This window comes from Mus caroli, unplaced genomic scaffold (genome assembly GCF_978045245.1).
Source record: "Mus caroli unplaced genomic scaffold, Mus_caroli_1 scaffold_5, whole genome shotgun sequence".
Lineage (NCBI taxonomy): Eukaryota > Metazoa > Chordata > Mammalia > Rodentia > Muridae > Mus > Mus caroli.
Window position 1 is genome coordinate 36,391,297 of NW_028227260.1, and position 72,089 is coordinate 36,463,385.

At 39.4% G+C, this 72,089-nt stretch overlaps 2 pseudogenes; both read left to right on the plus strand.

Moving 5' to 3' along the window:
• Positions 1–2,050: 2,050 nt before the first annotated feature.
• LOC110286452 (developmental pluripotency-associated protein 2 pseudogene) lies at positions 2,051–2,907 on the plus strand (annotated as a pseudogene).
• A 25,803-nt stretch (positions 2,908–28,710) lies between these two features.
• Positions 28,711–29,173, plus strand: LOC147004581 (uncharacterized protein C9orf85 homolog pseudogene; annotated as a pseudogene).
• The last annotated feature ends 42,916 nt before the right edge of the window (positions 29,174–72,089 follow it).

Consider the following 72,089-nt stretch of genomic DNA (forward strand, 5'->3'; position numbering starts at 1 on the left):
AAACCAGAAGATTCACAAAAAAAGCAGGAAAATAAAAGTTCAAGAAAGCAAAAGGAATTATAATATGTAAGAAATCATAGTGTATCTAGGTTTTTTACAGCAGTGTATAATTGACCTTTTAAGTCCAGTTACATGCAATTTATGAAAGTCACAACTCAAATTGAGTAACACACTGAGAAAAACCCATATATATGTAGTAAGCAAGATTTACAACTAAAATATAACAGCATAGAAATGTTTAAAGTAAAGAGACAGAATAATACATGCTGGGAAAATTTGTGGAAATGTACTGTAGCTATATATTTTTATCAGAAAAAAGTGCCCTTTAAGGTAAAAGACATTATTAAGGATAATCTGGCTCAGAGCCAAGTGCTAAAAGGTATAATTCTACAGAAAAGTATCTCAGTTTTATGCTTCCATGCCTTTTAAAAACACAGCTTCAAAATCTACAGCAAAGAAAAAAATCAACGAATTACAAAATTGACAAATCTACCATTACAGTGAGAGTTCTTAACATCCCTCTCTCTGTAATTGATAGATCAAGTAGGCATGAAAAATCAGTAAAGATGCAGAAGGTTTGAGAAAGAAAACTAACAAGCTTGATTTAATGGATGGCATTCTACAAGGAAAATTGGAGAAATAAAATGCTCCTCGAGTAGCTTGCAAATGAAGTGCTTATAAAAAAAATCGCATTACAGTAGTTCCTAAGACCAGGGTTAATATATTCACCAGCCAGTTCTAAAATATGCACTCAGCCTTCTGTCTGCAGAGTCCACAAACTTAACCAGCATGGCTCAAAATATTCAAAATAAACTCGCATCTCTGTTAAGCGTGTACAGAAGTCTCATTGTCATTCCCTAAACCATGAAGTGCATCAGAGATTTGCATGGTATTTAAATTACACAGAGCATCATAAATAAACTAAAGATGATTTGAAGTAAACAAGAACAAATTCCCTGGAGATACCAAGAGACAAAACACACCTATAAATTCACACACCCACTATACAAAAGGAAAAAAAAATTGTAGTTTTCAGGAAAAAAAAATGTTTTTCTATTGTATCACAGCATAAGATGAGACCTAATGCTATACTTTTGTATGTAAGGACATAGAGCTTCATAAACTAAAGAAATAGACTCTTATTTTATTTTTTGAACAAGCGACTACTAGCTACTGTCCATAGGATATTTCATAGATTATAAGACATGATTTTTAAAATCTGAATACATCAGTCATTGATATCTTATTATTATAGTAGAAAATTTTAGCTTTGTTAGTACATGCCTAAAACAGCACATTTCTCAAAAGTGATGGCATCTTAATTTCAGTGAAGCAAGTTCTTCACCTTTCAGAGCCTCAGTTTCTTCATCCATAGAATGGGACTGAGCTCTTGTGAGGTTACATGGCAGGAAGATTTTTACAGCAGCAATCCCAGATACAGAGCAGTGTCCAGAGCTGGGGAGTGCAGTCCCTATAAACCGAGCCTTGACCTTTCTCCTAGTGTAGTTGGCCCCTTCGGTCTTTCCTTCTTCTTTCCCAAGCAGACAGGAGAGCTTGACTCCTGGCTTTATCGCTGGCGCTTCACTGGCCCTCAGTTCTTCTGTTTTCTCTGCATGGTAAACAGAAGGCCCCACAATGCATTGCACCGTACAAATTGTCCTTCTAAACAAATCGTTGAAAGAGATTTGCAAGGAGGATAGGGGATGCACTCAGGGATATGAGTACTATAGGGAAAGGAAAATGTCACCCATTACGAATGGGACAGCAAACGTGTATTGAAATGAACATTTTGCATCTGTATTTGGCAACACTATATGCCTTCGCTGTTCTGCTCTCTGTTTTCTTTATTTTGTTTGTTGTCTGTTGTTTTGTTTTACTTCTAGGAATTCATCCACGGAAAATTATACACAGTTTTAAAAATACATACATAACACAGTGACTATACTTAGTGTTTCAAATATTAAATTCTTAAAACCTGTTATGTTGACCTATAAAAGAAGTCTGCATCCATTCAACTGCTGCCTTTGTCTTCTCCCAAGCCTGCCTGCAAATGTCATACTTCGGCCTGGAGACTTACAACAAGACCCAGTCTGAGAAAGACTTGGATGAAGAAAGTGTGGTTTTAAGGCTGGCCCCACTTACTGAGGAGCCAACCATAGACCACAAACCGTTCTCTGGTGAGGCATGAGGGACTCAAACACCCAGCAAGAACCATACCAAGCACGTATCCTCTGCCCAACCTGCCTCCTATTAACGATGTGTCCCAGAACACTCTTCTGGAGTGGTGTCGGCATCATAACTTGAGTACCAATAACAAGAAAGTTGAGGTTTATTTGAGACTTCGGAAACATTTATATTCAAAACAAGAGTGTTATATTCCCAATACATCTCGTGAGGCCAGAATGAAGCAGGGTCCCAGGAAACCCAAGATAGTCTTCAGAGAAATCGGGCCTCCAAGCAGCTGCCGAAGTAGGAAGCGGGAGAGTGAGTGGTATGCTGGAAATTCTAACTTCACCTAAGGGGTCCACATTTACAGCCAGGACAAGGATTGCCATGAGAGCTGCCCAGTCAATGTCTATGAATCGCTGGCCTCCTTCCTCTAATGTACAGGCTTTTCTGCCACAAGCCATTGGATTCAGATGGTGTGTGGTCTACGGCAGACAGCTCCCTGCAGATAAGAAAGGCTGGATTGGCCTGCAATTTCTTGCTGGTCAGACCTGGGTTCCAGACACTCCCCAAAGGATGAATTTTCTCTTCCTGTTACCAGCCTGTGTTCTCCCAGAACGAGGACTGGAAGATAATTTGCTATGTCCTGAATGTGTTCACAGCAACAAGAAGATCGGGAGAAACTTTAAAACTAGAAGCCGAACAAAGAAAAATGCCCTACCCCCAAATATGCCGCCTTAGCCAAGATTTTACTCTGATCTAAAGGGAATGGAAGAAGCAAAGAAAAAACATTCTGCGATACCTATAATGGCAAAAACAAACAAACAAACAAACAAATAACTGGCTGTCAGTCTTCAGAAAGCCCTCCTGCTGTCTCCCAGCAGAGTGGAGACTCTGCTGACAAATCAGCATCCATCACTCTAACAACACCCGGCTGCATCTTAACATCTCTGACTGACAGCTCCTCATGGTCTTGTGCTGGATTGGCTGAATGCTTAGCTATCTGAGAAATGATTTGGTTTTAGTGGGTTTGTTTTGCTGTAATATTTTATATGGATTTTTTTCGGGGGGGATGGGGAACAGTTTCAAATCAGCAAAGCAGAAAGTACTTTTTTTAATAGATTTTTTTTTTTTTTTTTGAGTAAGGCTTTATCATGTAGTAACTCTAACAGGCCTGGAAATTCTAGGTAGACCAGAAACTTGTGGTGGTCTTCCTAAGTGTTGGGATTTACAAGCCTGTACAATACTGCCGAGTCAGTACTGATACCCTATTGACTATAATATAGAGTTCATCGCTTGTGCCTAAAACAATCTGGGTGTTGACAAGTGTTTAGAGTGCCATACATTTGAAACCATATAATATGCTACTGTTCAGATTGGCTTTTACCTAGCAATATGCATGTGAGAAATATCCATGTCCTTGATTGATTTTTTTTTCTTTTTAATGCTGAGATTCCATTGTCCAAGATGTGCCTTATGACTTGATGCTATTACTGGTGGATAGCTAGTTGGTGTTTATATATTCAAGTCAGGGTCTTTTGCAGTACAGGCTGGCCTTGACTATTAATTTAAAAAAAAAAAAAAAAACCTGTTATGTTACAAGGTCAATTCCTCAGGACAGAAAGATGGATCTAAGATTTACAGGCTCAAAAAAAGAGAAAATGCTTTTTGATTGCACATGTTAGTCCAGAAGGTTTGACAATTTCCCCACTGCATGAAATGTTAATCAGTTTCATTACAATAGGAACAAAAAAACCTGTATGCATTACTTTTCAATAAAATAAATTCTATGCTGCTGCTGAGAATAATTGAAATAGAAATTTCAAGCTGTGGTTTTTATGGCATTGAAATTTATAATGATTTCTATTGTGAGAGTAAAAACTATTTAATTTTTTTCCCAAAGGTAGCAGCGTGTGGTGAATGCCTTTAATCCCTTCTAACACTTGGGAGGCAGAGGCAGGAGGATCTCAAGGCCAGCCTAGTCTACACAGCTTGTTGTAGGTCAGTCAGTGCTTCATAGTGAAACCCTGTGTCACAAGAAAAGGTTTCTTTAAATAATTCTTGTTCATGTGGAGTATTAAAAGTACACAGCAAGGATCTGGACGGACTGTTCAGTGGTTAGGGGAAGTTGTTCCTTTTGCAGAGGGCCTGAATCCCACTCCAGCTCCAACATCATGGCACCTAATCTTCATCTGCAATCCTAACTCCAGGGGCTCAGGCACCCTCTCCTGGCCTCTAAAGGTGCATACATTCATGGAGACATAATATTTCTACATGTTAAATAAAAAGAAACAAATCTTTTCCAAACTGCACAGACCCTTATGTTTACAAGCACCAGTAATGTCCAATCACATTCACTGACATGCAGTTTTCATGCTTTGTTGCATTTGAACACAGAAGTGATCATACATGTGCACATATGGGTATGGTCAGTTGCACGTGCATCTTATGGAACTAGAATAATACTGGATGTCTATTTGCTATTGTGTATTGATGCTTGACTGCTACATTACAACATATGGAATGAGGCTAAGATCTCTCGTTCTTCTGTGACTCAAGATCAACTCTTACTCCTACTCTTTTCTTTATATTAGAATGAAAAGGAGGAGGCTCTCTCTTGGGTTTTCCATCCATGATGAGTTTGGGTTGACTTTCTTCTCACCCTGGCTTCTCCCCCACTTTCCTGACCTCATCCATGCTTGATCTCTTCTACTCAAGGTGTTTGCTCTCCACTTTCATATCAAATGTGTTCCATAACCCTTCCCACCTGTCTCCCTCAATGCTTCCCTGTTTTCACCTCACATGATCCCTTTTCTTATCCCAGACCATCTACATTTACTCACACAAGTATGCGTACACAAAAATTAGAAGCTAAGATTTGCGTATTAAATTTTATAGCACTATTCAATGGATTCAGTACTGCATCTTCACAGAACTTGGCTCTCCAGGGTCAGACATTACATTCTTCCCAGCTTGTGATCATTTGCTCTTTTTGCTCGAAATGATTAATATTAAAGGAAAATGAAGATAAAATTTATTGAGCATTTAGAGCCAGATATTTTACTATATCCCTTAAATACATTTTCTCATTTAATTTTGAAGTATAATTTGATCAAGTTTCTGCCATTATAGCGGCAATTTGAAATAATATTAATGGATATGAAGGAAGTTAAGAAATTTGCCAATGATCATGCAACTAGAAATAGTAGCATCCAAGGCTAGACTCTACTAACCAGTTACACTACATGTGGCTTAGCCTGAGAGGTAAGGCCAGCACAAAAGGCAGTTACTCATCCAACATTGTAAGCTCTTTTGTGCTTTGATTCTCTGTTCTATTTCCTCTCTATATAGCTTAGTATAAAAATGGTTTTCTTTTTCTTTTCTTTTTTCAGTTTCTTAATGATTTCTTTATGTTTTTTGATGTTTTATTTGTTTACATTTCAAATGCTATCCCCTTTCCCGGTTTCCCCTCCAGAAACCCCATATCCCATCCCCCTCCCCCTGCTTCTATGAGGGTGTTCCTCCACCCACCCACCCACTCCCGCTTCCTTACCCTGGCAGTACCCTATACTGCCAGGTCCATCGAGCCTTCACAGGACCAAGGGCCTCTTCTCCCATTGATGTCCAACAAGGCCATCCTCTGCTACATGTGCAGCTAGAGCTATGGGTCCCTCCGTATGTACTCTTTGGTTGGTGGTTTAGTCCTTGGGAGCTCTGGGGAGTCTGGTTTGTTGATATTGCTGTTCCTCCTATGGGGCCACCAACCCCCTCAGCTTCTTCAGTCCCTTCTCCAACTCCTCCATTTGGGACCCCCGTGCTCAGTCCAATGGTTGGCTTTGAGCATCTGCCTCTGTATTTGTCAGGCTCTGGCAGAACATCTCAGGAGAGAGCTATATCAGGCTCTTGAAAATTGGTTTTCTATAGTTGTTTAGTTAAAAGAATGACAGGCTGGAAAGATGGCTCACTGCTCTTCCAGAGGACCCAAGTTTGATTTGAGTACTCTTGTATCAAGAAGGTTACAACTCCTGCTAACTCTAGCTCTAGGGGATCTGAAACCTTTTTCTGACCTCCAAGGGTACTACATTCATGTACATATACCCACTCACAGACATACATAAAGACACACAAATTTAAAGTAATATGTTTTTAAAGAAAGAAGAAGAGAAAGAAGAGAAAGAAGAGAGCAAGAGGAAGGAGAAGAGGGGGAAGAAGAAGAGGAAGAAAGGAGGGGGAGAAGGAAAAGGAGGAGGAGGAGGAGGAGGAAGCAGACTTACCCAGGAAGGAAGTCATATACAGTAAATAGTGTGATAATGTCTCCCCTGTCTCCCGTCTCCCCTTTTTCTGAATTCCTCAGACAATTTATTCTATAGCTTGAAGATGGCAACTAAACTAATACATTGTATAAATTTTCATTTCATTTCTTGTTACTTTAACATCCCATTTCCAACACTTTGGCTCTTTGTTTTATGTCAGTCTTTTTATAATGGATACTAGTCATGGTTGGGAGAACACACTTTTGTTAAAGTCATACTACATACCCATTTTCCCCCTTATTTCCCTTACACAGCTCCATGGGAATAGTACCAGTTTTTGTTGTTTTGCAATGGTCAAATTCAGGGTCACGGGCAGTAAGTTGATTTTCCCAAGTCCTATGTCTCTAGAAAGCAGGATGGGTCATCAAGATGGCTCAGCAGGTAAAGGCACTTGCTGCCCAGGCTAATGATCTGAGTTCAATCTCCAGGCCCCATGTGGTAGAAGGAGAAATCTAACTGCTCCAGTTTTATGCAGGAAAGAGTATACATATAGTAGTAGCAGTAGACATAGTAGCAGAACAGTAGTAGTAATGATGGTGGTGATGATGGTGGTGATGATGGTGGTGGTGGTGGTGGTGGTGGTGGTGGTGATGATGATGGTGGTGGTGATGATGGTGGTGGTGGTGGTGGTGGTGATGGTGGTGGTGGTGGTGATGGTGGTGGTGGTGGTGGTGGTGGTGGTGGTGGTGGTGGTGGTGGTGGTGTGGTGGTGTGGTGGTGGAAACTTTCTCCTGTCTCTCTCTTTCCCCAGAAGATAATGAGCACCCTGCCTTTTTGAAGATTATCTTCCAGGGCATGAGTTAGGATCACTTTAGCTCACTTACTATGTGTGGCCCCATGGGTCTTCATTAGTAGCTCTTTCAGGTAATGAGGAAGACAAAAGAAAGGAACCATCACCTTTTGTGCCAGGAGACATGTATGTAGGGCTTGTAAGGATCTTGATCCTCAAGGTGGTGAGTGAGGTCAGATGACAGCTCATTATTTTTAAATCTGGGAAGGTAATCCCAAAAGCAACAGTAAATATCAAAGTTAACCATAGGAATTTTTGTTTCATCCTCTTTAACCATGAAAATAGGTATTCAAGAATGTGATTAATACTTTCTTTCTAAGCTACAGTTTAATCCACTAAAACCAGATCACCAATATTATAAATTACACATCAGTGATGCTAAACTTGGACTTACTCTAAGAGAATTTCCCACTGTGTCCTGTGGCCTCATGAGCTTTGAATGCTCTTTGCCTAATCTCCCAATAGACTGGCAATTACTCTGCCCAAGTTTATTCTTCAAACATTTAGAATTAACAATTACAGAAATTTCTCTTAATAATAAAAAAACAACATTCTCTTTAAAACACTTGTGCAGATTATTTTTTTATTCATGGTATCTTAGTTTAAATTAAGTAATTGTTGATAATTATTTAGGGTATTTAGTATTTAGTTGATAATTATTTAGTTGTAATTTCATTAACTATCAATTATAGGATAGTAAATAATCAAAAATTCTAAAAGAAATTAAACATCTTGTCAGGATTTATCAATATTGTCAAAATTAAGGTTACAAGCAGAATATATAGTCAGGGTAAAAATCTGAATTATTCTGTAGTTGCCTGATTATATTATATTATATAATAAAACGTATAAAAAGTAAATAAAAGTAGAATTGTTTGCATGTATTGCAGACATTGCAGGTGAATATATAACTTGATAGCCTTCCATTATTGAACAGAGCATCTTTCGGTTTCAAAACTGTCAGTGAGTAATCGACTCGACTATATGGTCATTTAAAATTTATTTTTTTGTTTTCTATGCATCCTGACTGCAATTTCCCCTCCCTCTACTCCTCCCAGTCCTCCACACATACTCCCAGCTTCCTAGTAGTAAGACATTTTTAAAACCCCAAAAGGTAGATAGATGCTAACTTTCCATGGTTACGATGTTTTATTCTGAATATGTCTATGAAACAATACCACAAATGCTATCACAAATAAAACACAAATCAAAGTTTCAAAATGCCGTAAGTTAACAAAGGGAAGGGACTGGATTAGCATATCATTGCTGAAGGCTTTTTTCAGGGCTGGGTCCGTGACCTTCTGGATTAGCTAGCTCAGGTTTGCTTTATGCTTTCGTCTGGCATCTGCTCTTTCACTTCATGATTGACCTTGTCAAAGATGGGTTTTCTTGTATGGGGGTAGGGGAAGTATGGGGGCGGGTGGGTGTGATACATATGCATACAGGTGTCTGTGAACATGTGTGTACTTGAGTGTGGATGCCAGAGGACAACCTTGAGTGCTTGAAGTGATGTCCACCTTTTATTTGGGAGCAGAGTGAGGTCTCTTACTGGCCTAGAACTCTCAAAGTAGACTACAATCAAACCCCAGAGGTTTACCTGTTCTGCCTCCCTGCCCTCCAGCCTCCCCTATACCGTGCTTACAAACACAGCTTGCCTACTACCTCTGTCTTTTAAAACAAAAACAAAAAAACAAAACAAAACAAAAAAACAAAACAAAAACATGTTCTGAGGCTTATCAGCAGGGTTCTCATGGTTGCAAAACACCAGTTTAATGACTATAGCTCAATCACTTTACTCTTGTCTGCTTGGCTCTTGGCTCCCTTTCATACTGTTAGTTTTTCTTAAGTTGGTGTAGAAAATAATGAGTTTCATTAGGACAATTTTATACACATGTATCATTGTGCTCTGCTCAGTTCTCCCCCGACACTAGTACAGTCCTTGGTCCATCCTACCCATTCTTTCCAAGCCCCTTCCTTCCCCATAATCAAGCTAGGTTTTCTGACCTACAGTTTCCCAGAACTTCATAGTCACCTTTCTTATCCTTTTTGACAGTAGATATAGCAGATAAGGACTCACAAACGTTGCTGAACACCAAGTGGGATACAGACAAATTGAACAGAGCCAGGTGTGGCAGCACATACTTTTAATCCCAGAACTCTGAAGGAGGCAGAGACAGGGGATCTATGTGAACTTAAGGTCAACCAGGGCTATACAGTGAGACACTGTGTCAAATAAACAGACAAAAAATAAACTGAGCAAGTATTTATTAGCATTAATTATTATTTAATTACAATGAATGTGTGTGTGAGTGTGTAAGTGTGTGTGTGTGTGTGTGTGTGTGTGTGTGTGTGTGTGTTTAAATCCTTTCACCTAAAACACATAGTGGTTGGTTTCTTGGGGATGTGACCAATACAACTTACGTATTCTATTGTCTTTTGTTGTTATTGTTGTTCGTGTCTTCTTTGAATGACATTTGAATAAGAACTTTTTTGCTTCAAGTCAGAGATTCTTTCCCAAGCACACAAGAATTCAAGTGTTTTATTTTATTTTATTTACATTAGCAGAACAATCAGTCTCCTCCTTTCTTTTAAAAGGCAAGGTGGGGGGGGGTCATTAGTTTGGCTGGAGAAACCATGACTTCTGTCTTAGTTACTTTTCTATTGCTGTGATTTTAAAAACAAACAAGAACAAAACCAAACCAAACAAACAAAAAACATGAATTAAGCAATGTCTAGAAGGGAGGGTTTCTTTGGGGCTCACAGTTCCAGAGGGTTAAGAGGCCATCATAACCAATGTAAGGGGGAGTATGGGAGTGGTTAGCAGGTGCTCCTGTAGAAACAGCTGAGAGCTCGTATTTTGTAGCACAAGCAGAAAACAACAGGAATGAATGCAGGGGAGGAAGGAAGCTTTTGAAACCCTGAAGTCCACCCCAGTAAATACTTCCTCTCGCAAAGTCACACCCCTTACAGCTCCCCACACAGTCCTACCACATGGGAACCAAGCATTCAAGTGCCTGGACTGTGAGAGGTTCTCTTGTTGAAACCACCACATTCTACCTACTGACTCCCTCAGCTTGTGGCCGCATGATGATGCAGTCTTTCAGAGTCTCAACGCTGTTTAAAAGTCTAGTCTCTCATGTTTTGTCTACCATCGGGATGTATTATACCTCTAAGGCATCCTAGCTACATTCTTAACTACATTTTAAAGTAATGGTAATTGTTAGGATAATTTTATGATATCAAAAGGTGTGTTTGGGCTTTTTACAATGTAATTATATTTAAACTTGGCTTAAGACATACTGAGGATATTTTGTGTGCTTTTAAAATTATAGGGACATATATGCTTGTGGTGAGAACCTTATGACATTTCTTTACAGAATTTTCTTACTTACTTTTGTTTTAGTTGATGCATAGTACTGATCCATAGAGAAACCAAGGGTACAAACTATAACTCTTCCATAGTTAGCTTTAGAACTGATGCATGCCTCCTATAATAAACAAGATGAATGACATGCCATCATCTTCTAATGCTAGGGTATATTTCTCATTTGCTTTTGGAATAGATTTGGCTTATTTCTTACTTAGTGTGCTTTCTTTGTGCCTATGAAATGTGTATGGAGTCTTGTTAAGCTTTCATGAATAAGCCCAGTGCCCAGTTTGATGTGTGTGTACATGAGTGCATGAGAAAGAGAGGGAGGGAGGGAGGGAGGGAGGGAGAGAGAGAGAGAGAGAGAGAGAGAGAGAGAGAGAGAGAGAGAGAGAGAGAGAGATGCCTCAGCATTCCCTATTCCCTGACAGATATTCTTTGGATTCCCACTACCCTTCAATAAGTTTACATTGGTGGTAAAGCCCAAATTTGGACATTTAGTTTGATGAATTTTATTGTTCTCATACCCTTGTGCACATCCTTAGTGCTTTCCTTAGGGTACATTTCAAGACATGGAATTGCTACCTCAAATGGTATACACATGTTTAATTTAATTCCCTACCGGCCACCCAGAAAGGTTGTACCAATTTAAAGTCCATAAACTGGAATTAAGTGGGAAAAGGGCCTCAGGGAAGTGAGGAGCATGGCTGTATCTATTAGAATGTGCAGCCCTTAGATACCACCGAGTGACTGCCAATGCACCTCAGAGTGGTCAACAGGGAAAGGCAACAGTAAGCCTAACTACACTGTGAAACAGCATGGGGATAATTAACAAGGCCACCTTAGGATTTGGAACCACCATCCCTGTAGTATAGTTATAATTTAATGAAGAGCATATAAAACTGATATGAAATCCCTGTATTCACACCATTATGACAAACCAATTATAACTCCAAATCAGTATCACATTTAACCTAAAGTCATGCCAGTTTTTCACCTACCTATCCCCTCAAAAGAACAGTATTGTTCTGTTAGCAGCTAACAGGAGACTCCTCCTTCCTTGAATACTCATTGCTAAGTATTCCCCTCCAATCATACTTGAACATTGCAGAGTGCCGCTGATGCCTCTTCTGAAAGCTGTATCCCCATCTTGAAAACAGCAAGCAGTTAATCTCCTGTTTTCAGGACCAAAGGAAAGAAAGATGAAAATAAATGGCTAGGTAGGTAGTATTGATTTGGATGCTGGCTTTGGCCTCACTTGGCCCCTAAGCAAAACCACTGAATTGTATAAGACTTATGTAAGGACTGACCCGGCACAGGTGCAGGAAACAAACAGTTCCAAATACTCTGCCTGCTTTAGATTCTGGAAAGAGAGTTATTTATTTTCTTATTCCAGTTTTTCTTGCTCTTTGCAGCAGACAGTGTTTGGCACAGCAACGTCTCAGTAAAAACAGCATGACTCAGCCAGTTGCTGTACAAAGAAGGCTAGAAAAAGCTGGTTTACTCCATTCAGTTACAAGAGGATTTAATGGGTAGATATAGATATTGCATGACGCTGTTTGGTTATAAGAACTATATTTTAATATTACTGTAGATACTTTTAAGGTAATTCAGTTGTTTACAGTTGACATTAGCCTTTTTCATATGTTAACTACTACATAATATCTTTACAGTTTATAATGTAAAATAATGTTTTGAAACAGTCAATGTATAAAGGAAGGAAAAATAACCTCAATGAGCTGGGTTTACATTTTCTTCCCTCTCATATTTTTCCCCCAGGTAAAATTTCAGTGAAAAATGCCATGTTTCATTCTGGTTTTGATAGATATACTATAACTTATGATGTATCCAGTCAAGGCATTCTGAATAAGTGAAATTCTGGCCTATCTTTAGGACTGTGAAAGATCTTACAGCAACAATTTATTTCAAGCACAGTCATCAGTACTCCAATGTTTGAACTACTGCTCAAAGCCACTATCCTAACTGCAGCAGAGTGGAGACATGAAAGGTTATAGGAAAGATGATTGAACTCATGTATCCAAGGATGTACAAAAGAAAGTATAAGCACCATGATGATTAACCAGTCATTTTAATCTGGTCCTTAAGGAACCAGGAGCTGTGAGTGAACAATGGCTGAAGATAGAGCTGACATATATATATATATAGATAGATAGATAGATAGATAGATAGATAGATAGATAGATAGATATAGATATAGATATAGATAGATAGATAGATATAGATAGATAGATATAGATATAGATATAGATATAGATATAGATATAGATATATATATATAGATATATATATAGAGAGAGAGAGATGGAAAAATGAGTTATCAGAATGGAAAGCAGCACTTCAAACAATAGACAAATATTCTCAAGCACTCCTTAGATAGACACCCAGAATTGTTTCTGATGTTGTACCACCACACCTATGGAGCCTCATATTTTCCTATTTAGCAAAAGAAAATAACTCTGCTCGATACAAGCAGGAGTTTCTGCTGATTCACTGAGCTTCTGTGTTTCTGCTATGACTAAGCACTGCCATATTCCTCTCGAGAATGAGCTTCTTTCATTCTTTTTTTTCTTTTCTTTTTTTCAATTTTTTATTAGATATTTTCTTCATTTACATTTCAAATGCTATCCCTAAAGTCCCCCATACCCTCCCCCCCCCACTTCCCTACCCACCCATTCCCATTTTTTTGGCCCTGGCGTTCCCCTGTACTGGGGCATTTAAGTTTGCAAGTCCAATGGGCCTCTCTTTCCAGTGATGGCCAACAACGCCATCTTTTGATACATATGCAGCTAGAGTCAAGAGCTCCGGGGTACTGGTTAGTTCATAATGTTGTACCTACAGGGTTGCAAATCTCTTTAGCTCCTTGAATACTTTCTCTAGCTCCTCCATTGGGGGCCCTGTGATCCATCCAATAGCTGACTGTGAGCATCCACTTCTGTGTTTGCTAGGCCCCAGCCTTGTCTCACAAGAGACAATTATATCAGGATCCTTTCAGCAAAATCATGCTGGCATATGCCATAGTGTCTGCGTTTGGTGCCTGGTTATGGGATGGATCCCCTGGTAGGGCAGTCTCTGGATGGTCCATCCTTTTGTCTCAGGTCCAAACTTTGTCTCTGTAACTCCTTCCATGGGTATTTTGTTCCCTATTCTAAGGAGGAATGAAGTATCCATGCATTGGTTTTCCTTCTTGATTTTCTTGTGTTTTGCAAATTGTATCTTGGGTATTCTAAGTTTCTGGGCTAATATCCACTTATCAGTGAGTGTATATCAAGTGAGTTCTTTTGTGATTGGGTTATCTCATTCAAGATGATATCCTCCAGATCCATCCATTTGCCTAAGAATTTCATAAATTCATTGTTTTTAATTGCTGAGTAGTACTCCCTTGTGTAAATGTACCACATTTTCTGTATCCATTCCTCTATTGAGGGACATCTGGGTTCTTTCCAGCTTCTGGCTATTATAAATAAGGTTGCTATGAACATAGTGGAGCATGTGTCCTTCTTACCAGTTGGAACATCTTCTGGGTATAATGCTCGGAGAGGTATTGCGGGATCCTCCGGTAGTACTATGTCCAATTTTCTGAGGAACCACCAGACTGATTTCCAGAGTGGTTGTACAAGCTTGCAATCCCACCAATAATGGAGGAGTGTTCCTCTTTCTCCACATCCTCACCAGCATCTGCTGTCACCTGAATTTTTGATCTTAGCCATTCTGACTGGTGTGAGGTGGAATCTCAGGGTTGTTTTGATTTGCATTTCCCTCATGATTAAGGATGTTGAACAATTTTTTCAGGTGCTTCTCAGCCCTTCAGTATTCCTCATTTGAGAATTCTTTGTTTAGCTCTGTATCCCATTTTTAATGGGGTTATTTGAATTTCTGGAGTCCAGCTTCTTGAGCTCTTTGTATATATTGGATATTGGTCCCCTATCAGATTTAGGATTGGTAAAAATCCTTTCCCACTCTGTTGGTGACCTTTTTGTCTTGACAGTATCTTTTGCCTTACAGAAGCTTTGCAATTTTATGAGGTCCCATTTGTGGATTCTTGATCTTATAGCACAAGCCATTGCCGTTCTGTTCAGGAATTTTCCCCCCGTGCCCATATCTTCGAGGCTTTTCCCCACTTTCTCCTCTATAAGTTTCAGTGTCTTTGGTGAGTTTCTTTCAATAGTCTGTGCAGGCCCCACAGCTCTAACAACATTAGGTTCAAATTAGCATTCTCTAGGTTTTTGTCTATAATGTGAATGATATTTCATTAGAAAGTAAACATTTTGAGTTAAACAAAGTTAAAATGCAGAAAACTTAATTTGGTGGGGTGTTTTTTAGGGGAGGGTCTTTTTGGGAGATTTTCTAAACTATGCTTTATCGCTTAGCCAGGCACCTGTCTTCAAGCTAGGATCATATGAACTCTTTTTTCTTACTCTATTTTTTCTACACTGAAAAAGAGGAGTACAAATTCATGTTTTTAAATGAAGAAATGTACCAAGTGAAACACCATCATTTCCTACATAATCCATCCTACTTACCGATAAGAAATCCCAAATTTATCACTTTCTAAACCTTTTGGGGACCAAGTTTTTATTCTGTTTCACTAAACCATATATCAGATTTTTCTGCTGATCTTATCTTGCTTTAATATTGTTGCTTCATAAACCACTTTTGTAGCTGAAGAACATTACTTTACCCATTATTTCCTCTCATAAAGTCTAGAATAACAACAGCAACAATAAACATAGATAGCATTTATTATTTGCTATGTATCTAATATTTTTCTCACATTATCATATGTAATCCTTAACTATGTATAATGATGCAGACACTGTTCTTAGCCCCACTTGACAAGATGAGAAACTTCAGGCACAGAATACTCAACTGGTTTGATATGGAGTCAAATCTCAAGTTTAGATGTTATTGTAGCAAACCTGTGCTTCTAACCACTGTTATGCAAAGATGAACTGTGTGGGATACTTAAAATTAGGACATTTTGGCTAATAATAATTAAAATTTCCTGAATCTAATACAAAGTTTCCCCTCATCTTTTCCTGGATCTTCTTCATCTCCCCATCCTTTCAATGCTATGGCTTCTTTCTCTCTCTTTAGAAAGAAAACAGACAAATTTTTAAAAAACTAGAATAAAACAAAATAAAGAAAAAGTACTAGAAACACACACAATCCAAATAATGAAAGAGAGAGAGAGAGAGAGCATAAAATTAGAAAACATATACAAGCAAAATTCCACTAAGGGGGAAATGCACAAACAAAATAATATGAGACAAAAAACAAACAAAAAAAAAACTCCAAAAATGCCACTGAGTTCATTTTGCATTGTTCATCTACTGTTGGGCAACGGACCTGTCCTTGGTTTGTATCCCTAGTGAGACTCCTTTGGAGAAAACTAATTTTTCATTTGCAAGTTGTCAATTTGAGATAGCTTCTGGATTAGGGATGTAGGCTTATGTCTACTTCCCCTCTTAGCACTGGGACCCACTCCATCAGGCCCAGACCTGTGTAGGCCCTATGCATACAGCCACAGTCTCTGAGAGTTCATATGTGTATCTGTCCTGTTATGTCTGGAAGGTCTTGTTTGCTTGGTGTCTTCCATCCGTTCAGGCTCTTACAATCTTTCTACTCATTCTTCTGCAGGGTTTCCTGAGCTTTGAGGGGAGGGATTTGATGGAGACATCCCATTTAGGACCAAGTGTTCCAAGATGGGATGTCTCCATCAAATCCTCACTCCATCCTCACTCTCTGCACATTGTCTAGTTTGGGGTTTGTTGTTTATTAACCTTTGTCTTAGTCAGGGTTTCTATTCCTGCACAAACATCATGACCAAGAAGCAAGTTGGGGAGGAAAGGGTTTATTCGGCTTACACTTCCACATTGCTGTTCATCACCAAAGGAAGTCAGGACTGGAACTCAAGCAGGTCAGAAAGCAGGAGCTGATGCAGAGGCCATGGAGGGATGTTCCTTACTGGCTTGCCTCCCCTGGCTTGCTCAGCCTGCTCTCTTATAGAACCAAGACTACCAGTCCAGGGATGGTCCCACCCACAAGGGGCCTTTCCCCCTTGATCACTAATTGAGAAAATGCCTTACAGTTGGATCTCATGGAGGCATTTCCTCAACTGAAGCTCCTTTCTCTGTGATAACTCCAGCTGTGTCAAGTTGACACAAAAATAGCCAGTACAATTGACCCCTTGTCAACTTGACACACAAACACATCACTAGTAAGCCTCAACCCTTACTTTCTTACTCATCCCCAATATCTAAATAACTTTAAAAGTCCCACAGTCTTTACATATTCTTAAAATTTCAATCTCTTTAAAATATCCATCTCTTTTAAAAATCCAAAGTCTTTTTACAATTAAAAGTCTCTTAACTGTGGGCTCCACTAAAACAGTTTCTTCCTTCAAGAGGGAAAATATCAGGGCACAGTCACAATCAAAAGCAAAAATCAATCTCCAACCGTCCAATGTCTGGAATCCAACTCACGATCTTCTGGGCTCCTCCAAGGGCTTGGGTCACTTCTCCAGCCATGCCCTTTGTAGCACACGCGCCATCCTCTAGGCTCCAGATGCCTGTACTCCACTGCTGCTGCTGCTCTTGGTGGTCATCTCATGGTACTGGCATCTCCAAAACATTGCATGACCCCTTCTGTCCTGGGCCTTCAATTGCAACTGAGGCTGCACCTTCACCAATGGCCTTCCATGGCCTCTCACAGTGCCGAGCCTCAGCTGCTTTGCATGACCCCTTCATGCCTTCAAAACCAGTACCACCTGGGTGACCCTTACATATTACCAAGTCCCACTGCAGCAGGAGTACAACCTTGGCCATCTCTGGAACACAGCCTCTTTGTGTTTTCAGAAAACACTTCCCAGAAGATGTCACCTCAATGATGCTGGTCTCTTCTTAATCACCGCTAATTTATTAGCTCCAGCTAACCAGCATCAATAGTCCCAGTAATGCAAAGTTTTTGCTTTGGTAGTTCTGGTATCTTATTAATCACAGCTGATTCTTCAGCCCCAGCTAACCAGAACTACAGAATCTTCACAATCAAAAGAGCAATGGTCCTGAAAAGAGTCTTTAATTTTCCCTCTGAAATTTCACAAACCAGACCTCCATCTTCTGCAGTGTTCTCAACATTCTCTTCCAAGCTCCTACACAACATCTGACAGAGCTCTTAACAACGGATGGGTCTTCAAGCCCAAAGTTCCAAAGTCCTTCCACAGTCCTCCCCAAAACGTGGTCAGGTTGTCACAGGAATACCCCACTCTGCTGGTACCAATTTGTCTTAGTCAGGGTTTCTATTCCTGCACAAACATCATGACCAAGAAGCAAGTTGGGGAGGAAAGGGTTTATTCGGCTTACACTTCCATGCTGCTGTTCATCACCAAAGGAAGTCAGGACTGGAACTCAAGCAGGTCAGAAAGCAGGAGCTGATGCAGAGGCCATGGAGGGATGTTCCTTACTGGCTTGCCTCCCCTGGCTTGCTCAGCCTGCTCTCTTATAGAACCAAGACTACCAGCCCAGGGATGGTCCCACCCACAAGGGGCCTTTCCCCCTTGATCACTAATTGAGAAAATGCCTTACAGTTGGATCTCATGGAGGCATTTCCTCAACTGAAGCTCCTTTCTCTGTGATAACTCCAGCTGTGTCAAGTTGACACAAAAATAGCCAGTACAACCTTGATAGAACACTATTTCTCTCTGATTATCAAAAAATAGGAAGGAGACCAATGAGAATAATGGGAGAGAGGATAAGTATTACCAAGGGAAAAATACACATATACACACATACACACATACACACACATACACACACACACACACACACACACACACAAATGTGTCATAATAAAATAAAAATATATCTTTAATGGGAAATGGAAGTCAGGGGAAATGGGCATAATACTTATTCAGTCTTCTATGTGCTAGACAATTCTAATAAGGCTGCCAATTTCACTCCATAGTAGCTATTTTTCATGGGTACTAAAATAAATATTTTCAAGATGAAAGAATGTGACTTTTCTTTATTTATGAGACAGTGTGTACAGAAGTATACAAATTGTGGTGTGGATTTTTTTTTGTTTCTTTTGTTTTGTTTTGAGATAAAATCTTGCTAATGTAGCCCTGGCTGACCTGGAAGTCATTATGCAGCCCAAACTGGCCTTGAACTTGTGATCCTTCTTCCTCTGCTTCTCAATGCTGGAATTATAGCTATGTGTCCAAACCAGCCTAATTCTGTTTTAAATAATATGAATGAAAAGAGGAAGATAGTTATTCAATTTTATTTGCTTATTTGATAACTAGCCAATATGGATTTCTTTCTCTTTCTTTTATCCAAAAAATAGTTAATGCATACCATACAAGTGCAAGGAAGATTCATAATGAATCTTATCTCAACTAGTATCTTTTTTTTGTAATCACCAGATCCTGTAATTTAACTACAACATAAAGGATATTGATATATATGACCAGGCATTTCATGTTACAATTTGTAACTTTGAAGTCTTGACATATAAATGTTCCATGGGTTATAGCACATAGAAAGGATACAGTTTGAAAAATAGCCAGGCATGGGTTAAAAGTTCTGCTCTGACACTTATTTATCTAAGGTGTATAAACTTGCCAAGTTTACTTAGTGTCCCTAAGACTTAATTTCCTGATCTCCACAAGGAGATTGCAATCTAGGTTTCCAAGGGAAGGAGTTGAATATAGTGCCTCAAACAGTCTGTCTGGAAATTCAGCTCATGCTCTTGTTTACCCACTGTTCTAGTTAGGTTTCTCTTGCCTTGATAAAACACCATGACCAAAAGCAACTAGGGGAAGAACAGGTTCATTTTACCTCACAGATGAGAACCCATCACAAACACGGCAGGAACTCAAGGCAGAAGCAGAAACAGAGACTATGGAGGAATGCTGCTTATGGGCTTACTCAGTCTCCTGTCTTCTAAACCCCAAGACCACCTCCACAGTGGACTGGGCCTTTCCACATCAGTTCTCAATCAAGAGAATACCCGATGGGCCTGCCTACAAGTCAATCTGATAGAGGCATTTACTCAGTTGAGGTTCTTTCTTCTCAGCTGACTCTAGCTTGTGTTGGGTTAACAAAAACTAATGCACCTACCCTATCTTGTCTCTCCCTTAGTGGAAAATAATCTAACAGCATTAACTATATCATATAGAACATTCATTAATGTGATAGAAAAATAAAAATTCAATATATTTTGACATTATGAGTATGACCCAATGCAATTTATGTATAATAGAAGTTAGCCAGAATTCGTTGTGCTTTCTGTAACACATTAGCACTTTCTATATTAATATGATACATATGTATTACTTGGCTGATTCTAGTTTGAACAAAGCAGAAACAGAACATGCAATGATAGTCTTCAGGATAGCTATAAGAGTATGAATCATGGATCCTCTCCAGACTCCAATTCCTAATAACACATGATGGAGAACAAAACATTCAAAAGTTTTCAGAAATGTTGAAGAGACAAGTGCATTTTTTTTTCTTAAAGGAAGTAAAACCTGTTATACATTGTCAAGAAATCAATTTTATAAGAATTGTCTTTAAGAAAATAATTTTAAAGCCAATGAAACATCTCGGTTGGTAAAGGTGCTTGCTGTCAAGTCTGAGGGACTGAGTTCAGTCTATAGGACCCACATGATGGAAAGAGAGAAATAACTCCTAAATGTCAGCTGCTGACTTCCAAAAACCCATTGTGGTATGCTCATACCTAGACATGGATCACACCACACATACAATAAATAAATAAGTGTAGCAAACAAATCTTTAAGAAAGACAGACTTTGAGAAAGTAGTTATTCAACATACATCTTCTATCAAGATGAGTTTTTAACTGTCCGTGGGGGCTTGGCACTTTTTCTGGTAAAATTTAGAAACTGCCTTAAATTTGATGATAACTGCCCACTGTGACCACTCCTTTACATAACTGACACATTTAAGTAACTCACCAAACTTCAGAAAAGGAGTTTGTTCTATGACAGCAATGTTTTATAAGCTATGTACTACATATGCATAGCCATGTAGTACATAGGCATGCACATACATTACATATACATATGTATTACATATGCATACTCAAATATATACATTATTTATATCTCTACTTCTGTTTACAAGAATTGTTGGTATATATTTCTAATGTTTTGCTCCTTCACTTCTGACTTCATTTTTAATCTTAGGCTATAGACCCTCATCAACGGATTTAAGCTTGGTTTGTAGGTCACTGTCTAAAATCATACCTGAAATGAGATGTCTGTCAGTTTGGGTTATACTGACTCTGATGCTAAAGATTTCACAACAGGGAACAGATCTGCTGAATGTTAAAGGATGTTATTATGACTCCCTGGAACAACTGTACATTCCATTCCAGAGATGTCATCATGACAACAAGGTGTCTAAACAGCCAATACTCCAAGGACTTATCCTCTATTATAATGGTATAATGTATTTTTCTTACTGTAGGGCTTCTTTTCTTCCCTTTCTTTCTGTTTTGTGATGAATTCAATTGCAGAAGTAGCTCTGTACAAATCTTTTCTTTGGATTTGCTAATAAGGATCTATTGGTGATTTTGGAACATCACACCACCCCTTAAATGTTGATAAAAATTTCCATCTTAAATGAAACAGTCAATACAGGATATGAAATGATCATGGAGAAAGGGGTCATTTAGTTCCCGATTTCATTTTCCGACACAAGGTACCATTCTTTGAAATCCAAAGGTATCATATGCAGGCATTAGGCTCCAAAGCCATTTACCTATGCCGGAGGATTTCCAGGCAGCAGGCCACCTTGTTTTCAGAATTTTGAAATACAATCTCTGGCTTGCAACTGCTGTTACTGAGAGGTTCTTAAATAGGATAAGTTCTTCCATGAGGTAAGCAAGTGTCCAGGCATCATCAGATGGGAGCATTTGTAAACGGGCTTTCCCACTGGCTACCAGTGCAAGGAGAGGTGATATTTGGTTATCTTCTGGTGCATAATAAACAACTCTAGAGCGCAGGGTTGCCTGACACCCGCCAGCTACCCACGACCCCCGCCGCAGGATTTTGGGACTGCTGGTGAGTGGAACACAGCTTCTGCTCCAGTCCAATCACGCGGGACCTGAGACTGCTCTGGTTGGGGAGAGAGAAATCCGGCCTACATAGGGCCACAACGCTCTTCTGGTCAGAAAAGCACCGGGGCAGCTGGGGCGCAGGGTCGGCTGACACTCGCCAGCTACCCACAACACCCGCCACAGGATCTTAAGACTTCGGGTAGTGGAGCACAGCTTCTGCTCCAATCCAATTGCGCGGGACCTGAGACTGCATTAGTTAGGGAAGCAGAAACCGGCCTGAGTAGGGCCACAGGCCTCATCCAGCCGGATCAGCGCCGGAGTAGCGGGAGAGCAGGGTTGCCTGACACCCGCCAGCTACCCACGACCCCCGCCGCAGGATTTTGGGACTGCTGGTGAGTGGAACACAGCTTCTGCTCCAATCTTTAAACAGTGACAACGATAACAACTAACCCCAGAGATTACCAGATGGCGAAAGGTAAACGTAATAATCTTACTAACAGAAACCAAGACCACTCACCATCATCAGAACCCAGCACCCCCACTTCGCCCAGTCCAGGGCACCCCAACACACCGGAAAAGCTAGACACGGATTTAAAAGCATATCTCCTGATGATGATAGAGGACTTCAAGAAGGACTTTAATAACACACTTAAAGAAATGCAGGAGAACACTGATAAACAGGCAGAAGACAATAAAGAGGAAGCACAAAAATCCCTTAAAGAATTGCAGGAGAACACTGCTAAAGAGTTACAAATACTTAAAGAAAAACAGGATAACATAATCAAACAGGTAGAAGTCCTTACAGAAAAACAGGAAAACACATCCAAACAGATGATGGAAATGAACAAAACCATACTAGACCTAAAAAGGGAAGTAGACACAATAAAGAAAACCCAAAATGAGGCAACACTGGAGATAGAAACCCTAGGAAAGAAATCTGGAACCATAGATACCAGCATCAGCAACAGAATACAAGAGATGGAAGAGAGAATCTCAGGTGCAGAAGATTCCATAGAGAACATCGGCACAACAATCAAGGAAAATGTAAAATGCAAAAAGATCCTAACTCAAAACATCCAAGAAATACAGGACACAATGAGAAGACCAAACCTACGGATAATAGGAGTGGATGAGAATGAAGATTTTCAACTCAAAGGACCAGCAAACATACAAGAAGCCTACAGAACTCCAAATAGACTGGACCAGAAAAGAAATACCTCCCGAAACATTATAATCAGAACAACAAATGCTCTAAATAAAGATAGAATACTAAAAGCAGTAAGAGAAAAAGGCCAAGTAACATATAAAGGCAGGCCTATCAGAATTACACCAGAATTTTCAGCAGAGACTATGAAAGCCAGAAGATCCTGGACATATGTTATACAGACACTAAAAGAACACAAATTCCAGCCCAGGCTACTATAGCCAGCCAAACTCTCAATTAACATAGATGGAGAAACCAAAGTATTCCACGACAAAACCAAATTCACACATTATCTCTCCACGAATCCAGCCCTTCAAAGGATAATAACAGAAAAAAACCAATACAAGGACAGGAACCACGCCCTAGAAACAACAAGAAGGTAATCCCTCAACAAACCTAAAAGAAGACAGCCACAAGAACAAAATGCCAACTTTAACAACAATAATAACAGGAAACAACAATTACTTTTCCTTAATATCTCTTAATATCAATGGACTCAACTCCCCGATAAAAAGACATAGACTAACAAACTGGCTACACAAACAAGACCCAACATTTTGCTGCTTACAGGAAACTCATCTCAGAGAAAAGGATAGACACTACCTCAGAATGAAAGGCTGGAAAACAATTTTCCAAGCAAATGGCATGAAGAAACAAGCTGGAGTAGCCATTCTAATATCTGATAAGATTGACTTCCAACCCAAAGTCATTAAAAAAGACAGGGAGGGACACTTCATACTCATCAAAGGTAAAATCCTCCAAGAGGAACTATCAATCCTGAATATCTATGCTCCAAATACAAAGGCAGCCACATTCATTAAAGAAACTTTAGTAAATCTCAAAGCACACATTGCACCTCATACAATAATAGTGGGAGACTTCAACACACCACTTTCACCAATGGACAGATCATGGAAACAGAAACTAAACAGGGACACAGTGAAACTAACAGAAATTATGAATCAAATGGATCTGGCAGATATCTACAGAAAATTCTATCCTAAAACAAAAGGATATACCTTCTTCTCAGCACCTCATGGTACCTTCTCCAAAATTGACCACATAATTGGTCACAAAACAGGCCTCAACAGATACAAAAATATTGAAATTGTCCCATGCATCCTATCAGATCACCATGGACTAAGGCTGATCTTCAATAACAAAATAAATAATAGAAAGCCAACCTTCACGTGGAAACTGAACAACACTCTTCTCAATGATACCTTGGTCAAGGAAGGAATAAAGAAAGAAATTAAGGACTTTTTAGAGTTCAATGAAAATGAAGCCACAACATACCCAAACTTATGGGACGCAATGAAAGCATTTCTAAGAGGAAAACTCATAGCTCTGAGTGCCTCCAAAAGGAAACTAGAGAGAGCACACATTAGCAGCTTGACAACACACCTAAAAGCACTAGAACAAAAGGAAGCAAATTCACCCAAGAGGAGTAGATGGCAGGAAATAATCAAACTCAGGGGTGAAATCAACCAAGTGGAAACAAGAAAAGCTATTCAAAGAATCAACCAATCAAGGAGCTGGTTCTTTGAGAAAATCAACAAGATAGATAAACCCTTAGCCAGACTCACTAGAGGGCACAGGGAAAGCATCCTAATTAACAAAATCAGAAATGAAAAAGGAGACATAACAGCAGATCCTGAAGACATCCAAAACACCATCAGATCCTTCTACCAAAGGCTATACTCAACAAAACTGGAGAACCTGGATGAAATGGAGAAGTTCCTAGACAGATACCAGGTACCAAAGTTGAATCAAGATCAGGTTAATGATCTAAACAGCCCTATATCCCCCAAAGAAATAGAAGCAGTCATTAATAGTCTCCCAACTAAAAAAAGCCCAGGACCAGATGGGTTTAGTGCAGAGTTCTATCAGACCTTCAAAGAAGATCTAATCCCAGTTCTTCACAAACTATTCCACAAAATAGAAAGAGAAGGTACTCTACCCAACTCATTCTATGAAGCCACAATTACTCTGATACCTAAACCACAAAAAGACCCAACAAAGATAGAAAACTTCAGACCAATATCCCTTATGAATATTGATGCAAAAATCCTCAATAACGTTCTTGCTAACCGAATCCAAGAACACATGAAAACAATCATCCATCCTGACCAAGTAGGTTTCATCCCAGGGATGCAGGGATGGTTCAATATACGGAAATCCATCAACGTAATCCAGTATATAAACAAACTCAAAGACAAAAACCACATGGTCATCTCGTTAGATGTGGAAAAAGCATTTGACAAGATCCAACACCCATTCATGATAAAAGTCTTGGAAAGATCAGGAATTCAAGGCCCATACCTAAACATGATAAAAGCAATCTACAGCAAACCAGTAGCCAACATCAAAGTAAATGGTGAGAAGCTTGAAGCAATCCCTCTAAAATCAGGGACTAGACAAGGCTGTCCACTTTCTCCATACCTATTCAACATTGTACTTGAAGTCCTAGCCAGAGCAATTCGACAACAAAAGGAGATCAAAGGGATACAAATTGGAAAAGATGAAGTCAAAATATCACTTTTCGCAGATGATATGATAGTATATATAAGTGACCCTAAAAATTCCACCAGAGAACTCCTAAGCCTGATAAACAGCTTCGGTGAAGTAGCTGGATATAAAATTAACTCAAACAAATCAATGGCCTTTCTCTACACAAAGAATAAACAGGCTGAGAAAGAAATTAGGGAAACAACACCCTTCTCAATAGTCACAAATAATATAAAATATCTTGGCGTGACTCTAACTAAGGAAGTGAAAGATCTGTATAATAAAAACTTCAAGTCTCTGAAGAAAGAAATTATAGAAGATCTCAGAAGATGGAAAGATCTCCCATGCTCATGGATTGGCAGGATCAACATTGCAAAAATGGCTATCTTGCCAAAAGCAATCTACAGATTCAATGCAATCCCCATCAAAATTCCAAATCAATTCTTCAACGAATTAGAAAGTGCAATCTGCAAATTCATCTGGAATAACAAAAAACCTAGGATAGCAAAAACTCTCCTCAAGGATAAAAGAACCTCTGGTGGAATCACCATGCCGGACCTAAAGCTCTACTACAGAGCAATTGTGATAAAAACTGCATGGTACTGGTATAGTGACAGACAAATAGACCAATGGAATAGAATTGAAGACCCAGAAATGAACCCACACACCTACGGTCACTTGATCTTCGACAAGGGAGCTAAAAACATCCAGTGGAAGAAAGACAGCATTTTCAACAAATGGTGCTGGCACAACTGGTTGTTAACATGTAGAAGAATGCGAATCGATCCATTCCTATCTCCTTGTACTAAGGTCAAGTCTAAGTGGATCAAGGAACTTCACATAAAACCAGAGACACTGAAACTTATAGAGGAGAAAGTGGGGAAAAGCCTTGAAGATATGGGCACAGGGGAAAAATTCCTGAATAGAACAGTAATGGCTTGTGCTGTAAGATCGAGAATTGACAAGTGGGACCTCATGAAACTACAAAGCTTCTGCAAGGCTAAAGACACCATCAATAAGACAAAAAAACCACCAACAGATTGGGAAAGGATCTTCACCTATCCTAAATCAGATAAGGGACTAATATCCAATATATATAAAGAACTCAAGAAGGTGGACTCCAGAAAGTCAAATAACCCCATTAAAAAATGGGGCTCAGAACTGAACAAAGAATTCTCACCTGAGGAATACCGAATGGCAGAGAAACACCTGAAAAAATGTTCAACATCCTTAATCATCAGGGAAATGCAAATCAAAACAACCCTGAGAGTCCACCTCACACCAGTCAGAATGGCTAAGATCAAAAATTCAGGTGACAGCAGATGCTGGCGAGGATGTGGAGAAAGAGGAACACTCCTCCATTGTTGGTGGGATTGCAAGCTTGTACAACCACTCTGGAAATCAGTCTGGCGGTTCCTCAGAAAATTGGACATAGTACTACCGGAGGATCCAGCAATACCTCTCCTGGGCATATATCCAGAAGATGTCCCAACCGGTAAAAAGGACACATGCTCCACTATGTTCATAGCAGCCCTATTTATAATAGCTAGAAGCTGGAAAGAACCCAGATGTCCCTCAACAGAGGAATTGATACAGAAATTATGGTACATTTACACAATGGAGTACTACTCAGCTATTTAAAAGAATGAATTTATGAAATTCCTAGCCAAATGGATGGACCTGGAGGGCATCATCTTGAGTGAGGTAACACAATCACAAAGGAACTCACACAATATGTATTCACTGATAAGTGGATATTAGCCCAAAACTTAGGATACCCAAGATATAAGATACAATTTGCTAAACGAATGAAACTCAAGACGAATGAAGACCAAAGTGTGGACACTGTGCCCCTTCTTAGAATTGGGAACAAAACACCCATGGAAGGAGTTACAGAGACAAAGTTTGGAGCTGTGATGAAAGGATGAACCATCTAGAGACTGCCGTATCCAGGGATCCATCCCATAATCAGCTTCTAAACGCTGACACCATTGCATACACTAGCAAGATTTTGCTGAAAGGACCCAAATATAACTGTCTCTTGTGAGACGATGCCGGGGCCTAGCAAACACAGGAGTGGATGTTCACAGTCAGCTATTGGATGTATCACAGGGCTCCCAATGGAGAAGCTAGAGAAAGTACCCAAGGAGCTAAAGGGATCTGCAACCCTATTGTTGGAACAACATGATGTACTAACCAGAACCCCAGAGCTCTTGTCTCTAGCTGCATATGTATCGAAAGATGGCCTAGTCGGCCATCACTGGAAAGAGAGGCCCATTGGACTTGCAAACTTTATATGCCCCAATATAGGGGAATGCCAGGGCCAAAAGAATGGGAATGGGTGGGTAGGGAAGTGGGGGGCGCTATGGGGGACTTTTGGGATAGCATTGGAAATGTAATTGAGGAAAATATGTAATAAAAATATTAAAAATCAAAAAAAAAATAAACAACTCTAAGCATGGAGGCCGAGAACATCAACAGTTTGTCATGATAGAATTATTGACAGGGTGTTTTGTTTTGTTTTTGTTCTAGGTGATATCAGTTAAGGTTGTGGGATTGTCAAAATGTCACAGCTTGCTTTTTAAACATGACCCTGCTGGCTATAAACTCAGTCGAAGCTGACATCGGAGAGATTCCTTTCCCCTTGTGGGCCCCGGCACAGCTGCTTAGTTAGGTTCCAAAAAAGAACATTCCAAACTTCAAGTCAAAGCTTGGAAATGTTACATTACTTCTGCTTCATTTTGTTGCTCTCAGACAAACAGTAGAGCAATCCAAATTCCAAGAGAGGGAAAGAAATTTCTTTTCCTGCTGAAAGGGAAGTAAAATCTCATTGAAAGGACTTGCAAGATGGAGGAATTGTTGCTGCCATCCTTGAAATGCATTGCATTCTATCACGGACACTACTGTGAAACCCTTTATCTGCCGGTACCCTAGAAAGACTGCTACCATTCACTTCAATATTCTGCCTCTTCTCTTCACCCTTAGCCCAAAGCTGTCAAGCGTTTGCCTCTCCTACACATCTGTATTCTGTTGAGGACTGTTGAACAGCCCGTTATTTATTTTATGGAAAAAGTCATCTCTGTAATGGAAGGAAAGAAGCCTTGCTGGCTGAGGTAATAATAACATTCTTAGAAACCTTAGTTCATGCCAGACATTTTGAATAGATTGCTCACAGTCTCTTTGAAAACAAATCCTTTAAGAAAGGCATCATAGTTTCTCTTCCCTGTAACACGAAGGCTGCTCTGACTTAAGGTGATTTGGTGATGATTTCCCAGAAAGGCAACATGGCTTGCTTGCCCAGGTCTCAGAAACACCAGGATATGCTCACCTTCAAAAATGACACATTTGCTAAGAGTGCTTGCATCCCCCCCCCCCAGAAAAAAACTCAATCAACATTTCACGATGGACTACCTCAGTGCTGAAAAGATGCTCTTGAGTGAAGTATAAAGTACAGGAAATACAAAGCACTGTCAAAGCCATAAAAGTATGCTAAATGTTTACAAAAGACAGTGAGGGGCTCTTACCAAATGTCATGTGGATCATGTGCCCGTGAACATGAAGTTTGTGCAAAATGTGAGAGAAAAGATGTCATTGTTCCACCTATAAATAACTAGAAACATCAGAAAATACTGAAAATCAAGGTTCTAAACCATAAAAGAAAGGAAGACAGTGATGAAGACTTACATGACTCTGACTGATGAGGATGGTGACACTCAGGGGGCCTGACAACATCAAGTCAGCTGCAGAGGGATCAGCAAACACACTGATACCCTTATGAGACAGTAGGCAAAGGATGTTCAAAATAGGCAGAACTGGCACATGAGCAACATCAATTATTTAAGACATTTCAATAACGAAACCATTCAGGTTTTCACGATAAAACTTAAGCTGCATATGCAGGATATGTGTGGAAACACTGTGGTATGTTATATAATCTATGGGAACTGTTAAAGAAAAACATTACCTAAGGTCAAACTATCCAGTGCTGAGAGTTGATGATTGTATCAGAACCATCTCATGGAAAACTGGGGAGGTTATCTCACAGTTAGTACATTTCTCTAGCCTGACCTTACTTAGGTGTATGCCTTGCTCAGCAAAAGCCACCTTACTTTTTTTTTTTTAACTTTCACTACTAGATATGTCTTTTTTATTATTAATTTATTTTTTACACTCCATATTCCATTCTCCGCCACTCCCCATCCACCCTCTGACTGTTCCACATCCCACACCTCCTCCCCACCCCTGTGTCTCCACATGGATGCCCCCACCCACCACCCACATGACCTCTAAATTCCCTGGGGCCTCCAGTCTCTGGAGGGTTACGTGCATCATCTCTGAGTGAACGCAGACATGGAGGTCCTCTACTGTACATGTATTGGGGGCCTCATATCAGTTGGTGTATGCTGTCTATTTGGTGGTCCGGTGTTTAAGAGACCTTGGGGGTCCAGATTAATTGAGACTGCTGGTCCTCCTACAGGGTCACCCTTCTCCTCAGCTTCTTTCAGCCTTCCCTAATTCAACAACAGGGGTCAGCTGCTTCTGTCCATTGGTTGGGTACAAATATCTGCCTCTGACTCTTCCTGCTGCTTGTTGGGTCTTTGGAGGGCAGTCATGATAGGTCCCTTTTTGTGAGCACTCCATAGCCTCAGTAATAGTGTCAGGCCTTGGGGCCACCTTACTTCTTACAGAGCAAAACAGTTTATGTTCACACACACATGTGCATGCACATGTGGACACACACACAGAATCATGTATACTGATTTTCCTTCAAAAATATTTTTATATACTTCATCCCATGGTTTTCTGCCTTTTCCTAGTTATGAAATACATACTCAGAAAAGAAAATGTGTGTACTGTATAAGTAATAATTAACTAGGAAAATCCAACACTTATACTTGACAATGTCAATAGGGAATATAAATATATGCTACTGGGCCTAAAGAATAGGAATAAAAGGATTACAAAGAGAGCATTTTATTCTATATCCTTCTATAGTATCCAAATGGTGACTGGCTTGGATAAATTACAAAGTTCTACCAAACCATGTTATGTGGAAATGTGAGATTGGAAATTCCAAGTTACACTGACACTAAATGCTCTCCTCTGTAGACAAAGACCTGCATTTTTCCTGGTTTGGAGTTATATAGACTTCTAGTCATTTTCTCAGTTCACCTTCAAGTCTATACTATCAGGAGGGTGGTTAGTACCATTGTATTTTCTCCATATTTTCTGTTGAACTTTGTATAGAATCAAAACATTAATATATCCTGTAGAAGAAAAATCACCAAAAATTAAATTGAAAACAATAAAAACCTACAAGAAAATATTTCAAAGTACATTTTAAAAGTGGCTACAAGAGGGTTTTGAAAATAGTTAATATACTTTTTTACATTTTAAAATTACATTTGTGCGTGTGTCTGTCTGTCTGTCTTAATATGTAAAAGATTTTACAAATCAATAGTGGCAGAGACTATGTGCTGGTGTAGTGACTCAGAGAGTGAAAGTACTTGTTGTGAAGCCAGATAACCTGAGTTTGAGCCCTAGAACCTATGTGAGGGCAAGAACCTACTCCACAAAGTGGTTCTCTCTCTCTCTCTCTCTCTCTCTCTCTCTCTCTCTCTCAAACACACCACACAGTAGTTTTCTTTTACAAAATAGTGCACTAGACTTTAAAAATGAACACTATGCACATATAAATACAAGTTGTTATAATAAATGTGAAAATCCATCAAATAATTTTTAAATCAATTTTTGAGAAAAGTTGAAATCTATAAATATTCACTTTCTAAGTTACACATGTCTGTATTTTGCACATTTTTATAGGAAGTGTGTGCTTATGTCATGTCTAAGAGAGTTCATCTAAGTTCCCCTGGGAATCTTGGGAATATTTTCTGTACTAAATAGACTTCTAGAAAGTGCTTTTTAACACATTAAGTCAATTATCCTTTTCACATTCCTTCTTGTCCTCTTTTGTCTGAAATGTTTTTTCCATTTCGGGCTCTGATCAATGCTCTATATTTTTCGCCAATAAATAATTGTGATATTTACAATAATATGGCAAGTGAAATTTGAAGTTAGATTCTTGAGGGTTTTTTTTAGACTTATTTATTTATTCATTTATTATATGTAAGTACACTGTAGCTGTCTTCAGATACACCAGAGGGCATCGGATCTCATTACAGATGGTTGTGAGCCACCATGTGGTTGCTGGGATTTGAACTCAGGACCTCTGGAAGAGCAGTCAGTGCTCTTAACCACTAAGCCATCTCACCAGCCCAGATTTTTGAGTTCTTATCTAAACCTCAAATGTGTAACTTGGAATCTCCCCCATCATAACCATGGAGTTATTGGCATTCTTGCTCACCTAACTTTTGTGTCCTAGTGAGAATGCAAGAAAAAAGTCTGAGGTCCCCTTGTTCTGAAGGACCAGGAAAACTTAACGGAACTACTTCAGACATTTTAGGATCAAGATATGAAATGAAGCCATCATTACCCTGCAGCACATAATGTGCTAGTGACATGTTTTATTTCTGTGATAAAACAGCATGAACAATGGAACTTATAAAAGAAAGGCTTTATTTAGGCTTTTGGTCCCAGAGGGATAAAAGGCCATCACGTTATGGTGGGGAAGAGTGGCGACTGGCAGGCCTGGTGAATAGAAAAACTGAGAGCTCACATCTCAAGTTCAAAACAGGAAACAGAAAAGATAAAATGGGAATGGTGTGTGACTTTAAAAACCTCAAAGTTCACTCTCAGTGACATATTTCCTCCAGCAAGGTCACACCTCCTAACTGTACCCAGACAGTGACACCAACTGGGAACCAAGTATTAAAACATTTAAGCCTATAGGGACATTCTCATTCAAACCAGCATACTCACATTAGGATGATTGATATGTAGAATCGTTGCAAGACTGTGGTATCTCAGATATTCAGACAAAGGGAACACTATACAGTAAATGGTATGTGTGAGAAAGCATGAGACACATCAAGGTAATAATATATGTTGTTATATAATATCCCTATAGCATTGTTGTTTCCTCCCAAAGAACATGTATTGAACATGTAGGTGTCACTCCCATAAAGATGGTAGGAAGCGTCAGCCTCATACTCAAGTCCCCAAGTTGGCACTGTTGCACTCTGGAGCACTGTTTTATTAGGTGGATAAAAGTGGTAACTGGGTAGATTCTTCACCACCCTCATTTAAGGGTAGCTGCTTGTCCTCACAGGCATAGCTGTTAACAGAGCAATCATCCTTTCCAACCCTATCCACCTGTGATTCAATGCCACAATACAATCCTCCACCCTTGGGATTTAAATAAATTCCAGTCTAAATTGATTTAGTTCAGGCTGACTTGATTTGGCAAACCCTAAGGTGTCTGGATAAGTTCAATCGACAAGATTACATTTTCTACAACAGAAAGAAAGTGGTTCTGTATGTATTCTAATATGAATCATGTGAAAACAGAAAGATTCATTTATTACCAGAGTTTAATATCCTGAAAATCTTTCCCTACCAAAATCAATAAAAGTTAGTCATAAAAGACTATGAAACAGTATATGTAACACTGCCTAAATACTTTAACATACACTTAGAAAAAATATATAACATATAAATAGATATATATAGAAAAGTATAAGAAAGATAGAATTTAAGAGAGGCCCCTTGGTCTAGCAAACTTTATATGCCCCAGTACAGGGGAACGCCAGGGCCAAGAAGTGGGAGTGGGTGGGTAGGGGAGTAGCGTGGGGGGGAGGGTATAGGGAACTTTCGGGATAGCATTTGAAATGTAAATGAAGAAAATATCTAATAAAATAAAATTTAAAAAGAAAGATAGAATTTTTATTTTATTTCATGGTGACTAACAATGTATAATAATTAACAATTTACTCACTCAAAAATATTTATTGGATATTTTTATGTGTTAAGCACAAAAATAAATCAATTTCATAGCTTCAACCCACAATTTACTGTATTCAAACCCAAACTTATATAGAATACAGCCTCTTCCAAATAGTCATTTGAGAAAGATATTGATAACTGGTTGTCTATAAGAGAATATAGTCTATAGTCAAAAATTCAAGACCAAATGGGGTCTGAATCCTAACACAGCCACTACTCAAGGAGACAACATAAGAGAATAGCAAGGGCCTGAGCTCAGAAGTCAAAGACAGTTATAATAATAATAATAATCTTCACAGCCTAGACTAAATATGTGTCCAACACACTATTAGGAGTTCATATCTTTGTTACTCTATTCTAACTGAAATTATAGGTTGGAGTACTATAAAATTCGTGGAGTATGTTGTTCCTCACCAAACTACCCTGGGTTAATAATAGGTTTAGAGATTTAAAAAAATTCATCATTTGGGACGGCTGCTCATTTCTACAGCTGTCCACAACAAGTGCACTAATTCGAGCTCTCTCCCTTTCCCTTTTTTTCTTCCTTCCTTCCTTCCTTCCTTCCTTCCTTCCTTCCTTCCTTCCTTCCTTCCTTCCTTCCTTCCTTCCTTCCTTCCCTGAAGCAGTCCTGTGTCTTTCTGTATCTTGGTTGCTATTTTTTTTTCAAGATTTCCCTTATTCTCTACTTTCCGTCTTTGTAAAAGAAATGAAGACAATAATTTCAATAGACCTAGGCAATCCTATTTAAGCTCTTTTGCTTGGTAGTTGTATGTAATGTACACAGTATTTTAATCTTTCCTGAGTTGGGAGTGGGCTCATATATGACATGCTGGGATACATTATGATGGCATGCTAGGCATGTGGCACATGGCACACAGAATTCTAGAGATGCAGATTAAGGGGAAAAAAAGAGAATGGTTGAGCCAAATAAGTTCCCAGGTAGCCAGCATTTGAATTCTGACTACCAGCTCAAAGAAGAGGCATTTATTTATTTGTATTTTATTGCTTAGGGAAGTTCCTGCCATGCATTCATTTACCTTATCTATGCCTGGATTATTTCAAGCCCTAGTAACATATATTGCTCAGCACGTTTTGCTAGACAGCCTATTGGCATTTCTAAACTTGCTTCTACAAATATCCCAGAACAATCCTGACAGAGATATCATATACAGACATTAAGCTCCAGATCCACCACCTGTCTCTACTGTGACTCATAATACAAACATAGACCCTCTGTGTAGCCTCTTTCCTAGAACTTTAAAATATAACCCACAGCTGTGTCCCTTTCTGCATGGCTTGTGTGTATGAGAGGCCCCTCTATACAGTGGGACAGAATCTAAGTAGTCTTACATATCTTTTTCAATCCTGGGCATCTTTACAAATAAGTGCTTTTTTCTACATGTAATATAGTACAGTCTAAGACACAATTTATCCCAGACCCCTACAAAATGGATGGGGTTAGGGACTTCAAGCTTCCATTATCACCTTCTCCACCTTAGCTATTGAGCTTTGTAGCTGTAGTGAAAAGGCATACAAAGAAAACAGTGTGCATATATTTTGACAAAACTCCACTGTGAAGGAGGGAGAGAGACAGAGAGACAGACACAGAAAGGGCAAATTTGGCCCATGGTATTAAGACAAACTTTTAATTTAGCCAAGGGTACAAGCCACACAAAATATGGATTCCTGAGGAATTAACATGGATTTGCTCTTTATAGGGTTGCATATTCAAATAAGCAGTATTCAAATACATATTTGTTGAGATGTACGGTTTTTGTCTTCAACTCTGTGTCCTTCACTTGCCAATTCATATGTAATATGGCTATTTACCAACTTCTGGATGAAATGATACTAATATTCCACAGGGACCTATAAATCTTTACAATATCTCTTGAAAGTTGGAATCATAAACTATTTGCAAGACACCAAATGCAAAAAAACTAATGAAATTAAAGTTTTCATTTTCTAATGTTTGGAATGGCTCCTATAATTCTTTGGATACTGACAGCACTTTTAGAATATTATAGATCAACTGGCTGTTTCTGCTGATTCTACAAAAATCCAAACATTTATAAACTTGAGATTCATTTTCTAGTTGGCAGTAAATTTTACTCCTTTTGGTCCACTAAGGTGGAAAAATGTGTCAATGTCAGAATAGGGTCTTGAATTTCGAGTCTCAGTTCAAACAAAACCAACAGAAAATATGGATAATGTTTACTCTGAAGACAGGGACTTCTCCTCCCTTTGCCTTTTAAGTGAATTGCTGGCATACATATGTACATAGAATGTGAGTTTTACTTGTTTGCCTTTCATTTTCTCATTTCATGCTCTCATGATAGTGCAGAGGGATGTTTTCTCTCCACATAACATCTTTTAAAGCAGATCTTGTTTTGTCCTCAAATATCTATTGATGGGTACACAGTTCTCTTTGATGTGTTTGACCCCCTTTTCTGGAAATAGGCATAAATTTTGGGGTTTGAATTTTCATGTACTATGTGAGGAGTCTCCCCCTGTTTTTCCTTATGTCTTGTCCATGAAAGAACCTGTGAAGGTATTATTTTCACGTTAGTAATTGGTCCTGCTTATGTCAGTGACTCTACTGAGCTTTGGAATCAATCACCCTAAATACATAGTATTTTACAACAACATTGCAACTATTGTCTACTTACCAGGTTTCTTCTGAAAACCTAGTTGTTTTGTTTGTTTGTTTGTTTGTTTGTTTGTTTTGTTTTTATCAGCCCTGATTTATCCAAAAGAATACTGTGAAGTATAGGGACCCTCAATGGCCAGCTTCTCTTGCAGCAGCTACCCTTTCCTTTGAGGCCAGAGATCCAGTACATTTGAATAGACTTGGGTCATTTTACAGCTCATTTCCCTCTTCTTGTATCTTTCTGAAGTTCTGCCACCTCATGACTCATACTTATGCCATCAATTTCTCAGTTTTCTTCCAAAAATATCTTCCCTTGTTTTCTCTAGGACGTTTGACGTCTGTTTTTATCCCTAGGCTCCTAATGACTCTCCTGGACACAGCTGAGATTTTGCTCAATAAATCCAAGAGCTTCTCATTGCTGCCATACAGAATTCTTGCTGGTTCTTAGTTGGAGAAGCAAGACACAGATCACGTAGAGCTTATTTTTTTATCTTTAGTCCTACAGCTGGATAGAAATCAATTGCTAGTAGATTTCTTTGTTTTCAGCTTATAGCCTTATCTCCAAATAAATGGTGCGGGGAGGACTTGCTGTAGCTCTTAGGGATTTACTTTTTTCTTGCTCTTGACCTTCTTTTTTAAAAGTAATAGCTGATATATAGCCACACATATCCCCGGTTTCATTAAGTTGTTGTTGAGAAAATGGTCATATCTGAAGCTGGGGAGACAGCTCAGTTGGTAGAATACTTGCCAGGCAAGCATGAGCATCTGGTTTTAATCCCCAGAACCCACATTTTAAAGCTGAGCATGGAGGTATGCTCTTGAAATCCCAGCCCCAGAGGGATAAAACAGAAAGAAGCAGATCCCTGGGGCTCCCTGGCCAGACATCCTAGTTTGCTTGATGATTTCTGGACCTGTAAAAGACCCTGTCTCAAGGAAAAGATGGAAGGCACTCCAAGAATAACGCCCAAGATAACGTTACTCTCTGGTCTCCACATATAAGGCAAACATCACACACATATCTACACTTAAGCACACATACACATATGTAAACACACACACATGCATATAGAAAATGGTCATATTTTCCTAATCATCAGAGACAGAGTTTGGGCAAGTATTACTAAGCTTTCCGGGTTGGTTTTCTTTCTTTTTTTTTTTTTTTTTAATTGACATTCTCTGTTTCCTCCCAAGTCCTTCATCATGTGCTCCTTGTCATCCTGTATGTTCTTTTTCTCTTGCATTCTCTTACAGGAAAGCAGGACACTTGGACAAGACTGATTTAATGCAGCTGTTGTGCAAAGGCTGCTCAAGTATGTCAGTGTTGACTGTCAGAAGGCTGTTTTTTATTACCAAGCTGCATACATAACAGCCATCCGTAACAGTCACCCTATCCTTGACCCTTTCTTCCAGAGAACAGACCAGTTTTTCTCTTAACATTTTCCATTTTCAATGTCTGTGGTTAGCAAGTCTCTGTGGGATCTTGGGCTACTTTTCAAGGACTCTTTATCCAGGCAGCTTCACATTGGAAAATCTTACTTGAAATTTCCCACACCACTTGAATCCTGATGAGACCATGTGCATTGCTCCGACACATGGTTTGCACAGTCCAGAGGATTTGCACTTCCATATCTCTTCTTTCATTTTTGGAAGCAATATGAATTTTTGAAAATGTCTTTCAGTACACTTTACATTCTCAGCAAGGCATGGCATTACTCTTTTAATATGTCACATATAACTTATCTAAAAACACACTGTCATCTAGAGTGAATGGAACCAGAAAGGAACTTGCAGTATGCTGTATGTATTAGGCATTATATAATATGGAATTTTTACTTAATAATTTCAATGATTTCTGATGACAATATATTATCACTTTTGAAATTTTTATTTTGCAAATGTCATCTTTCATTATAGGAAATTTAGGAAACCTAAAATAAAAGAAGCATAAAATCTCTCATTCCTATTTTAAGTTTAAAGCAGTAAATATTATATGTTCTATATGGTATAATAATACCTAATGTAATAGTACAAATACAATAATATATAACATGGTTTATAAATATATGTTTCACATCCAGGCATGGTGGTGCATGCCTTTAATCCTAGCACTCAGGAAGCAGAGACCACCCTGATGTACAAAGCAAGTTCTAGAACAACTGGGACTACAAAAAAGAAACCTGTCTTGAAAAATCAAAACAAACAAACAAAAACTATTTATTTCGCTAATCTTATTTTATACATTTCTCCTGGGAGTTTAGATATTTCATTGTTTCAAAGCACTACTGTGTACTTTGCCAAATCATTCATGGTCCTGGGAGTCAACTATATTTGACTGTAGCATATCATACCAACCTATCTTTCAGATAAAAATGAATATGCAGCATTTTACATGCATTCTACACAATATGAAAAAATGTGTACTTTGCCAAATTGTTCACGGGGCTAGGAGTCAATTATATTTTCCATCTTTGTCTTTCTGATAACTGTGAAAAGTAATTTTATTTTGATTCATGTTAATTGGATTATAATGTCATTGTACAGCTTTTATTGATTTTTTTCCTCTGAATGTTTTTCTCAAAATGCAGTGTGTATATGGGAAGAGAGTGTATGCAACTGTAAAGTGAACTGAGAAGTAGCTGAAGAAGGTGACTGACGCTGTATAACAGTGTACTTTGTGAATCGTGTGTGCGTCTGCAGTACTTAAAATGCAAATGTTGGGAGACTTGGCCCTTTAAGTGCTTGGCTATTTTAAATGCCTGCTGCTGATGATTTATTTTGAAAACAAACTGAAGTAAGTATGTAGTCGGTACTATAGACTGGAAATCCTTGTTTCATCTAATTTATCTCTGAAACTGGACTCTTGGACACAGAATCAGAGATAAGTTAGTATGAATTTCCCTTCCAGTGCTTCTCAGAATGGAGTCCCAACGACCAAGATGACCTTTTGCTGATGCTGAATGAGTAGTCGCACAAAACGAGTGCTTGACAAGACTTGAGGCAGAGATTAGGTCCAAGGCTTCACTAGAGGCTGGCTTTCCTTGCTTTGAGAAGCCCACATAGGCAGTGTCCTTGACAGAGTTGTTTCTAGAAGAAGCTCTCCTGAAGACAGTAACACTGGCGAGCCTCACGGAAAATCTCTACATTTGAAAATGAACTTGCTGCTCTCAAAGCTCAAATCTCCAACATTGTGACCATACAGAAAGAAGCAACAGAGACAGAGTACAGGCAATGTGGATTCTACCATATTTATTACCTTAGTGTCACCTCCTCCCCTATGACATGTGTTTCCACTCCTGTATCCCCTCTACTGGGGCACGATCAAAATGTGTTTTCTATTTATCTGATTAAAAAGTGAAAAGAGCCAAATCCCAAATATGGTAGAAATTATTAATGATACCATGTAAAGCCTCCATCCGCCAAGAGGCCAGAGCAAACTGTAAAGCACAGGTCAGTGGACGCTGCTGCCCTTATAGCAGAGGCTGAAAGTGACATGTTTGTTTATCAGTATCCAAGCAACCTGCTATTTAAGTAAAATATTTAACTGGAAATACTTTGAGCAGGACTTACATAAGTTCTCACACTGCTTTGGAACAGAGTTTACATAGGAAGTATATGATGCTCACAGTTGAATCTCAATATTGCTTTCTGTTAGATGGGAAGGGGGGCAAAAAGGCGGCCTATATCTCATTGCCACTTAAAGCTAAAGAATCAAATGTACTATTCAAATAGTGACAAATTAAATTATTGAATTAAATCACTACTTAAGTAGAAACCAGAATGTATGATCCTTCTTCAGCTAAATAAATGGTCTAATAAAGATGACTTGTTGCTAAGTGAACACTACTTCCGGTAATGTCAGCATAATGGAATTTAATTTTTTTAATATTGTTTAAAATATTCCTTATAGTGAAACATTACTGAATAGAGGGATAAATTTCCTGTAAGTTATTTATCATTAGTCAGAATGATGAATTACATTATGCCATATAAAACTTAGGTATAATGGAGTATGTGTACGAAGGTGTCATTATAAAACTCATTACTCTGTATGCTAACTATAAAATCAATTTTTAAAATAGGATACTAGGGAGATAACTCAGTCAGCAGAGTCCTTCCTGTAAGCTTGAGGACTTGAGGTCAATCACCCACAACCCACATAAATGACACTTTTAATCTCACTTCTGGGGAGATAGATTTAGGCAGAAGAAAAGTCTAGGGTTTGGAAGGAAGTTTTGTAAATAATCACTCTTAATTCCTTAACAAATTTTGATGATTTTTCTGTTTCTGATATATTCCAGTGTAGTTAATGTCAGATCCTTGGGGCTCGATGACTAGGGAGCTTAACCTACTTGGAAAGCTCCAGGCTGTAGTGAATTACTTAATTCAGGCTCCAGTGAATTACTTACTTGTCGCTCACAAGCCCCACCCACCCAGGAGCTCTCTGGATCCTGGAATGAAACACACACACACACACACACACACACACACACACACACACACACACACACACACTAACTCAATGGCTGAGCACTTCTAAACCTCCCTGCGGCTAGCACACACTTCCCTTCCATATTGGCATAATACCTTCTAAATATATTTTATCTTTGCTGCCCTTCTAGGCAGCCTCCCTCCACCCTGACCCCCAACCCATAGGGCCACATTCCCTTTCCACCTACATTGTAGGATGCTTTCTCTCCCGCAGCTCTTAAATCTTACCTCTCTGCCTCCTAGTCCTGGTGATTCTCTTTTCCTTTCCTCTCTCTAGGTCCCTTGCCCACACTATCTAAAAGTTCCACCCATCTCTTTGCCCAGCCATTGGCTGTATGGCAATTCTTTATTATCAATCAAAGGCAACTGGGGGCAGGGACCATCGGGTAGGGAAGTGTCGCTTTTGGGAGTAGAAGTAAGACAAAGGATTAGAACCAACTTCCAACACCAGGCCAATAAGAAATCTTGTCTCAAAAAACAATCATCTTTCCAGAGGATGCTGTAGGAAATTTTTATGCTTTAAATATATTAAGCTTCTATCTTTATTATATGATACAAATATTTTAATGTTTTATTCACTTGGGCCAATTATGCCTAATAGTGATTTTCATGAGAACATGTTCACACATACACATAATGAATTTTAGTCATTTTTTCCTACATTACTCTCTTAGCTTCCTTCCCACTCCCATTTTTCTCTTTCCTTTTCTCAACTAGATGCCTTCAACTTTCTTTTTTTTTTTTTGATTTTGTATGTTGATTTTATTTTTTTTATTACATATTTTCCTCAATTACATTTCCAATGCTATCCCAAAAGTCCCCCATACCGCCCCCCACTTCCCTACCCTCCCATTCCCATTCTTTTGGCCCTGGCATTCCCCTATATTGGGGCATATAAAGTTTGCAAGTCCAATGGGCCTCTCTTTCCAGTGATGGCCGACTAGGCCATCTTTCGATACATATGCAGCTAGAGACAAGAGCTCCGGGGTACTGGTTAGTTCATCATGTTGTTCCAACTATAGGGTTGCAGATCCCTTTAGCTCCTTGGGTACTTTCTCTAGCTTCTCCATTGGGAGCCCTGTGATATATCCAATAGCTGACTGTGAGCATCCACTCCTGTGTTTGCTAGGCCCCTGCATAGACTCACAAGAGACAGCTATCTTTGGGTCCTTTCAGCAAAATCTTGCTAGTGTATGCAATGGTGTCAGCATTTAGAAGCTGATTATGGGATGGATCCCTGGATACTGCAGTCTCTAGATGGTCCATCCTTTCATCACAGCTCGAAACTTTGTCTCTGTAACTCCTTCCATGGGTGTTTTGTTCCCAATTCTAAGAAGGGGCACAGTGTCCACATTTTGGTCTTCATTCTTCTTGAGTTTCATGCGTTTAGCAAATTGTATCTTATATCTTGGGTATCCTAAGTTTTGGGCTAATATCCACTTATCAGTGAATACATATTGTGTGAGTTCCTTTGTGATTGTGTTACCTCACTCAAGATGATGCCCTCCATGTCCATCCATTTGGCTAGGAATTTCATCAATTCATTCTTTTTTTTGATTTTTAATATTTTTATTACATATTTTCCTCAATTACATTTCCAATGCTATCCCAAAAGTCCCCCATAGCGCCCCCCACTTCCCTACCCACCCATTCCCATTCTTTTGGCCCTGGCATTCCCCTATATTGGGGCATATAAAGTTTGCAAGTCCAATGGGCCTCTCTTTCCATTGATGGCCGACTAGGCCATCTTTCGATACATATGCAGCTAGAGACAAGAGCTCCAGGGTTCTGGTTAGTACATCATGTTGTTCCAACAATAGGGTTGCAGATCCCTTTAGCTCCTTGGGTACTTTCTCTAGCTTCTCCATTGGGAGCCCTGTGATACATCCAATAGCTGACTGTGAACATCCACTCCTGTGTTTGCTAGGCCCCGGCATCGTCTCACAAGAGACAGCTATATTTGGGTCCTTTCAGCAAAATCTTGCTAGTGTATGCAATGGTGTCAGCGTTTAGAAGCTGATTATGGGACGGATCCCTGGATACAGCAGTCTCTAAATGGTCCAACCTTTCATCACAGCTACGAACTTTGTCTCTGTAACTCCTTCCCTGGGTGTTTTGTTCCCAATTCTAAGAAGGTGCACAGTGTCCACATTTTGGTCTTCATTCTTCTTGAGTTTCATGCGATTATCAAATTGTATCTTATATCTTGGGTATCCTAAGTTTTGGGCTAATATCCACTTATCAATGAATACATATTGTGTGAGTTCTTTTGTGATTGTGTTACTTCACTCAAGATGATGCCCTCCAGGTCCATCCATTTGGCTAGGAATTTCATAAATTCATTCTTTTTAATAGCTGAGTAGTACTCCCTTGTGTAAATGTACCATAATTTCTGTATCCATTCCTCTGTTGAGGGACATCTGGGTTCTTTCCAGCTTCTGGCTATTATAAATAGGGCTGCTATGAACATAGTGGAGCATGTGTCCTTTTTACCGGTTGGGACATCTTCTGGATATATGCCCAGGAGAGGTATTGCTGGATCCTCCGGTAGTACTATGTCCAATTTTCTGAGGAACCGCCAGACTGATTTCCAGAGTGGTTGTACAAGCTTGCAATCCCACCAACAATGGAGGAGTGTTCCTCTTTCTCCACATCCTCGCCAGCATCTGCTGTCACCTGAATTTTTGATCTTAGCCATTCTGACTGGTGGGAGGTGGAATCTCAGGGTTATTTTGATTTGCATTTCCCTGATGATTAAGGATGTTGAACATTTTTTCAGGTGTTTCTCTGCCATTCGGTATTCCTCAGGTGAGAATTCTTTGTTCAGTTCTGAGCCCCATTTTTTAATGGGGTTATTTGACTTTCTGGAGTCCACCTTCTTGAGTTCTTTATATATATTGGATATTAGTCCCTTATCTGATTTAGGATAGGTGAAGATCCTTTCCCAATCTGTTGGTGGTTTTTTTGTCTTATTGATGGTGTCTTTAGCCTTGCAGAAGCTTTGTAGTTTCATGAGGTCCCACTTGTCAATTCTCGATCTTACAGCACAAGCTATTACTGTTCTATTCAGGAATTTTTCCCCTGTGCCCATATCTTCAAGGCTATTCCCCACTTTCTCCTCTATAAGTTTCAGTGTCTCTGGTTTTATGTGAAGTTCCTTGATCCACTTAGACTTGACCTAAGTACAAGGAGATAGGAATGGATCGATTCGCATTCTTCTACATGTTAACAACCAGTTGTGCCAGCACCATTTGTTGAAAATGCTGTCTTTCTTCCACTGGATGGTTTTAGCTCCCTTGTCGAAGATCAAGTGACCATAGGTGTGTGGGTTCATTTCTGGGTCTTCAATTCTATTCCATTGGTCTATTTGTCTGTCACTATACCAGTACCATGCAGTTTTTATCGCAATTGCTCTGTAGTAGAGCTTTAGGTCTGGCATGGTGATTCCACCAGAGGTTCTTTTATCCTTGAGAAGAGTTTTTGCTATCCTAGGTTTTTTGTTATTCCAGATGAATTTGCAGATTGCACTTTCTAATTCGTTGAAGAATTGATTTGGAATTTTGATGGGGATTGCATTGAATCTGTAGATTGCTTTTGGCAAGATAGCCATTTTTACAATGTTGATCCTGCCAATCCATGAGCATGGGAGATCTTTCCATCTTCTGAGATCTTCTATAATTTCTTTCTTCAGAGACTTGAAATTTTTATTATACAGATCTTTCACTTCCTTAGTTAGAGTCACGCCAAGATATTTTATATTATTTGTGACTATTGAGAAGGGTGTTGTTTCCCTAATTTCTTTCTCGGCCTGTTTATTCTTTGTGTAGAGAAAGGCCATTGATTTGTTTGAGTTAATTTTATATCCAGCTACTTCACCTAAGCTGTTTATCAGGCTTAGGAGTTCTCTGGTGGAATTTTTAGGGTCACTTATATATACTATCATATCATCTGCAAAAAGTGATATTTTGACTTCATCTTTTCCAATTTGTATCCCTTTGATCTCCTTTTGTTGTCGAATTGCTCTGGCTAGGACTTCAAGTACAATGTTGAATAGGTATTGAGAAAGTGGACAGCCTTGACTAGTCCCTGATTTTAGAGGGATTGCTTCAAGCTTCTGACCATTTACTTTGATGTTGGCTACTGGTTTGCTGTAGATTGCTTTTATCATGTTTAGGTATGGGCCTTGAATTCCTGATCTTTCCAAGACTTTTATCATGAATGGGTGTTGGATCTTGTCAAATGCTTTTTCCGCATCTAACGAGATGACCATGTGGTTTTTGTCTTTGAGTTTGTTTATATACTGGATTACGTTGATGGATTTCCGTATATTGAACCATCCCTGCATCCCTGGGATGAAACCTACTTGGTCAGGATGGATGATTGTTTTGATGTGTTCTTGGATTCGGTTAGCAAGAACTTTACTGAGGATTTTTGCATCAATATTCATAAGGGATATTGGTCTGAAGTTTTCTATCTTTGTTGGGTCTTTTTGTGGTTTAGGTATCAGAGTAATTGTGGCTTCATAGAATGAGTTGGGTAGAGTACCTTCTCTTTCTATTTTGTGGAATAGTTTGTGAAGAACTGGGATTAGATCTTCTTTGAAGGTCTGATAGAACTCTGCACTAAACCCATCTGGTCCTGGGCTTTTTTTAGTTGGGAGACTATTAATGACTGCTTCTATTTCTTTGGGGAATATAGGGCTGTTTAGATCATTAACCTGATCTTGATTCAACTTTGGTACCTGGTATCTGTCTAGGAATTTCTCCATTTCATCCAGGTTCTCCAGTTTTGTTGAGTATAGCCTTTGGTAGAAGGATCTGATGGTGTTTTGGATGTCTTCAGGATCTGTTGTTATGTCTCCTTTTTCATTTCTGATTTTGTTAATTAGGATGCTTTCCCTGTGCCCTCTAGTGAGTCTGGCTAAGGGTTTATCTATCTTGTTGATTTTCTCAAAGAACCAGCTCCTTGATTCGTTGATTCTTTGAATAGTTTTTCTTGTTTCCACTTGGTTGATTTTGCCCCTGAGTTTGATTATTTCCTGCTGTCTACTCCTCTTGGGTGAATTTGCTTCCTTTTGTTCTAGTGCTTTTAGGTGTGTTGTCAAGCTGCTAATGTGTGCTCTCTCTAGTTTCCTTTTGGAGGCACTCAGAGCTATGAGTTTTCCTCTTAGAAATGCTTTCATTGCGTCCCATAAGTTTGGGTATGTTGTGGCTTCATTTTCATTGAACTCTAAAAAGTCCTTAATTTCTTTCTTTATTCCTTCCTTGACCAAGGTATCATTGAGAAGAGTGTTGTTCAGTTTCCCCGTGAAGGTTGGCTTTCTATTATTTATTTTGTTATTGAAGATCAGCCTTAGTCCATGGTGATCTGATAGGATGCATGGGACAATTTCAATATTTTTGTATCTGTTGAGGCCTGTTTTGTGACCAATTATGTGGTCAATTTTGGAGAAGGTACCATGAGGTGCTGAGAAGAAGGTATATCCTTTTGTTTTAGGATAGAATGTTCTGTAGATATCTGCCAGATCCATTTGATTCATAATTTCTCTTAGTTTCTCTGTGTCCCTGTTTAGTTTCTGTTTCCATGATCTGTCCATTGGTGAAAGTGGTGTGTTGAAGTCTCCCACTATTATTGTATGAGGTGCAATGTGTGCTTTGAGATTTACTAAAGTTTCTTTAATGAATGTGGCTGCCTTTGTATTTGGAGCATAGATATTCAGGATTGATAGTTCCTCTTGGAGGATTTTACCTTTGATGAGTATGAAGTGTCCCTCCCTGTCTTTTTTAATGACTTTGGGTTGGAAGTCAATCTTATCAGATATTAGAATGGCTACTCCAGCTTGTTTCTTCATGCCATTTGCTTGGAAAATTGTTTTCCAGCCTTTCATTCTGAGGTAGTGTCTATCCTTTTCTCTGAGATGAGTTTCCTGTAAGCAGCAAAATGTTGGGTCTTGTTTGTGTAGCCAGTTTGTTAGTCTATGTCTTTTTAACCGGGAGTTGAGTCCATTGATATTAAGAGATATTAAGGAAAAGTAATTGTTGTTTCCTGTTATTTTTGTTGTTAAAGTTGGCATTCTGTTCTTGTGGCTGTCTTCTTTTAGGTTTGTTGAGGGATTACCTTCTTGTTGTTTCTAGGGCGTGGTTCCTGTCCTTGTATTGGTTTTTTCCTGTTATTATCCTTTGAAGGGCTGGATTCGTGGAGAGATAATGTGTGAATTTGGTTTTGTCGTGGAATACTTTGGTTTCTCCCTCTATGTTTATTGAGAGTTTGGATGGGTATAGTAGCCTGGGCTGGAATTTGTGTTCTTTTAGTGTCTGTATAACATCCGTCCAGGATCTTCTGGCTTTCATAGTCTCTGGTGAAAAATCTGGTGTAATTCTGATAGGCTTGCCTTTATATGTTACTTGGCCTTTTTCTCTTACTGCTTTTAGTATTCTATCTTTATTTAGAGCATTTGTTGTTCTGATTATTACGTGTCGGGAGGTATTTCTTTTCTGGTCCAGTCTATTTGGAGTTCTGTAGGCTTCTTGTATGTTCATGGGCATCTCTTTCTTTAGATTTGGGAAGTTTTCTTCTATAATTTTGTTGAAGATGTTTGCTGGTCCTTTGAGTTGAAAATCTTCATTCTCATCCACTCCTATTATCCGTAGGTTTGGTCTTCTCATTGTGTCCTGTATTTCTTGGATGTTTTGAGTTAGGATCTTTTTGCATTTTACATTTTCCTTGATTGTTGTGCCGATGTTCTCTATGGAATCTTCTGCACCTGAGATTCTCTCTTCCATCTCTTGTATTCTGTTGCTGATGCTGGTATCTATGGTTCCAGATTTCTTTCCTAGGGTTTCTATCTCCAGTGTTGCCTCATTTTGGGTTTTCTTTATTGTGTCTACTTCCCTTTTTTAGGTCTAGTATGGTTTTGTTCATTTCCATCATCTGTTTGGATGTGTTTTCCTGTTTTACTGTAAGGACTTCTACCTGTTTGATTATGTTATCCTGTTTTTCTTTAAGGATTTGTAACTCTTTAGCAGTGTTCTCCTGCAATTCTTTAAGGGATTTTTGTGCTTCCTCTTTAGTGTCTTCTGCCTGTTTAGCAGTGTTCTCCTGTATTTCTTTAAGTGTGTTATTAAAGTCCTTCTTGAAGTCCTCTACCATCATCAGGAGATATGCTTTTAGATCCGTGTCTAGCTTTTCCGGTGTGTTGGGGTGCCCTGGACTGGGCGAAGTGGGGGTGCTGGGTTCTGATGATGGTGAGTGGTCTTGGTTTCTGTTAGTAAGATTATTACGTTTACCTTTCGCCATCTGGTAATCTCTGGGGTTAGTTGTTATCGTTGTCACTGTTTAAAGATTGGAGCAGAAGCTGTGTTCCACTCACCAGCAGTCTCTAAATCCTGCGGCGGGGGTCGTGGGTAGCTGGCGGGTGTCAGGCAACCCTGCGCTCCAGCTACCCCGGTGCTGATCCGGCCAGATGAGGCCTGTGGCCCTACTCAGGCCGGTTTCTGCTTCCCTAACTAATGCAGTCTCAGGTCCTGTGCGCAATTGGATTGGAGCAGAAGCTGTGCTCCACTCACCAGAAGTCTTAAGATCCTGTGGCGGGTGTTGTGGGTAGCTGGCGAGTGTCAGCCGACCCTGCACCCCAGCTGCCCCGGTGCTTTTCTGAACGGAAGAGGCTTGTGGCCCTATGTAGGCCTGATTTCTCTCTCCCCAACCAGAGCAGTCTCAGGTCCCGCGTGATTGGACTGGAGCAGAAGCTGTGTTCCACTCACCAGCAGTCCCAAAATCCTGCGGCGGGGGTCGTGGGTAGCTGGCGGGTGTCAGGAAACCCTGTGCTCCAGCTACCCCTGTGGCCCTACTCAGGCCGGTTTCTGCTTCCCTAACTAATGCAGTCTCAAGTCCCGTGCCCAATTCATTCTTTTTAATAGCTGAGTAGTACTCCATTGTGTAAATGTACCATAATTTCTGTATCCATTCCTCTGTTGAGGGACATCTGGGTTCTTTCCAGCTTCTGGCTATTATAAATAGGGCTGCTATGAACATAGTGGAGCATGTGTCCTTCTTACCGGTTGGGACATCTTCTGGATATATGCCCAGAAGAGGTATTGCTGGATCCTCCGGTAGTACTATGTCCAATTTTCTGAGGAACCGCCAGACTGATTTCCAGAGTGGTTGTACAAGCTTGCAATCCCACCAACAATGGAGGAGTGTTCCTCTTTCTCCACATCCCCGCCAGCATCTGCTGTCACCTGAATTTTTGATCTTAGCCATTCTGACTGGTGTGAGGTGGAATCTCAGGGTTGTTTTGATTTGCATTTCCCTGATGATTAAGGATGTTGAACATTTTTTCAGGTGCTTCTCTGCCATTTGGTATTCTTCAGGTGAGAATTCTTTGTTCAATTCTGAGCCCCATTTTTTAATGGGGTTATTTGACTTTCTGGAGTCCACCTTCTTGAGTTCCTTATATATATTGGATATTAGACCCTTATCTGATTTAGGATAGGTAAAGATCCTTTCCCAATCTGTTGGTGGTTTTTTTGTCTTATTGATGGTGTCTTTTGCCTTGCTTTGCCGTTTCATGAGGTCCCACTTGTCGATTCTCGATCTTACAGCACAAGCCATTGCTGTTCTATTCAAGAATTTTTCCCCCTGTGCCCATATCTTCAAGGCTTTTCCCCACTTTCTCCTCTATAAGTTTCAGTGTCTCTGGTTTTATGTGAAGTTCCTTGATCCACTTAGACTTGACCTTAGTACAAGGAGATAGGAATGGATCGATTCGCATTCTTCTACATGATAACAACCAGTTGTGCCAGCACCATTTGTTGAAAATGCTGTCTTTCTTCCACTGGATGGTTTTAGCTCCCTTGTCGAAGATCAAGTGACCATAGGTGTGTGGGTTCATTTCTGGGTCTTCAATTCTATTCCATTGGTCTATTTGTCTGTCACTATACCAGTACCATGCAGTTTTTATCACAATTGCTCTGTAGTAAAGCTTTAGGTCTGGCATGGTGATTCCACCAGAGGTTCTTTTATCCTTGAGAAGAGTTTTTGCTATCCTAGGTTTTTTGTTATTCCAGATGAATTTGCAGATTGCACTTTCTAATTCGTTGAAGAATTGAGTTGGAATTTTGATGGGGATTGCATTGAATCTGTAGATTGCTTTTGGCAAGATAGCCATTTTTACAATGTTGATCCTGCCAATCCATGAGCATGGAAGATCTTTCCATCTTCTGAGATCTTCTATAATTTCTTTCTTCAGAGACTTGAAGTTCTTATTATACAGATCTTTCACTTCCTTAGTTAGAGTCACGCCAAGATATTTTATATTATTTGTGACTATTGAGAAGGGTGTTGTTTCCCTAATTTCTTTCTCAGCCTGTTTATTCTTTGTGTAGAGAAAGGCCATTGATTTGTTTGAGTTAATTTTATATCCAGCTACTTCACCGAAGCTGTTTATCAGGCTTAGGAGTTCTCTGGTGGAATTTTTAGGGTCACTTATATATACTATCATATCATCTGCAAAAAGTGATATTTTGACTTCATCTTTTCCAATTTGTATCCCTTTGATCTCCTTTTGTTGTCGAATTGCTCTGGCTAGGACTTCAAGTACTATGTTGAATAGGTATGGAGAAAGTGGACAGCCTTGTCTAGTCCCTGATTTTAGAGGGATTGCTTCAAGCTTCTCACCATTTACTTTGATGTTGGCTACTGGTTTGCTGTATATTGCTTTTATCATGTTTAGGTATGGGCCTTGAATTCCTGATCTTTCCAAGACTTTTATCATGAATGGGTGTTGTGACCCAATGAGTCTCATTAGTGTTTACCTGAGCATAGGTGACAGCTTGTTTACTGGAGTATGGATACCTTACCAGTGGTTATACCAGTGAAGAAAGGGTCTCTGTTGCCCTCATCAACCTCTTCCTCCCCCATCAAGCATCAATTGTATAGAAATCCTCAAGAAAGGTTGAGGCCCTATGTGGCCCTCTATATTCCACAACAGGGTGCTGACAGGCCCAATCTTTTTTCATTTTATTTCTTTTTTCCTTCACAATTTCATGCATGCATATAGTGTATTTCGGTTATTTTCAATCCCATTACCGGTCCCCACACCCCTGCCACTCCCACATAACCTTTTTGTCTTCTGAAATATTCATCTTATTATTACTGTATCTTTTTTGGTTTGCTTCGGGATTTGACAACCATTGGGTTTGCTTGAATAAACATGGAAGAGATGTTATTTCCTAGAGCATAGACAACATGCCAGTGTCTGTACCACTGGAAAAAAATGACTCTCCCTCCCCCAGAAATCAATCACTAGCTACCAACAGCTTCTTGAGAAGGGGTGGCTTCATGAGTCCTGTTTCTATCCATGATAAAATGTTTACAAAATCCACCTTGAGCAGATTTTGGGCAAGTAACTGGAACTGTTTAAGTTCATGACTCTAATGGACATGCTATGACTGAAAGTCAGTAGTCCACAATATTCTGCCCCTCTCCCTCTGGCTCTTACATTATTTTCTCTTGTTCTTTTTGTTGTTCCCTATGACATGGAGAGACTAATACAGATATCATATTCATGGCTTAGGATTCAACCATCATATATGCTTAGTACTTCGGTCGGTTACGAATCTCTGTAGTAGCATCCCCACACTACAAAAAGACACTTCTCTGACCAAAGCTGACAGCAACAGAGCTGTTGAGCACAGACATAAATATTAAGAAAGAAATTTAATAAGTGTATTCTATCCAATTAGTAAACAACAGCAGGACCTCATCAGTCACAGGTTTATACTGCAAGGTTGAATTTCTTCCTATGGAAATGGTCTCAGATATAACCAGAACACAGTTGTTTACAACCATAATAGCAGACTTGTTGCTGTAGCACCAGTAGGCTCAACTTGCCTGAGTGGCCAGTGTTGTTAAATACAGAGTCCATAGCTGAATAAGACTGTTGTTGACAGCCTGGCATGGTGGCACACACCTTTAATCCCAGCACTCGGGAGGCAGAGGCAGGTGGATTTCTGAGTTCGAGGCCAGTCTGTTCTACAAAGTGAGTTCCAGGACAGCCACGGCTATACAGAGAAACCCTGTCTCAGAACCCCCCCCCAAAAAAAGACTGTAGTTGACAATTCTCCCCCAGATCCCTGCATAACACCTACTGGAATGTCAAGGAGTAGCCCACAGGACAGAAGATTCCTGCTCAGATCCACTGCATTTTATCTACAGCTGACAACCCAAGATTCTTCAGTAAATACAGTCTTACTGTGTTTTTCTGGTAGGTTACTAAAGCAATGTCAATTGTCTATATTGTTTTGGAGACTTCTAGGGCCTCCTTAATCAACAACTTGGAGTAAGACAACCCACCACTAGCACCTAGGACTTTCATTTAATAACCTAAGCCTTCTGAAAACAGTGCTATCCACCCATGTAATATACCTCCATTCGAATTTTCTCTGTAATTTCATTTAGTATTAATTTATCAAGTATTAGATTTTGTTGTTGTTGTTGTTGTTTTTGAAACAGAGTTTCTCTGTGTAGCCCTGGCTGTCCTGGAACTCACTCTGTAGACCAGGCTGTCCTTGAACTCAGAAATCTGTCTGCCTCTGCCTCCCAAGTGCTGGAATTAAAGGCATGCGCCACCACTGCCTGGCTAAATATTAGATTTCCTTACTGCTTTTTCATACATTGTTAATCTTGGTTCATTCAGTCTTTCTCACTGCCTTCTCTCCCACAACTTCCTGCCCCCTTTCCACCTTCATCTTTTCATCCACAGTGTACCTCCTTTCCTTTTTGTATCACATACCTCCTACTCTGCTCTCTTGTTAGCCCCTTTCTGGTTTCTTTGGCTCTGTGTGCATTCATTCCCACCTCTATTGCACATGTTTACAGTTATAAGCTAGGATTTACATATGAGAGACAACCTGCAGCATTTATCGTTCTGGCCCTGAGTCACCTTTCTATAAATATAATGATTTCATTTTGCTTTATGACTGAGTAATATTCCATCAAGTATATGTAACACATTTTCCTTATCCATTCATCAGTTGATGGGTATTTTGGCCTATTCCATTTCCTAGCTGTGGTGAATAGAACAACAATGAGCATGGACATGCAGGTATCCCTGGTGTATGCTATAGAGTTCTTTGGTTATATGCCCAGGAGTAGTGCAGTAGGGTCACAGGAAAGCTTATTTTCTGTTCTTTGGAGAAATCTTCACATTGATTTCCAAAGTGGCTAAGATAGAAATCTTTTATTGTTGTTTTTCATGTGCTTTCAATGGTAGTTTAAGCAAAACTGAAACTGTTTTATTTCATACTACAAAGAAAAATCATTGAAAGACATTTAATGATACATTGGCATGCATTTAGCAGCAATGTTCGGATATATAGTTATACATAGACTTTGTAGTACTTCAATGATCATTACTGAAAGTGAAACCAGATACTGGTGAGATGGTGCAGTGGTTAAAGGCACTTAATGCCAAGCCTGATGACCTGAATTCAGTCCTTGAGACCCACATGGTGGAAAGTGAGAACTGACTCTTGTCCATTGTTCTGTGATCTTTACACATACGCTGCAGCATGGGAGTGTCCTTCCCAAGAAATTAAAACATAATTTTTTAATGTTTAAAGTGAAACTAGGCTCAATCATTTTTGTGATAAGAGTGAGAAGTGCTGAGGACTGTACTGACTTTCTGGCAGTCACTAAGATTTGGAATTGTGGTGGACACTAATTGGCTGTTCACTGTTCCCCTGGCTGGGCTATCTAGCTGTTATATTCAACTTTTATAAGCATAGTATCTTAGTCAACATAATGGAAATAAAAATACCTGTTTCAAGCATTGTGATACGAATAGGAGATTGAATTTAGATGTCCCATGCATATTTGGAACTTGACAAACACTACTTAGCTTCCTTCTTCTCTAAGGCCCTGTACCTGTTTGAAGACTGGAGTCCTTCCTTTTAATATGGAGTACGGATCTAAGTTTCTTGGCACTAATGGCATAATTTCGAATTCAAAAATCTATATAGAAAGGCGATTATTAAGCTTTTCACTTATTATATGATGGACATGCTTTTTGATGCTAGAGATACAGAACTGAAATGAAAAGGAAGACCATATGCTTTTTTGTAGCCTAGATACCAATTGGAAAGTATGCAGTAAACACGTAGCAATTTAATACATTACAGAATGAGCCTCACTAATGTGGTAAAGGAATGAGTTATGGTTTGGAGGCATAAATTTTTCTCAGAAATAATCACAGCACTCTAGAAAAAAACATGATTTGTTGCAGAAAATATTTTTGATGTCTTTTTTATTAGATATTTTCTTCCTTTACATTTCAAATGCTATCCCAAAAGTCCCCTATACCCTCCTCCCCCGCCCTGCTCTCCAACCCACCCACTCCCACTTCCTGGCCCTGGCATTCCCCTGTACTGGGGCATATGATCTTCGCAAAACCAATGCACTCACTGATAAGTGGATATTAACCCAGAAACTTAGAATATCTAAGATACAATTGGCAAAATACAGAAAATATTTTAAAAGATCGGCAAGTTCCCTGTGCTACATTTGGCACCAGCCGGCCAAGTGGATCCAGCCGGGTGTTCTTATCTCAACAGACTCTCTGACCTGAAGCTCCAAAATCTCTCCACCCAGCTTGCTAAGTTCCCACTGGCAGGCCACTACCACACCAACCCTGTGGTACACTGCTCAGGGCTGTGCAAAACTCCCACAGCCTTTGTGGTGCACATCTGGCAAACCCATACTTTGCTGCTGTACTTTTCTCTCTTGAACCCAGACGAGCTGATGTGTAAAGGAAAACACCACAAAAGCTTAGTTCAGAAACAATGGTAACTCAATTGCTGCATGCAACAACTAGAATCCTAATCTTGTAAGCCATATTAAATCTAAACCCTCCAGTGGCCAATCCGCCAGGATTTGCCATATGCTGGGAGACACTTGTAGCTACATCTTGTCCTTATGCTATCCCTGTCCAAAAAGACCTAACTCTCTCCTGCTTCCTCTCTTCCTCCATCCAACCTGGAAGTCCCACCTACTTGCCCAGTGATTAATTCCTTTATTCATTAGGGGATGGTTCACAAGAAGTCACCTGAGTATGTGACTCATTCCTAGGTCCAGACAACCCCTCCTGGGAAAAGAGAACTAACATCAAAATACAACAGCACCAGGGCCATCCACAACAATGATCTAATAGACAAATGGACTTCTATGATAACAGTATCCAGATAGCTTAACTCGGTAAAGAATAGCTATGTCTTTTATTTTTATTTTTTAAAAAGAAGTTTTATTTTTATTTTTTAAATTATGTGTGTTTGGGCATTGTGCACATGTGAGTGTGGTTGCCAGTGGAATCCAGATAATAGCATTGAATGCCCCTGGAACTGGAATTACAAACGGTTGTGAGCTAGGAACTAAACTTGTGTCATATGCTAGAGCAGGAAGTGTTCTTAACTGATGAGCCACCTTCCCAGTTCCTTATTTTTACCATTATTCTGGCTATATTTAGCTATTGGTAAATAAAAAAAAGCATTTACTCCATGCATGCCATGTACAAAGCACTGAAGATATATAGATGGGAACAAAACAGGTAGTTTTGTATGCTACTATTGAACTTCTAAGTTAAGTGTGGAAAGTAAGATATACATTTAAAAAGGATGTTGCTGTGGAGGAGGGCCTGGATTCGGTTCCCAGACTCATATGGAGGCTCACGACCATCCTTAACCCCTCTTCTGATCTCTGTAGGCACCAAGAATTCATGGGGTACACATACACATATGCAGACAAGACAGTTATATGTATAAAATAAACAAATCATAAATATGTATATATAATTAGTAATTCTAGCATAGCACTCTGATTAAAATGCTAACTCTAATACTATGTAGTCATAAATACGTCTTTCCATTTCCATTTCCTCTGTGGTGGATTGGATGAGAAAGTCCCACAACAGTTGGTTGTACTGTTTGGGGATTCTCAGGTGGTGTGCCTTTGCCATAGGAAGATATCTATTCCCAGTTTGCTTTTTCTTTCCTGTTTGTGTTTCAAGATGTAAGCTTTCAGATTCCAGCTTTAGCCCCATGCCTCAGCTCTACCATCATCAGACTCCTACCATAGGCTGCCTTTGTCATGGCGTTTTATCTCAGCAATAGAAAAGTAGCAATTCTCAAAGATTTAATTTCTTCATATATAAAAATAAATATAATAGGCATTAACCACCCTCAGTTTTGTCCTGGGTTTTATGAGCTAATGGATATAAAAATGACATCACAATAGCATTGCATCCACACACTAAAGATAAATTTGAGTAACCTTGAATGAGAGAATGCTTGAGATTTATAATCACATATTTCTACAGAACTTAAAATTACTGTTATGTAGCATTAACATGTTTTAAGAGTTATTTACTTATTTATTTATTTTATGTGTGAGTGCTTTATCTGCATGTATACCTGCATGCCAGAGGAGGGCACCAGATCACAGTATGGATGATTATGAGTCAACATGTGGTTGCTGGGAATTGAACTCAGGACCTTTGCAAAGAGCAGACAGTGGTCTTAACCACTGAGCTATCTCCCCAGCCCACATTAATATATTTTAATTCTATCTCTATGAATCTATTTCCAAGATGCTCACACAAGGTACATTAATGATTACTATGACATTTTTTAGTAGCAAACTATTATAAACAGTTTTACAGGATAACTCCTCAAATTGTAGTAAACTCTTGCTATGGAAAAGCATTTAAGAGAAATGAAGATCTATATAGACTAATGAATACAAACTAATACATTAAGGAATAATACACTGTGAATAATTCATTTTTCCTCTAAAAATAGCATACTGTATATTAGTTTTGCTATAGGAAAAAGCAGAAAAAAATGAACACATATATTAACAAGTCTGCTGTTTTGGAGCTGGAATTATGGAGATATTCCATCTCTGTTGTGATGGTTTAAATGAAAAATGTTCCCCGTAGGCTGGGACATTTAAATCCTTGGCCCCAGCATTGTTTGGCGAGGTTTAGGAGGTACAACTTGGCTGAAGACATGCTTTGAGAGTTCATAACCTTGCTATATTTTCGGATTCTCTCCCTCTCCCTCTCCCTCTCCCTCTCCCCCTCCCCCTCTCCCTCTCCCTCTCCTCCCTCTCCCTCTCCCTCTCCTCCCTCTCCCTCTCCCTCTCCCTCTCCTCCCTCTCTCTCCCTCTCCCTCTCCCTCTCCCTCTCCCTCTCCCTCTCCCTCTCCCTCTCCCTCTCCCTCTCCCTCTCCCTCTCCCTCTCCCTCTCCCTCTCCCTCTCCCTCTCCCTCTCCCTCTCCCTCTCCCTCTCCCTCTCCCTCTCCCTCTCCCTCTCCCTCTCCCTCTCCCTCTCCCTCTCCCTCTCCCTCTCCCTCTCCCTCTCCCTCTCCCTCTCCCTCTCCCTCTCCCTCTCCCTCTCCTGTATGCCTGCAGTTGAGCATGTATTCTCTCATTCTCCTACTATACTCTGATGCCTGCTGCCTCTTGCCAGGCTTCCCTGCCATAATGGAAACTAGTACTGGAAACCAGAATAAACTCTTCCTTCTGTAAGTTGATTCTAATCATGATATTTTATCATAGCAACAACAGAAAAGTAACTAATCCAAAAATACTGTGAGTTTCTAAAGTATGCATAGTGTTTTAAAGTGTTTTAATTTTAGATAGATTTCACACTTGATTAATAAGCAAGGTATTTTGCTCCCCGTGCACTCACTCTTCTCCTTTTACAAAAGCATTTTCAGGGTCGGCACCATGACTTAGTGGATGAAGGTGTCTGCTGCCCAGCCTACAGACTTGAGTTTGATCCCCTAGGGTTCACACAGTAGAAGGAGATAGCCACCTCCTGCGTGTTGTCCTCTGACCTGCATGTGTTTCTTCCATGCAGAATAAATAATTATAATGTGACTATTTCTACAGACATACTTAAAATTTGACAAAGTAAAATGAGTCAGTCATATGCTGGAGCACATTCCTTAGACATGCTGAAATAAATGCAAATGAATGATTGTTTAATTTATAAACGTCATTAAAGTGTAAGTGAACTCGTTTAACATTTACAGTGCAAAGAGTTGGATCTATTTACTTTTCTGGAAAAAAACAAAAGCTTTCCTTACATCATGTCTTTTTCCCTGAGAGGCGAAATGAACAATCAATATTATTTAGATTTTAAGTTAATATATTTAAATTTCTCTTCCATAAACAAAGATATTTAGAGAGTTAAAAGGTAACTAACTGCTAGGAAGAAATCACTTAAGTACAAAGATAAGGCATTACTATTTGATCCAGTAACAATTAGGTCATTTATGACCTTGGTGTTAGTAATTTTGTAGGGCAGCTGGTGATAGAAAGCAGATGGCCATTGAAGGGCAGGCGAGCAAGTGGAATTAGAGATTATATGCAAGTCTTGTTGGTGGTGTGTCTGGAAAGAGTGGGCAAGGAACAGGACAACAGCTGGAGGAGGGTGTAGGGTAAAACGAGAGCTTGTTTGTTTCATTGGAGTTTTGACTTTTTAATGAGAGCAAATTATTCATATTAATGAAAGCATGTTATTCATATAAAAGTCCAATATGAAAAGAGCTGGAATAGAGTTGAAACTACAGGGGGAAAAAGATAATCTATGGAATAAGGTCATAGAGTAGAGATATATCCAAACCAAAGATGAAGACTTTATCGCTAAATAGGATGGGTAGGTAGACAAGGTCATAATTTTGAGACGAGTGAGAAAGTCTAATTTGGTCATTTTAATAACTATCTTTAAAAGTCAAAGCAATAATAAAACACAGAAGAAACATTAGGTGCTATCAAATACACACATACACACACAAACACATGATTAGGACATGAAATTGGAAAGAGGATTATAAGGGAAAGAAACAGGTCTAAAGGAGAGGTCTCATGGAATATGAAAATATAGGGAGAACTACTTGGGGATTAAAAAGGAACCAGCAAGAGGGAAAAAGAGATATGAGAGCATCAGCGGTTAGAGGAGAGTAAGAACAAAATGGAATTTGACATATACATTACAACATCACAATGCATGCTAATAAAAAATAGTTTCCAGTTCATTTTATTTCACCTGTATGAATGTTATTCCTAAATGTATGTATATGCAATACGTGTATGCCTGGTAACATGAGAGGTCAGAAGAGGCATCAAAAGCCCTGGAATTGGAGTTAAAGATGATTATGAGTCACCATGTGGGTTCTGTGAACAGATCCCGGTCCTGATTGCTGAGCTATTTCTTTAGCCAACTTCCCCTATTTAATTAATTAATTAAAAAAAAAGAATGAAAGCAGTAATGTAAAAGGTAAGAAAGTTAAAAGGGGGCAAAGATTAAGTAAAATATTGTCCTTCTATGAACCAAAAAGCAAAGCAAGCCTAAATTCTAAAAATGTGTGAAATTGATCTTCTGTATGAAAATATGGATAGTAATATAATTTAAGTGACATTTTGTATGCTGGCATAATAAATAGCAACTACCTTTTTGGATGTGGAGAAAGGAACACTCCTCCATTGTTGGTGGGATTGCAAGCTTGTACAACCACTCTGGAAATCAGTCTGGCGGTTCCTCAGAAAATTGGACATAGTACTACCGGAGGATCCAGCAATACCTCTCCTGGGCATATATCCAGAAGATGTTCCAACTGGTAAGAAGGACACATGCTCCACTATGTTCATAGCAGCCTTATTTATAATAGCCAGAAGCTGGAAAGAACCCAGATGCCCCTCAACAGAAGAAAGGATACAGAAAATTTAGTGCATTTACACAATGGAGTACTACTCAGCTATTAAAAAGAATGAATTTATGAAATTCCTAGGCAAATGGATGGACCTGGAGGGCATCATCCTGAGTGAGGTAACCCAATCACAAAAGAACTCACACAATATGTATTCACTAATAAGTGGATATTAGTCCAAAACTTAGGATACCCAAGATATAAGATACAATTTGCTAAACGCATGAAACTCCAGAAGAATGAAGATCAAAGTGTGGACACTTTGCCCCTTCTTAGAATTGAGAACAAAATACCCATGGAAGGAGTTACAGAGACAAAGTTTGGAGCTGAGACGAAAGGATGGACCAACTAGAGACTGCTATATCTAGGGATCCATCCCATAACCAGTTTCCAAACGCTGACACCATTGCATACACTAGCAAGATTTTGCTGAGAGGACCCAGTTATAGCTGTCTCTTGTGAGACTATGCCGGGGCCTAGCAAACACAGAAGTGGATGCTCACAATCAGCTATTGGATGGATCACAGGGCCCCCAATGGAGGAGCTAGAGAAAGTAACCAAGGAGCTGAAGGGGTCTACAACAATATGGAACAACATTATGAACTAACCAGTACCCCCCGGAGCTCGTGTCTCTAGCTGCATATGAATCAGAAGATGGCCTAGTTGACCATCAGTGGAAAGAGAGGCTCATTGATCGTGCAAGCTTTATATGCCTCAGTGCAGGGGAACGCCAGGACCAAGAAGTGGGAGTGGGTGGGTGGGGGAGTGGGTGGGGAAGCGTGTGGGGGACTTTTGGGATAGCATTAGAAATGTAAATGAAATAAATACCTAATTAAAAAAAAAAGCAAATCAGACTGTTTAAGGAAAAATAAAAACCAACAGTGAGGAGGCCTTTACAGTGATTTGGTTAAGAAAGGTTGTTTCTTCACACTAATGTGATAGTAATAAAGGCTGAGAGGAACAAGTGGATCCATGAGATAGAATCAGTGTGTCTTGGAATAAGCTGGATATGAAGGGGACTGTGAGATAGGAGCCATAACTTCTGGCTTATAAAAATAGATGACACTGCCAGCTCTTCACTGAGATAAGGAAGGTGGGGGACAGGTTGAAGGATAGGAGAAAGCAGAGATGATGAATTTGATTTGAAAACATCTTGAGTTTAAGATGATGTTAAGGTGTAAAATAGGCTGTTTCATATCAGGTCTGAAACACAGAGGAGTCTGGAAGCTTGGGGCATAAAAATAAGATGTTTGGTTTTAAAATACACGCATGCTTTCAATCCAGAATTCATGAAAACTTACTTAGAAATTGATCATAGTAATTCTACTTATAAACTAATCTTAAGAAAAGAGTACAGGATGTGGGTGCATGCATATGCGTGTGCAAGTGCATGTGCGATTGTGTGTACATGTGTGTAAACCTAAAACCATCTGTTTAAATCCATAACTTCCATATTTTGACATGGACTTGAATTTAGGGGAAGACTAATCACTACACGTTACGAACAACAAAGCCACCATAAAAGTTAAAAGGAAAGTTCTAGGAAGTTGCACACACGACAAAACCCCAGTCATCTACATCTCTCTCCATCCTCCCTTCTCTCCATCTGTCTCCTCTCCTCCCTCCCCTCCTCTCTTGCCTCCCTCCCTTCTCTGGTAACCATGATGTGAGCTTTTCCCTGCCATGCTCTCTCTAACATGATAAGCTGAAACCTCTGAAGGAATGAGCCAAAATAAATGTTCCCTCCATTAACTTGGGTTATTTGAGCATTTTTTCAGTAACAAAAGTCTGCCTAACACAGAATTGATTCATAAGACTATGAAGACTCTAGGGCTTCCTTGCCCTCCCCGGCTGATCCACCATCTGGGAACACTCCATTTGATCAGCCATTGGAAAGCTCACTAAAGCCTGTCATTGTTTTTAATAATGGATTCACTTAATATTTATAATTGATTACAAATAGACCTTTGTTATCAATTCAAATTTCATCTCCTCCCCCGTCCTTCCAATTGGAAAATGTGGCTTAATGTTCTATCTCTGGTCTTTCTAGTAACCAAGCCTCATCCTTGAGCCACAGAGAAGACGTCAGCCACATGCCATCTAGACAATGTACAAGAGATACTTAAAACTCTCTGAGAATTCCAAAGGTTCAGAACAAAATAGGTTCTACACTATTGAAGCTCAAAAATGTTTTAAAGATGTTGATGATATATAGTGACTCAAAGGGAGTGGAACACCTATCAAGGCAAATCCGGTAATATGTATTACAGCTACAAATCTATAATACAAAAATGATGGCTAAGCGTATGTGTTGAAATAAAATACACAGCTAAATGAATATATTTAAATGTTCATTTTTTTTAAGGTTTCTATAAGTAAAGTATTTTAGAGCCGGGCGTGGTGGCGCATGCCTTTAATCCCAGCACTCGGGAGGCAGAGGCAGGCGGATTTCTGAGTTCGAGGCCAGCCTGGTCTACAAAGTGAGTGCCAGGACAGCCAGGGCTACACAGAGAAACCCTGTCTCGAAAAACCAAAAAAAAAAAAAAAAAAAAAGTATTTTAGAAGAGCCTAAGATGAATTCATTGCGACTTGGTTACATGAGAAAGTATACTTTTATAAGGTATAGTCAGTGTCTTATTTAGGGTTTTATTTCTGTGAAGAGACACCATGACCACAGCAAGGAAAATATTTAGCAATTCTGAGATTTAGTCCATTAATGTCATGGCAGGAAGCATGGTAACATGCACATAGACCTGGGGGCTAGAGAAGTAGCTGAGAGTTCTATATCTGAACTATAAGGCATCAGGAAAAGAGAAAGAGACACTTGAGCTTCTGAAATCTTGAAGCCCACCCACAGGGACACACTTCTTCAACAAGGCCACAACTATTTCAACAAAGCCACACCTCCTAATAATGCCACTCCCTATGAGCCTATGGGGCCATTTTCCTTCAAACCATCATATTCAGCAACATAATTTTTGCTTGGGATATTAGTCAGGGTTCCTACTACTGTGAAAAAACACCATGACCATAAACAATTCGGGGAGATTCATTCTAGCTTACAGCTCTCATGTCATATTCCATCACTGAGGGACATGAGGGCAGGAACTCAGAGCAGTAACCTGGAGGCAGAAACTGATGCAGAGGCCACGAAGGGATGCTGCTTACCAGCTTGCCCCCCACCCCATGGCTTTCACAGGCTGATTCCTTATACCATACTGAGCTACCTGCCCATGGGTAGCACCAACCCCCATGGTCTGGGCCATCTCACATCAATCATCAGTCAAGAGAATATACCATGGGCTTGCCCACCAAGCAATCTAGTGGGATCCTTTTCTCAATTGCAGTTTCTTCTCAAATGACTCTAGCTTGTTTCAAGTTGACATAAAACTAGACAGTATAACTGGTATAAATGCATTCCTAGGATCAATCTTCCACACCAAAAATGAATTGCATTCATTCAATATAATTCTCCAATTACTTTAAAGGAAATTAGATAGATCTATGTGTACTACCATGTAAAACTATCAGTGTTTGGCTTCTCTGTTGATGTTTTGTTGGTTGGTTAGTTAAGTTGGGTATCATTTGGTTTTTAAACAGAACATTACCATATAGCCCTGGTTGGCCTGCATCTGGACCATGCTGGCCTAAAATGTGTGATGATACACTTGCCTCTGACAAACAAGATCTAGAATTCTAGACATCAGCAGTTATACCTTATTGCTTTATTGCTCAATATAAGTTGTTGAATAATATACCTAATGTGATCCCATATTTTGTAACAAAAAAAAAAAATGGAAGAACAGACAGCATTAACTTTCTTCCCAGAACACAGGGGAACATGAAACTATTACTTTCCAATTTAAATAATTCTGTGTAAGTTGAATATTAACAAAAATAATGTATAGCTTATAACCAGAAAAAACTGGTTAACATTTCAAAATTTGGACATCTTATTAAATATTGAATGATTCATAAAATGATGATATATTTTTGATTCACATTCACAATCCATTTCTGAATAAAAATAGTGGTATTCAAATATCCTAAGCATAGGCTAGAACTAAGAAAACATATGCTAAGTAATATGTTTTGGTGTGGTAACTTTAAAATTATTTTGAAATTAAAACGTAATTTGCAGTTTCCTTCCTGCAACTTTTCCCATGTACCTCTACTTGCTCTCTCTCAAATTCATGGCCTCTGTTTCTTTAGTTTCTGTTTTACACATACACACACACACACACACACACACATACAGCACACAACTACTCCTAAATATATAAATGGAACTTGTTTAGTCCATATAATGTTATTTGTATGTCTATGATTTCAGGGCTGATCATTTGGTATTGGAATGCTCTTCCCTGGGGAAAGTTGTTTGTACTGAAAGAAAGATGAAATTTCAAGACCTGTAAGTCATATAAAGTACTCAGAAATTGCTGGTTGTTTGTGAGCCTAGAGGCTGCCTGGGGCTGAGAAAAAAGAAAAACAAACCCGGGTGTGCCCCATAGTTAAAACATTCCTGGGAACATCTTGACCATAAAGATAAGAGGAATGTGAGGACATAACAGGGCTATCTGAACTGAGTCAACAACTCACAGAACTCTGACACCCTGCACGTACATGTAATTTTTCTGCTGATGTTTGAATAAGCCAATAGTGTGTCGCTATGCTGAATTCCACACCCCTAAGCCCCTTACCCCATAAAAAACCCTAGCGTTCTAGCCTCGTGACTGACATCCGTTATCTCCTTTGTGGGATGCATGTTGGTCCGGAGCTCTGTCATTAAACTGCCTCATGTGATTACAGCAATGGATTCTCATGTTTCTTTGGGTGCTCTCTCACTCCCGAGACTAGAGTGGGGGTCCCCGAAAGGGGGTCTTACAGTACTACAACCTTTCTTGGCTGCCTGTAGGTCTTTGTCTACAGTTGAACCCCCATGAAATTCCCCCCTTCCATATTTGCAAGTTTCTTGGTGTTATCCTTGTTCAGGTCTTGTTTAGGAAGCAATATTGCTGAGGCTTCATGAGTGTTGTTTCTCTCAGTTTTCTAAAAGACACAAGCTCCCAGCAAACTTAGTCACTTTTAAAGAGTGTACAGTATGTCTATAGAGAAAATCCTCCAAATATACACACTATAAGCTAGAAAGGGAACATAATTCTGCTGGCTTGACAATTAAGGGGAATTCAGGACATTTTCTTTAAAGTTATAAAATTCTACAATACTTGAGTTTCACAAAGACTTTGACCTGGCATGGCGTCTCACACCAGTAACCCAGCACTTACAAGCATGAGACAGGAGGACTATAACAAATTCAAGGACAGCCTGGTGTACAGAGTAAGACCTTGTCTTCAAAATATACTCTATAGCTGTAGAATTCTAATTTCTATCTTCATATTTTTCTAACTCATATCATTTTTTCAACAATCAAGAATAACAAAGAAAAAATAAACAAGCAAATAAAATATCAAACCATCAACAGAGCTTCCCTTTAGGTGAGAATAGAAGGTTCCATATAATTGAGACAGTGCCCTGCCCGCTCTGGGCAAACTTTGGCAGTTGTTTCCAACACAACTTGCTTTTGTTTTAGAAATAGACTGATGAGAAGAATTTAGGAAGAAGCAAACAAACAAACACAAAAACAAAAACAAAAAAATTGACTAGCTGACAAGAGACCTAGCTGACTCGAATGGGGAAAATTCTGTACATATCAACTGGCGCCAGTGTGATTTCTGTGCCACAGACAATTCTGGAAAGTTCTGTCTGCAAGTTAGAGCAGTAACTACTCCTGACTTCTTTCCTGCTCCCTCCCATCTCCCATCCCTACATGCCTATTCTATGATATTCAAGCTGTCATTCTCACTATGGATTCCAAGTAAATGTTCCAAGCAAATTTGTAAATGTTTCTTGATATATACCTATCATTAGCTCAAGGAAAAACACAGAAATAAAAGATATTTTCTAAATGAGCAATGAATAAGTGTGTACATAGCCATTTAAATTTTACTTCAACTATGTGTAGACACCAAGAGGGAAAAATAAAAACATTGCTCAGTTAATTGACAGGAAACAAAACTAAAACAATGAAAAGCACCTAGTTCTGTCAGGCATGTAGTGAGTGCTTAAAATATTAGCCTAAACACTTCCTGTGTATAAACAGTCAATTTTTCAGTCAGCTAGTTAAATCATGGCATAGAGGATAATAGACCTATAACAACCAAAAGGAGAACTGCCCTTGTCTACATTAGGCAGAAGTGTCAGTACCATTTCTGTAATTTACAGTGCATTGTCTAACGGACTTGGTTGGGAAAATATTCTCGTCAACGTCCTGTGGGATTAAGATGATTTTCTCTTCTCTTTAAGACACGCACGGGAATAGGATGTCTGCATTGTGTTTGGATATTGGAATATTAAGGTCTTGTACTATCACAAAGAGCAGTGGTAGTCAGTAAAACGAAGCATGAGAACAAAAGTCAGGTGATACTACCAGGACCTTGAGTCCTTGATAATGTCACTATTACATTACTGTGGAAAGTAGTACTTCATCTGAAAATTTGTTCCTGTAATTCATTTTATTACATGCTATCCACAAAGCTTCTTCTTATAATTCAAAGGCATATATCTAGTGCTGAAGAGAATGAGACAAGCTATAGCACCTTGCAAAAAATAAATTGCATCTATAAAAAATGCCGATAGAAAAAGTATTCCCAAGACTCGGGCACAGTAATGCATCTCAAGCCGCACTTGTTGGCCATGTTAATGACTAGGTAACCATGACAATCATTAGGCCTCTGAAATCAACCCACGCTCTTCATTTCTAGGGTATACTGACTCTTCGTGTGCATGCCTAAGGAGCCTCTACTGATGAGCTCTGGCCAATATAACTGGATAAACAGCTTAGAAGAAACAGAAAGGTAAGTAGACTCTCTAAAATTCAGGAATACTAACAGCTCTTTCAGACCTAACAAATACAAAATAACAGGATAACAGACTCCTAGCTCCCTTCACCACCACCACCATCCCCCCCCCCCCCCCCGCCTCCCAACAACACAGACACACACTGAGCACCAAAGTCTTCCTTTTTCCACACCATGTGATAAACATTTGGGCTCTATTATCTGAGAATCTTGATTGCCTCCACTTCTCCCTTCCATTTGCAAGATCTGGTCATTTCCCAGCGAGCTGATCCATCCCTGAAGGCTTGAAAGCTGACATCCATATCTGAATTTTAAAGCACATACCTCACAGTCTAATTCCGGATCCAAAAGATCAACAATCACAGTGGAATTCTATCAGAACATTCCAGTCCTGACAGCTCAGCTTTGCTTAACTTAAACTCTTCCTCCTCTTCTTCTTCCTCCAAGAACTTTCATTTATAGGAAGGACACCAATAATCCATTCCCTGCCCAAGCCGGATTCTTTCTCTCGGTCATGATTGTGGAATTAGTGGCTTTGTTAAAGAGGCCCAAGGAAGCTTGCCTGCCCTTCTGAAATGTAAGGACACAGAAGGTACCATCTATGAAAGTGAGCCCATGCAGTGAATGTGCCAGTGCCTTAGACTTACAGCCTTCACTTCCATGAGCAACTAATTTCTGGTTTTAATTACTCATCAAAGTACTTTAGTATAGAAGCCCACATGGATTAAGACATTATCCAATATTTGTTTAGCTTTCAGAAAATTTAAGTTCCAAATTTTGTGTGTTTCTCTCCTTTAAAATGTTTGTTATAAGATGATGAAATAAGTTCTTGCAAGGAATGAGTTTAGCTCTGTGTCTCTAGACACACATTGCACTGTGATCTGGTATGTTTTTTTCATTACTGCTTATTGGTATCCAAGAACATCATTGACTTTATATTGTTTGTAATAATTGCCTAAGTGTTATGAGTTTGAACACTGTGAGGGTGTACTGGCTGGTTTTGTGTCAACTTGACACAGCTGGAGTTATCACAGAGAAAGGAGCTTCAGTTGAGGAAATGCCTCCATGAGATACAACTGTAAGGCATTTTCTCAATTAGTGATCAAGGGGGAAAGGCCCCTTGTGGGTGGGACCATCTCTGGGCTGGTAGTCTCAGTTCTATAAGAGAGCCAGCTGAGCAAGCCAGGGGAGGCAAGCCAATAAAGAACATCCCTCCATGTCCTCTGCATCAGCTCCTGCTTTCTGACCTGCTTGAGTTCCAGTCCTCACTTCCTTGGTGATGAACCACAGTATGGAAGTATAAGCTGAATAAACCCTTTCCTTCCTAACTTAATTCTTGGTCATGATGTTTGTGCAGGAATAGAAACCCTGACTAAGACAGAGGGTGACTAAAGCTACTCACTAAACGATGCATAGGTTACTAAATGAAAATCCTGATGCTAGAGGTAGGCTACTACCCTGCAAGCTCTTTAGTCAGGATCCTAGAGCTCCCAAAACAATTGCAGCTCTTGGTTACTTGTCAGACCAGGATTACAAAACCCTATTGCTGAAGATACTATGCACTCTGGTAGCAGGACATAAAAAAATCTAAACAGAATTGAGAAGAAATCATCTTTCCTGCAGGCTAACCCTCACAGTGTTGGAAGGTACTGAACAAGCTGACAGGGAGCAGTTATCAACAATAGTCTTACTCAGCTGTGGACCTTGTATCACCAGATGTACCCACTAGTGCAATAGTGACAAATACGTTATGGGGATGAACAACCTCTTTCTGGTTGGATTTAAGACCACCACCACCCCAACATACATAGGAGAGAATTCACTTCTGGTACTGTATCACAGGTTTAAAGCCCAAAGCTTGGGAGATCATAGGCCCTAGGGAGACGGGGGGTGGGGAGATACTGCTATTGTTTTGCGACATAGACATGATGTGCTTGATGTGTTTCCTTCTAAATGTTTGTGTTTGTACCAAGAAGATTAGTGTCGCTGTCAGCTTTGGTCAGAGAAGCTTATTTTTGCAGTGTGTGCGGAAGTAACTCTGGAGACCCATGGCTAGTTAAAGTGCTGAGAATAAGTGACCACTGGCTGTTCATTCACAAATGGGATATCTGTATCACCCCTCCAAGGCTTCAAGAACATTTCAAAAGAGAGCAAAATGAATATAATGGATGGAAAAAAGGGTCAAGTGTTGTAGTACATTATCTCTAGACATGGCAGATGTTATACCTTGAAGTCATAGCAGTTGTGAATACATACAGAAGATCTGCACTAAATTACCAGGTCCATAAACATCCTGTAATGGAGAGGGAGGGAGGGAGCTCATGAGGTCCCACTTCTCTCTGAAGCTATATAGGCAGTTAATAGTGAATAGTGGAGAGAATTGTCCATGCTTCTTTGAACAGCCCCTTACCCATGCTCTTGTAAGCAACCCTAATGAAACTTGTTAGGTCACAGAAAGGAAGACATGAAAGTAGAAGGGACAGAAATTAGTTTCAAGGAGTATGGTACTCAATAGGAATGGGGTGGGGGGCACAATGGATGGTAAATATGATCAAAACACACATCCATGAACATGTCATAATGAAACCCATGTTAATGAATACATGCTGATGAAATATTCAAAAGAACTGTGCATTTGAGGTTTATAGTACAGGAAAAGTTCTGTTTCTGCTACAAGTCATTTAAAATGTGAATTTTCTTTGTTTGAAGATTTAGGATAACAAGAGGAGTCTCTAACATGGTAGCTATGAGTTATGGATATTATTATTGCAATGCACTAGCAGCAGGAGTGCCTAGAAAATTGTAACTGCTAAGAAACTTTAACTAAACTTATCATCCTGGATGCTTCTCTCTTGCAGGTACAAGAATAGCTAGGACACCTAGCTTCGTTCCATTTAGAATGTGTAACCATTATGTCTCTTCCAATTGTGTCCTTTCCAATAGGCTATTCTTTCAGCTTTCTATCTCCTTACAGATGAAGTGCTAATTATATCCAAAGATTACTGATTGTTAAATGTATTCAAAGGTTAGTACTGCTTCAGAGACCACAGAAGTAAAGGCCAATGCTCAATTGAGAAAGCACTATTTGAGAACTAATTGTTCCTATGATTTGTACATTATGAATCCAGCATCTGGCTAGGATACGAGTGATAGAAATTCAGCCTTCAAATAAGACTGCTTATATAATATATTTTGGCTTACTTTGTTGAAATAGAGTAACAATTACAGCAAAGTCTAATAATAAAGTCGAAGTACTTAAAATCTCTCCCTCCTACCATGTTATTAGCTGACATTTTAAGGTGGGATGATTTTGAATGATCAGCCAACTGCAAAATAGATTTCCGTTGTTCTTTTCGTTCCCTGCTAGTTGAGGTAGAATAATCCCATTCTTAAGTAGCTTCGTCTGGGCAGTCAACCCACAGGAGAGGGTTGCAAAATGCTGTAAGGAGAGGCACTGAAAGCATGGGTGTTTAAGTCATTCTTATTCTGTGTCTCGGTGTCGCAGGCTGTTAGGATTCTTTGGAATCCAGCAAGCCCTTTTTTTTGGAATACATCTTAATTAATCAACCATATTGCTTCTGTCAAGTTTATGAATGTTTCAAGGCCTATATTTATAAAAAAAATAAAGATTAAAGAGGAGAGAAACAGAGTGGAAGAAAATGAGAGACAGATAAGGCAAGAGAAGGAAGAAGGCAGTAGAGTTAAGTCAATGCAGAATATTTCATCCTCAAAAGTGAGTCTCTGTCTTGTTGATACCTAATAAATTTCCTAAATTGCTTGCCAAAAAATTATGGACTTAAATATGTTAAAGGTTTTCTTTGCTTTAGTAGATTCTTTAGATAAAAATGTTCTAGGAGAGCAGTTTGTAGCTGATGGGCCTGGGGTGGCTGTTTATTGGGTGGATTTTGAACTGGAAAAGGTCTCACAATCATGGTCCTTGGCCAGAAAAGACTGCTAGTCCTTATTCCCAGGGGCATCCATAAGTACCCAAATCTACACTATAATAGGTACCTATGAAACAGAAAAGGTTGGAACCAGCTGAGATGCTGAAGCAATCACAGCTTCTCTCCCTCTACAATCTTTATCCTGCCTCTTTAAATACTGCTCCAGTCCTGGCCCTGCCCTTACTACTTTATTCATCTACAGTCCTCAAGAAAAGCCATAAGAGATGGATTGCAGGTCCTACTGGAGCCTTACCTCAGAGCTTAATTCCAATTTAGGAGCAAGCCTGAAGTGAGGGCTTTGCAACGGAAGGAAATAACTTTGAGCCTCAGCTTGATGTCAGTTCATCACCTCAGGACACATTATTGTTCCTTAGCCTACAAGAAAATTACTTCTTTTTAAAATAATCAAGCAACAGGACCTTAGTGGGCATCTCAGGAAAGGCGTTAATAAATAAGAAGGCAAAAACCTATTTGCTCCTGTCTCCAGCTGAGTTTTAGTCACAGGACAGCTTTGCAGTGGTGTTGTTCTTTGCACAAATTAATTGTATAACTGACGGCTTATTGAATTGGCTTACTGCTAGTGGTTATCTAGTATTTTTCTCCTCTTCTCCCTTTTCCTTTTTTCCTCTTCTTTTTGGTTTGTATGTGTGTTTGTGAGTGCTTTGTTGCTTTGTCTTTTTCTTTTAAATGAAGTATGACCATGTAGCCCTGCCTTGAACTCGCCATAACCATACAGCCTCTTCTCCCAAGTGCTGGGATTGGTCATACACCACTAGCTCACCAAGTGTTAAGTCATGTCTATAAATAAATGTATGGTTCATTTTCTGCCATCTAATACTTAAGCTTCTTATTTCTTTCTCATGTTTAGATGCACTAAACACTACCTTTGGAAATCACTTACGTTTCTTATTCCGTTCTTGTGTTTGATTGCATTAAAAACTAGCTTTGAGAACACTTTTAAATAGCACTATTGCCTTGTTTCTGAATTTGATGAAAATTCATCCACTGTGTTTCTCCAGTCATGACTCTGACTCTTGATTTAAAATATATTTATCAATAGTATAAAGACTTTTAAAAGTCAAAATTGGCCAATAAATAGTACTAATGTTTCTTTTTGATCTATAAGGGTGATCATACATATTTCTCTCTAACTTTTGTTTTGACTAATTGCAATAGATTTCTTGATACTGTAAGGTTTAGATTACTAACAGTAAACCCAAAAATCTACGAATTTTATTCATATATATATATATATATATATATATATATATATATAGTTTTTCGAGACAGGGTTTCTCTGTGTAGCCCTGGCTGTCCTGGAATTCGATCTTTAGACCAGGCTGGCCTCAAACTCAGAAATCTGCCTGCCTCTGCCTCCCAAGTGCTGGGGTTAAAGGCATGTGCCACCACGCCCGGCCAAAGATTTATTTATTTATTATATGTAAGTATGCTGTAGCTGTCTTCAGACATCCCAGAAGAGGGCATCAGATCTCATTACGGATGATTGTGAGCCACCATGTGGTTGCTGGAATTTGAACTCGGGACCTCTGGAAGAACAGTCAGTACTCTTAACCGCTGAGCCATTTCTCCAGCCCTCAAAATTTTTATGTAATATATTCTGATCATACTTTTTCTTCCCCCTAGTCCTCCCAGAGCCCCACCCCCACTCACCTAACTCCACACCCTTTCTCTTTCTCTTTAGAAAACAAACAGGCAAATGACAACAAAACAGGATTTTAAAAAACATACAAGAAATACACACCCTCTGCTTGGTGACTGCTTCTTTCCATCCAGCAGATCCCATGCCACAGCTCAGAGCTCATGGGACTTTCCTCTACGAATCTCTGAAGAGTCTAAGAAGGAAATAGCTAGTATTTTACATTGGCTCTCACATGTGAAGGATACTGGAGAAAACTAATGTCCCTTTTTAACCATTCTGTACCTAAAAAGGAGAAAGCCATGTTGATCCTATTATAA